Source organism: Bolinopsis microptera, chromosome 11, assembly GCF_026151205.1.
Source record: "Bolinopsis microptera isolate Bmic1 chromosome 11, MBARI_Bmic_1.0, whole genome shotgun sequence".
Classification (NCBI taxonomy): Eukaryota; Metazoa; Ctenophora; class Tentaculata; order Lobata; family Bolinopsidae; genus Bolinopsis; species Bolinopsis microptera.
The window spans coordinates 7913626-7969335 of NC_087082.1; the positions used below are offsets into that span (position 1 = coordinate 7913626).

Genomic DNA, 55710 nt, shown 5'->3' on the forward strand with positions numbered 1-55710 from the left:
AAGATCTCACAGAAAATTACTTATAATCATTATCTAAAACAAGTAGTACTAAGTAAAAGTCTCAGCCATTCCTTAACATATTTTTAACAGCTTATTTTTATTAAACGAACCAAAAATTGACTGCCCCACAATCCACATGGTACAGGTGGAGCACCTTTTTGCTAACTTTGCAAATCATTACCCAATTTATATAATTAACATATAATTAACATATCTAAAACCACAAGCTGACCTGGTTTGTTGCGTTTAACATACTCCATAGCCTTCTGACTGTCCACGATTGATATCAAAACTCGTAACAGCTCATTATCATCGGCATCCTTCCCTCGTGTCTGAATTGCTTTCTGCGCTAACTTCTCATCGTAACCCAACCTATTGGACAGGGTAAAGAGGGTTAGTAGTTGTAGGATAGTTGTAAGTTCGAGGAGTTTGTTTTCTTGCTCGATCAAGATTCAACCTATAACATATGAAGTTGTCAGGTTTATAAATATTAGATGGTTAAAAGGTATCATACCTTTTGGTACTCTCCAATATTTCCAGCGTCAAAATCAGTCGCATTTTTAACAGCAGTTAAAACTGGCCAGTAAAAAGAGAGCATATTGAAAACCGGCCAGTAAGATTCAAGAGAAATTTATGTGTTTAGTGAGGATTGTCATGATAAACGAATCCTATAATTTGTAATTTGGCGATGGCAAATTCTCGGGGAACCGTTTAAGTTTACCGTCCAACAGTTTAAAGTGCTGTATGTTGGGAACTGTGATCAGCTTATACTGTTATAGTGCTAAAGTGTTATAGTACTAGCATATTCTATAAGGGGAGTATTTATAGTACAGGCAGTGGCTCACACTCTGTTGATTTGAGGTCTCTCAACCTTACCTAGTTGAGTGTGTCTCACAACCAAGCACATTGCCTAGAAGTCCGGCGTTATGTATTATAATGATCCTGGACCTAAGTGGCAAGTAGCTCTATATAAAAACTTTTTAAAAAATTGTACATATCCCTGGAACCATTCCAAACTTCTCAAATTTCGTTTCTGAGAATATAACTTTGCCAAGATGTCGAATTCAGTGGAAAATGGCCATCTTTAAAATTGATATCACGTCAGCTCCTTAACCATTCCTGGACAAAGCCACATCGTAGTATTTTCATTTTAGATTATACATACTAAATTAAACGTTTTGGGAAGCTTAGATTTAAAAACCCTTTTAACAGTTATCAACAGTATTGCAAAATGAGAAGTTAAATCATTAATATTTCACCTAAATATAGATAAATAGAAATGAAAGCAACAATATTAGTCTTACCTTTTCGCGTACGCAATGAAAGGGTGCGACATATTTACATAACTATCCCCCCGTCTTCCTGGAAAATAAGTGGTAAGAAGGAAGTAATATTCTAGTATGTAATAATATTAATATAGTATATAATAATATTAATATAGTAATATAGTCTATCATCTCCATAGCAAAATATCTTATCATTTATCTGAAATGAAGTCAAAGTACAGGGTACAGTATTCACAACAAAATTATCACGTACAAGGTGCATTGCCAAGTAATTGCAACAGCTTTAAGAAACAACAAAAGAACAAAGCAGTTGTCTGCACATACATCACAGCAACACATTAAAATAAGAATACCACAACTAAATAGCAGAGATAAAAACTGATCCTATAAATACTATATACTATACTACTACTATAATACTCCACGCTGTGTAATATCTGCTTAATTAGTACTAACCCTCAATGTTACGATCGAACAGTACAACTAAAAGAAGGTTCGGTTCACTAAATAATTACGTTCCGAAATTAAAGAAGGTATAATTACAAATCCATGGCAAAATCTCAACGTACAAAACAAAAGGCTGCAAGGAAATTGACATTTTGGTGGGTGTATTTTGTTATTGCAACATTCTGGACATAGCGGAATGTGTCCGGAATGTGTCCGGAATGTGGGAGCAAAGAAAGTCACACGTGAAGTGGACACAGAGATTATTCCACAGCAATAATCCCACCTACACTCTACTAGTTTACAGGTGCCGCGAGGTGAGCCCTCTAGCTTCGCTCTAGTTTATTTTAACATGAGTTTAAAAGAATAAAATGTCTGAAATTCAAGATAAGAAAGAAGAAGTCGTGGAAAAATCGACTGTAATGAAGTTTTAATTGGAGTAGGGGAATACAGTATAACTGGTTAGACACACTGTGTTAATGTTGGTAACTTGACGGCCCCTAAAACAAAACGAGGGGGCTGCAGACTGGTAATGAATCACAGAAGAAAATGCAATCAAAAACTACACGCAAATTTAATTATGTGATAAGGAAGCAAGCTGGAACGAGATGGTACTAAATCAAAACTGATGGGAAATATGGGGAGTTTTGAATTTCAGTGCGGCATGTACAAGTTGTGAGGTTAGGGATCATCAAAATTAATGTCATCCAATATTGGGAGTTGTCCTGATTGATATCAAACAAGTATTGAGGATTCCCCACTTAATATTCAAGAAGCGCAACAAAATCTATAGAGACAGGGCCAAGACTAAACGTAAAAGGAAAACAGGACTGAGGGCAGATATTGCTTGATGAAGGTGTGACGTCACACCACGTGTTATGACGTCATGAAGGGGTGGCCAATATAGTTAAGTACGTGAGGAGGTTTTTGCAGCGGAACTAAAATGTGATGCCAATAACCCGCAATATGTACTAGATCTGCAGTTTTTAGCAAATCTGGATGCATTCCGTTGAGTTGTGAAATTGGCCTGATATTGGAGAAATTGTTCTGAATATTGTGGTAGCCATTGCTCGATATTACCAATTGTGTCATTGAGCACCAAAGCGGAGACTGACGCCATGTTGGTGAGTAGCAATATATACCCAGTAAGGGAAATGGGGGGACCCAATAATACCTAATATAGATCAACTGCAGGGACTTCATGGCAATGTCATAGTGTGTGGTTAGTGGATATGGAATATTGCAAAGTATTCCAAGGATTAATGGTCAGTGGCGGGCAGCGGCAACAAAAAATGCATATTTTGTCTTCTGTACACAGATTTATTTTTACCTTAGGGGCCATCCATAAATTACATCGTCAAACAAGTGAGAAGGGGTTTCCGATTTATCGACTTTCGACGACGATGGGGAGAGGGCCGTGGGGATTGGTTCAAAACGACGTCGGCATAATTAACGTCTAAAATCTGAAAGTGAAATATGGTGACTGATCTAACATAGCTTCCGTCAATCTGGAAATGGCCTGACACTCTCGAAAAGTACAACTGGTACTATTATTGGAATCGAAGGTGAAGGAGTTTTCTAAAATTAAAAACAGGGGACGATAGGGGAGGCGGGGTTCAAAAATAAGTCAAGTTCACTGACGTTATTGTGGCTCCTTAGCTTTAAATAGACACCCTTTTTACCCTTTCTATCTTCTCGTGAGTGTTGGGGGGGGGGGGGGGGGGGGTGTAACCCAAAAAAACCCAAAAAAACCCAATCCCAGTATGACCTTTTTCAGGGTAGGAGTTGGGTTTTTTTGGGTTTTTTACAAATTTTTCATTTGAAGGAAATAAAATCATGTAGGCACCTAGCAAAACAATTATCAGTACAACATCACTGTTGTTGTTCATCACTACAACATCACAATAGATATAATCGCTTAAATATCACCCAAAAGCAGTATTTTATTCACTGATGTGCTCAGAAGAAGTTGGCCATCCAGATATGATATCAGCCATATGTAATGCTCACTTCGATGGCCATGGCAAATTGAGTTAGTAGGGACGCAACTCACTGATGACCCCAACCCTGACCGCAACCGGTACGAGAGGAATAAAGCCTTTCGTCTCACCTTCACGATCTCTGTTTCCGTTTTCCTGATCATCCGCTGAACGAGAAACCATGCTCTATCTCCAACTGAAAGAATCTTGCAGTTACCATCAGCTGCGTGATCACATGTGATATTAAGTGATATCTTCGCTTGTTTATGGCCCTGGAGTCGCTAAAATCTTGACTGGGATGGCATTCAATCTCGCCCTCCATTGAGGCAAACCTCAACAGCCGTATCATGATGCAGAGCATCACCATACACAGTTACTATTTTCGCCCATTCCTCTGATGAGTCAATATCCTCCACTTCCTCTTCTTTATCATCTGTTTCCGCTTCGTCACTCTCTGCTCCGTCAGAAGATGGTTGGAAAGCCTCTCCTTCAAAGTTACAGTGTTCTTATCGCATCATCAAAATTTTTACAAGTAGGCAGGTGGTCTTTCAATGGTTGTGTGAAGCTTAGGTGGCCCAAGGCGTCACCGCTGGATAGAAGCTGGGTGGAAGCCCTGGTCTGATGTGAGGCTCCCAGAACTTTGAAAAGGGGTATCCTGCTGGTGCCCTCTTCCAGACACTCATCGGACAGCATGATGAAAGCCACTACCTCCACGTGGTGAAGACTGGATACTGGACAGGGGGTCCAGGCTAAAGGCAGGACGGTCGACGGGAGACATTGAGCCCCGGAAGTTCAATAATTTGATCTATTGACTCCTTAACTCTTGGTCTACAAGAGGCTTTGAGACTCGTAAATCTTTACTGTGGATTGCACAGTAGCTAAAGAGGTGTTGGCTGTTACCCTGTTCAACCTAGTCTACTATGACCCAGCTAGACTGGACCACACTCTGGTAGTCAGGATACGGCTCCCTATGCCCGGGGTACCGGGTAACGAGGTAGTCAGGGGAAGGGTTAGTCCCCGCTAAAGTGTAGCTCTGTTCTCACTCTAACCTCCTTATGCTTTGGGATAAAATCGGAAAGTCCCACACTGGAGCAGGTGACGATTGGGTAAGGATTACAACTGATGCTGTTTGGTAGAAAAAGGAAGTGTCACATTTGTCTTGTATAGCATATGTTCGTGCAATTACATGCTCAAGATACCCAAGATATTATGGTGAGAGTTAAAGATGGCTTTTGTTCAAGCGGATTGCCTTAACCTTTTACTCTTTTAGTGGCGCAAGAGTTAAGAACACAATCCACTGCCAATGTGCAAGGGACTGCACAGGATTGTGAGCCAACTGAAAAGTCAAGATGAATCTTATCAGCAGCTTAAGGGTTAAAGCCCCTTATTTTTCTAGTGGAAGTGGTTGCCGGGGTAATTACGCTGCTATTACAGAAGCTGATAACTCGGTCTCCACAACACGACAACCTATTTCTACAGAAAGTCAAACAAGAAAACATCAAAAAAATATGAACATCAATTGTATTGTATCATGTAAAAGGACTGCTAAGGTTAGCACATTTAACATAAGAACAGCCAGAGAACAGCACAAACGCATCGAACTTGCAGAACTATTTTCTCGAATCAAACTGCACATCCTTGGCCTGCAAGAACATCATGTAGTGCATTCTGAGCCTACCAGGATAGAAAAGATGAACAAAGGGATTCATCTAGTGACCTCATCTGCGTGGAGAAACGCAGCTGGCGCTTCTAATGGGAGAGTAGGAATCATCTTGACGAGGACAGCATATGAGGCTATTTAAGTCTTATAAAATCTTACAGCGCAAGGATCCTCACCATGCCTTTCAATGGAAAGCGCAGGCTCACTGTCATCACATGCTACAGTCCTACAGAAGCCTCATCTGATGAGGAGGCAGAAAATCTCTTTTGTCTAAAACCAAGCATCTTACTGTTAATTTAGTAGAAGAGGAGCCACACACAATAACTTCTAAGGACGGACATGCCTTAGAGGAAGTAGAAGGTTTTTTTCTACCCAGGAGCCTGGATAAGTACAACAGAGCACGACTTTAGGGTACGCAAGGCCAAGGCATGGGCTGCCTACCACAAAATGAAGGCTATATGGAGGTCCAATTTGCGCCGAGATTTAAAGATCCGTCTGTTTCAAGGCTACAGTTGAATCAATCTTCCTGTATGGAACGGAAACGTGGACAATGACAGAATCTTTGAAAAGAATAGACGGATGTTACAGTAAAATGCTTTGGATGGCCCTAAACGTGGACTGGAGAGAACATCGTACCAACAAAGAGGTCTTTAAATCACTCCCAAGAGTTAGTTCGAAGATACAGGCCAGAAGAATGAGGTCGACTGGGCACATCCAGAGATCCAGCGATATGATGACCTGGCAGTACACCAACTTCTCCTTCGGGAACCTAGCCATGGGACCAGAGGGAGGGGCAGACCACCGCTCACTTTCGTCGATAACCTAATAAGTGACACCGTACTCAAGAACACTGGGGAGATTAAGGAGCTTATGGCGGACAGAAAGCTTTGGAGACACATCATTGAGACTCGGACTCTGAAGCCGCCTTAAGTCAAGTAATTTAAGTCATGTGCTTTGACTTGTCCTTGACCTTCATCATAGCCTCCTTCCATGACAGGAGTACACATTTGCCACATTTGGCACATTTCCACTTTGTGCATTCATATGGATTATATCTCGATGATCGAGACATCCTGTTTGCTATCGTGATAACATACTATCAATATAAACACACTCATATACTATGTAAACTATCTATTAAGTTAAGACATGAGAACAACACGTAGGTAAGACTCAGTGGGAAATAATTCACATTCAATACAATTAATGAAATGGCTAGAATTTTGTTCAAATTTTGTTTAAAAAACCCAAAAAAACCCAAAAAAAACCCAATCCCAGTATTACCTTTTCTTGGGTAGGAGTTGGGTTTTTTTGGGTTACACCCCCCCCCAGTGTTCATTTACCAAATCTATCGCAAAAATTGAGTATTTCCGGAATAAATGGCGAAAATGTCACCTAGAAATAATAACGAAAAATTTCCCACATTATATATATATATATATATTCTGCCACCAATGCAATGAATGGCAAGAATAATAAAATGGTTCTGTAAATTTCTGCCAACCCATCTTGAAATGATGAAAAATCATTACGGAGTGGTCCTAAATTTCGGCCAAGATTTATTTTTGAAAAAAAGGCACGTGGTGTTTTGTTACAACGTTTTATATTCCGAAGGAGTAGCTTTCTGTCCTCACCGCTGCAACGTTTGGCTACCTCATTATATACACAAACCCAATTATTTATTCGCTACTATCATTTTGCCTTCGGTAAAGGTAGGGAAAAATTAGAAACTAAGAAACTGAGATAAAATTAACTATTTAATTATAATAGTTAATTCAACGTTGCAGGTTAATCACGCGGTGCAGTTGCACCAGCTGACCGTTTCCATTATATAACTGCGCTGCATTGTATACCACGTGCTGTCTCCCCCTTTGTTTTACTAGCATACCTTTCTTTGTTAGTGGCTTCTCCACGCCCAGAATACGGCGTTAAAAGAAAAAAGCAAGACCACACCTCGCCAGGTTACTGTTCTGGTCGTTGAATAAAATTATACGAAAGGGAACGATCTGAAAGAAAAAAGAAAAGTGACGAAGGGAGGGGCGGGGAGGGGGGGGGGGGGGGTGAGGTTGGGGCAGCCAATGCCCATTTATTCCTCAAATCTTGGTCAAATGAGCATGGGCATTGATGGGCATCGATGGGAATCGCCTCAAAGACAGCTAAAACTTCATTTATAACGAAAATTAATATCAGCGCATCGAAAGAGAGAGACCCCACTTAATACAAGACAGAAACCCCCTGCCTCCCCCTAAAACAAGAGAGAGACCCCACTGCCCCGGCCCCTTAATACAAGACAGAGACCCCTGCCCCCTTAATACAAGACAGACCCCTGCTCCCTTAATACAAGACCCCTGCCCCCCTAGAACAAGACAGATACCCCAGTCCCCACTGCCCCCCTTAATACAAGACAGATACCCCACTACCCCCCTTAATACAAGACAGAGACCCCCTGCTCCCCCCCTAAAACAAGACAGAGACCCCACTGCCCCCTTAATACAAGACAGAGACCCCCTGCCCTCCCCCCCTAAAACAAGACAGAGACCCCACTGCCCCCTTAATACAAGACAGAGACCCCACTACCCCCCTTAATACAAGACAGATACCCCACTACCCCCCTTAATACAAGACAGAGACCCCCTGCCCCCTTAATACAAGACAGAGACCCCACTGCCCCCTTAATACAAGACAGAGACCCCCTGCCCCCTTAATACAAGACAGAGACCCCCTGCACTCCCCCCTAAAACAAGACAGAGACCCCACTGCCCCCTTAATACAAGACAGAGACCCCCTGCCCTCCCCCCCTAAAACAAGACAGAGACCCCACTGCCCCCCTTAATACAAGACAGATACCCCACTGCCCCCTTAATACAAGACAGAGACCCCCTGCCCCCTTAATACAAGACAGAGACCCCCTGCCCTCCCCCCCTAAAACAAGACAGAGACCCCACTGCCCCCTTAATACAAGACAGAGACCCCCTGCCCCCTTAATACAAGACAGATACCCCACTGCCCCCTTAATACAAGACAGAGACCCCTGCCCCCTTAATACAAGACAGAGACCCCCTGCCCCCTTAATACAAGACAGGGACCCCTGCCCCCTTAATACAAGACAGAGACCCCACTGCCCCCTTAATACAAGACAGAGACCCCCTGCCCCGGGCCCCCTTAATACAAGACAGACCCCTGCTCCCTTAATACAAGACCCCTGCCCCCCTAGAACAAGACAGAGACCCCACTGCCCCCTTAATACAAGACAGAGACCCCCTGCCCCCTTAATACAAGACAGAGACCCCACTGCCCCCCCTTAATACAAGACTGACAGAGACCCCCTGGCCCTCTTACTACAGGACTGAGACCGACCACAGAAAACGTGCAGCGGGCTGGACTTGGCACTGTACTCTAGTTAGGCAGGAGCTTCCTGGCCACGTGGCCTGGTACCGGGTAGGTGAACAGATAGGTGTGTTCTGTGGGGCTAATGAAATCAGCGGCGTCTGGACTAACAAACAAGGACAGGCTACTCGTATCGGCAAGTACCAGCACAGATCATGGTCTGTTAGCACCATACACGCCCCCCATATAAAGATATAACCGTGCTAACCAGATTCAGAACACCCTATTTTGTGATCTTAGACAGTCTGAACGAGGAATAGCGAAAGTTTTGGAGAATTAGTCACAAATCGAGTGTGGTCGCTACATCGTGATAAGCTTAAGTGATGTACACTAGTCACGTGAAAGGTCACTGGTCACTAAACATTGTCAAGTGTATACACTTACGAATAAAGTGTCATTTTTATAAATCGAAATGAAGTCTAATAATCAAAATGAAACGACCATTATTGTAGCCAGATTGTACTTGAGGTAAATCCACAAACACAATTTAGACAATATGTACCCCCCCCCCCCATGTGCAACTACTTCAACACACAGCTGCTTTCTCAAATACACCCGTAATGGTTTCAACTCTCGGCTTGGCGAAGAAAGCCTAATCACCGTTAATAATGGGAGAAATTCCGAAATAAATATGTACTTAACCACGCAAAATTATTACAGGCCATCTTAAAGGCTTAACAGTTAACCGCATCATATTGAGCAGACGCCCCATTTCCAAATCTATACGAGGGAGTAATGCAACTAGAGATTATTTGAGGTTACATCATACATGAGCCAAATCATGCAAACTATTGACGGTTCAATCGTCGCCATTTTCGTGTTCTGCGGAAATAGGGCGTTGTTTGATCCCAATTCCCAAGAATAACGAGTTGTAGGCAAACTTTAAGTTGAGAATGCAGAGCTGAACGGGATTGTGGATTTTTGTGTGTGGTGTTGGCTGTAACTTCATATTATGGAGTATATTCGAATAATATTATGGCTTTCACAAAAAGCGGGAAACAGCGCAGAACATCCACACAACTGTACGTGACTACTGACTACTGACTAGGGCATGTGCGGCATGAACAAATGTTGAAGTGTCCGAACTTTCCGGAATAAAGATCTAGGGGGAAGTAACGGGGCAGACAAATGTTGTAATGTTTACTACTCCACTACTCCACACACCCGCCCCGCTCCCCGCCATGTAGACCGTACGGGGGGCTGCTCATTAAATTAACGACCTAATTAACGTCTCATACCCACCAGGTATAAGGGCCCCTTTCGTATGAGGGAGGGTATAAAAGGGAGGCCGATGGTCCGAGCTGTTAGAAACAGTATTAGCGAGCTATTGATTAGATCATGCTTGGGGTGACATAATCTCGGTTATAAGGACTGAAAAAACAGCTGCAAGTAAAGAAGGGAGAGCTGATAATCAAAAGAAATTGATAAAATAATAGGATTTTCAGAGACTTGTGAAGGATGTCAGATTAGTGAGTATTTATAGACGGTGGCACTGATTAGAGGACCATGAAATAAGATGAGCAATCAGGGCCCACAGCTCCGGTATTATCTTAATGATATAACAATTTGGCAGGTGGTCCTGGCAGCCAATTCCCAGTACCTACTTATTAAGCACTAAGCAGGGAAGTATTTAAGTACCTGTTTTATTGAACTGATGCAGTGTAGGAACTAGTGGGTCTGATAAGGATACCTTTAAAACGACCAGTAATCTCCCGAAGTTCAGAGAGCAATTAAGAGAGTAAAAGGTTACTCGGGAATGTGGTCAGACGTTTCCACTTCCCACGAGGAGTACTAGAGGCCAGCATTCAGCACCCTCGAATTGATTACTGCTCTAAAGAATTTAGACGGTCCTTTCTGAAGATGAAATTACTAATTAGCCATGAACCATAAAATGGCAAAGAGATTGTTTCAGTGTCTAATCAAAAGAGCAGATTAAACCAATCTGGTGTCTGTAATTCTAGATAATTTAATTAATAATTCAAACATATTATCATGTATCGATATTGAAATATTGGTTCTGATAACTGGGTTAATATGCGTAACTCAACAGCTCGATGCTCACACACCCCTCTTTCAAAAGAACACCCCAAGACTTTCGTTCTGCTTCATTTGAACTGCACAAACATCAAATCTGTTCTAAATGTAAAGCGCGAAATAATAATATCACACGTCTCACGACTGCAGCCTTAATAATTTATTCTGTCTTTTATTTTACGTTAAAAAAATAGAGAGTCAGAAAGAAATAATGATTACAATGGTCTACATTCAAAATAAAATGTAACCACATGGAATAGGAAATGTGGTATTCTAATTACTCTCCAGACGTAATGGAATTGAAACTTTATTGAAGTCTGGACGCGAATAAAAATAAGTCACACTAGCAGATGGTAAAACTAGTTCATCGTGGGAGAATCCGGGGAACCTATGTTAAGAACGCTAAATGGCTTGGGAAGACTAAAGATAAATTTAGAATTGTTTACTATTTACAAAAGTCTCAACAAAATATAACATTCCGCCTAAAGCAGGTTCATCAGCTGATTTCCCAGAAATACGAACAGGCTCACTGATAATATAAACATAAAAGAATTTAAAGTTTGCATAATTGCATTAGATTGATCAACTCGACTCCTTATTCAATCATTATAGAACCAGAAGCTAAGAGGAAGACAGTATTAATCAAGAAACATGACAATCGAAATTTAAATTTAAAATTCAAGTCACAACAATTACAAGTAACTGTCTTAAAACTCAAGATGTAAGAAATTACAAGAATTCATAATATTTGTGGTGTCTAACTGCCTTTCTAAAAAATTTAAAATTGAAGTTAAAACGAAATCAAATTGCATGAAAGGTCGCTGAACAATAACCTTGAAGAGCAAGTGAGTAACGTAAGTAAGCCACCTGCCTTTTTTTTCTTTCTACCAAAATTTGATTTCCTCTTAAAACCTATTGTTACATTGCTGAGACAATCTAATAAACCAATGCACTAAGTGCTTTTACCTACTGCCTTATGACTCTGTACAGGTCTACGGTAACCCCGTACACTTTTGGGCATTCTACGAATGTTATTGATTTTAGTGTAATACCTCAAAATAGGCTGTCCCATTCCTGAACAAAACAAGTTATACACGACTAACTAATAATAGTCTTTGTATGGTTAAAAGGGGTAAAAACTCAAATTTTTGCTGAATTCGCTTGAATTTTTCAAAACGACTCGTTCCCATGGATACGGGCACCCTGGGGGTCTTCAGATAATCTGTATATGGCTGAAATCATTCGCCCTACCTATATTGTCAATAATAATCAACATTAACAATAGGGTGTTAGAGATTAAAATGATACAAATTAAGCCATTTTACAGTAAAAACAGTAAAAAAAGACCCTCCCCCTTCAGAAAACATGCGGGGAAATGCTGAAAATCGATTTTCTGGGCCTCAAATCATTATATTTCTTCGACATAAAGGTCATAGAAGACATGGGTTCTTTTGATTTCAAGTCATGACCCAAAAATATTATCATTCCTGCCCACCCCTAATCATACACTAATGATACACGACCAAGAAACTAAAATCATCACCTACGTTGAACATTTTCTTAGATTTCTAAGGAAACATATCTATTGTCTAATAGTAGTTGGATAACCTGACCCTCGCTAATGACGCGCATACTAACGACCTCAAAGTCACCGTCACAGTACCTTCTGAGGGAACCGTTTTCAGCCGCTATACTTACAAAGTGTCACGCGCGGTGAATACTCGGTTAATTACTTACAAAGCCCTGCTAAACCTGACCTAGTTCCACAGTCCCACTTCTAGCAGCAGGTAAGTGGGAGTGCCAATCTTTTATAATTGTATCAAATTAAACTTCTGACCTCATGTGGGCCCGCTCAATTAGGGTTACTAAATGCTCAATCCCCACCTCGAACTAGACACAAATTTCTTATTTCTGTCTGGGTTGTAATTACTATATTTTGCTGAATGGATGACTTAACCCTGTTTGATTTAATAAATTTCCCCCTGAATGGTGATAGACAGCATGTGCTCCTTCATAAATACAGCCGTACTGAGAAACATTTCTTACCTCGGTCTTTCAAACAACACAACAATGTGTTAATAATTTAATATATTTAACTTACTGTATACTTATTTAATTTGTTTTATTCTTGCCATTTACTGTATTGACAATGAAAACATGCACCAAAGATAATATAATACTGAATGACCTAAGTCGAGCTAAATAGAAAAGGGAAAAAACAAAAGTAAGATATACACAAGCAAGATATGAGCTGGAGGGGCTGTGATGAAAGTTAGTGGACCCGCCACAAACCAGCATTGAAAATAAACAACGAGTTGTAACAGCAGTCATTGAAGCCTGAAAAGTGAAAAGGACCCGATCTCCAGTAGGTCCACAATTAATTGGGTGCCTGATGCGGCACGCCTTAAACATCAAACACAAGAAAAACAAGGTCAATCAAAAAAAGCAGTGCTCACAAAAATTAGCTCCGCAACGAGCCTGTACTCTCTATGAGCCTGTACTGCAAGCAGCTGTACTGCAGAGTGTGTATATACAGCTCAGTCAAACCGTACAACACACTACATGCTACTACGTGCTACCACTTAATTATGTACTGTGCATTGATCTTCACTATCCAGATACTATCATGTATTGTATCTAGATGGCAGGCTGCCAAAATTAGAGTCATTGTCAGTTGTACTCATGCCAACTTGCCTTATCACGTGATATCATTAAATGATACACGACAACGGAAAACAGAGCGGAGCAGCAGATGTGGCGCCGGATGAAAGTAGCTGGCGGCTGTGAGCGGGGCAGTATCTACATGACAGGGTACACGCTCCCGACTAAAACCTTCCCTTCTCTCAGACTAGTATAAAAGAGTGTGAAGTGGGCGGTTGGTTAATGTTCTGGTGGAGTGTAAGGCGCGGATAGGACACCACACGAGATGAAGGACATGCAGGGATATTACTGGGATATTATGCGTACCTTGCACAAAGGCAGAGTGCTGGTGGGGGACCTCAGATGTGGCAATGCATGCTAGTAGAGGTGGGGTTCAACTAGCCACCCTGCCAACACACAGACACCCTGCTAGTAGCGGGGAGGGAAGAGAGAGACACCACGGGTCCCTCCTCCTCTACTGAAATTACCAGCACAGCTTGTAGCCCCGGACACATGTGTTACTCTGGGACACAAAGGGACAGGCGGTGGTTATTGCGGCTAGTGGGGGGGGGGGGGGGGGGGGCTAGTTCTCCATTAGTCGGACCTCAAATAGACTCTAGTGGGGGGGGGGGGGGACTCTTCTTCAGATCCAGACACGAGGGCATGTTCAGAGCCTTGAAGAGGCCGGTGTTAATAGTGTGTTCTTATTAAGCATTGTGTCTCAAGCAGTGACATAGCAAATACAGGTACTGTAATGCAGTATTTACAATGCAGTGTTTAGAATACAGTGTTTATAATAACATAAACCCGCCACGCAAAGGGTTTATATAACAGATCATCCCGCGCTAGCGGGATGATCTGATAAACACATACGAGTGCGCGCAGCGCACGAGTTTTGTGTTAATATGTAATCCCGAAGCGCCAGCTGAGGGATTACATTTATTTAGCCCTGAGCGTGAAGTGTTTATGGATTATAATTATCTCTGGCGATTTCGACAAGGGATTTATACTTTAGAAGAGAGTGAGTGTCATAGTGGAGCAATAGCTTGAACGTTAGCAGGAACAAGAGCTGGAAGGAGAGCAAGCAAAACAATACTATTTTTAGGGCACGGACAAGGGTAGCTGGCTAGTCGCCAACTTCTCACGCCACGCGCTGGAGAAATTCCAAGAATTAGCTGCTTTGGCAACGTTCCCAGGAATTTGCATGTAAAAGAAGTGGACGGTTACGATGTTTCATATCACGTGGTGCGCTTTCGTGTCACGTGGTATAGACTCGGCGTATGCTATTGGTGGCACGTGGTACGCACGTGACGCGCCCACGTGATCGCGCGTCTAACTGTTCTACTATTATCGAGTTCTAATCAGCAGTATCATTGATTATTGTAAGTCGGAGGATTGAATGATAAACATCAGTTACGACTAAAAAGCGGGCCGGGTTTATACAAATTTCCGGGGCGGGATGATATCACCTTGAGATGTTTATCTAACAGCGGGCCGGGCTGAGTGATAATATGATCCCGCGTCGAAATCCCGGAGATATTTATAATGTTAACAGATTTTGGAAAGTAGAAGTTGGATTGAACGAAGAAACCTTTCCTGCACATACCAAACATTTTTTAACAATTAAATTAAGGTAATCGTGTTAAACTAGTGATATCTACTGATAACCTTCCTTTGATAATATCTTCTGGGCACGTGTTGAAAAACTGCGATAGAGATAACAAGAATTTTGGAGCAGGTTTTTTTAAGGTGTTCAAATTAAAAAGACAGTGAAGTCATTGCCCGGCCAATAAGTCTGGAGAAAGTCGATATTTTGAGGAAAAAGAAGCCATGAACAGACGTTCGGAAGTAGACAATTTTATTTGATAATCTAGGCCAAGTCAAGATATTTCACATTCAAGAACTAAGAAGCCTGTACGTTTAGTATCTAAAGTACTACATATCGTATATAATACCTCCGTAACATCCACACTATCCCCTGGTTAGAGCGAGATAACGCACTATACATTGTACAATGTACATTGTAAATGGGGACATGTACAGCTTACACAACATGTAAGATACACACGGTCATAGTTCATACTTTGCATAAAGTGTGTGCGGGAAGAATGTTCGAGTGTACTTATACTTCCTTACCAACACTTATCTTCACATTGCAGACTCCTGTTATACACACTATACAGAACACTGCAGCTGTCATTCCAAATGTTTTGTGCGTCCTTTGTTATAAACTAACATTTACAGTGTACACACCTGTTCTAAAACTGCTTACTGTAGAGAATTTGTATTTGTCTGTGTATACTTTATGATGACAGGAGCCCTCTCCTTTTTCAGGAGCCCTCTCCTTTTTCAGGAGCCCTCTCCTTTTTCAGGAGCCCTCTCCTTTTTCAGGAGCCCTCTCCTTTTTCAGGAGCCCTCTCCTTTTTCAGGAGCCCTCTCCTTTTTCAGTATCACACCAGGGCACACATCAGGAGGACCAGGTGTCCTCCAAATTACTACAATATTTAGCCGCTACATAACACTCTAGTTACTTTATATTTCATACGCCGTATTCCTATGGTATTCATGCGATTCACACTTAATGTAATATGGATATTATGCTATCTGGCTGCTATTATTCCTTAAGGAGAGATGTCTTGTTGCTGCTGTGGGTCGTTGCTACCTTTCTCTTGTACTACCTTGTACTACCTTGTACTACCTTGTACTACCTTGTACTACTTTGTACTACCTTGTACTACTTTGTACATACTGTATTACTCGCTTTGCATAGCTTTTATCCTTCTCCTCTTTCCGGCGCGGCTTCAGAAATGAAGTGGGGGACATTATAATGTGTTATACAGTCACCATAATTACCAGTTTATCAGGACTACTTGTACAATATACATAATATATAGTGTTATACAATACTAGTAAGGGGGTGTACGCGTTTCAACATGCAGAGCTGATATAACTCTTTACTAGTGTGATGTCGTCAGTAGCGTCTTGTTGAGTTGTTGTCTTGTTGTGTTGCTTTATTGTTCGAACACTAGACTAGTAGCACAATATTATGTATACTGACTCAAGATCTTGCTAGTTTGTTTACCCTTATATTTTGCTTTGTACGAACAGTTGCTGTTGATGACCCATCCTAAACCAAAAACGCAATCATTACAGTATGTGGACATATAATATATACATTCGTCAGTGTGAAACCAATACTGCTAACACTTACACCCGCTATGCGCTTCCTATTTGACAAGGTAGAATTTAGAAATGGCCTGTTATGTATTGCGTGCTCTGTTCATTTGCTTTGAGTTAGAGCGGATCAAATACAATGTTTCTCTGTGTTTAATACTTGTAAACATCGTCTACAATCAATAATTGATCCAATTATAGTATAAAATCGAGGGCCATAATTAGATCAGCCCCAAACTTAGTGGAAGCTAGAGAGTTCGGAATTTCACTAGATAATAGCATTTACCAAAACAAATAACTTGTTAAGAGCTCGCGGCCGTTTTCTGACCCTTTATCTTGTAGTGAGTTGTGGTGATGAGGGGAAGTATGATGTTATTCGCGCTGACGCCGGAGTCTACTCTCACAAAGAATATCGCCAGACACCTCAACCTACCTGTAGGAGCCATGACAAGGAGGAAACTTGCCAACACAGAGACACTCGTAGAAATAAGGGTAACTACACATCTTTATAAGATAAGGGTACCTACACATCTTTATAAGATAAGGGTAACTACACATCTTTATAAGATAAGGGTAACTACACATCTTTATAAGATAAGGGTAACTACACATCTTTATAAGATAAGGGTAACTACACATCTTTATAAGATAAGGGTAACTACACATCTTTATAAGATAAGGGTAACTACACATCTTTATAAGATAAGGGTAACTACACATCTTTATAAGATAAGGGTAACTACACATCTTTCATTATAGGTATATAATGTATAAGCCAGGATCAGGCCGCTTACTCAGCTTTCGAATATTTTGTGAATGTTTTGGAGATATTTTGATGCGTTTTCCAGAGAAGAAAAACCAGTTTTGAATACAGCATCCTCAGGAATCAGTGAGGGGTAAAGACGTGTACTTGATCTTCAGTTGCACAAAGGACTTTAATAACTCCATATTGGTAAGATACGCTCATATTCTTAATGTTAATACTCTGAATATAATAGCCCTACATACACATAACAAGAGGTTTGGAAATAATGAAGATTGTTAAGGATGGGGGTAGTTACTCCCTTACAGCAGATTAGGGGGTTGAGACCCCTTATATCACCCCATATAGCTGAGTTTATAATGTTTAATAACCGACACATAGCGCAGGATCTTCTAATGGTGGTAGAAGCAATGAAGAACGCTTCTGTTGGCACTGTAACCATAGTCCTACCTTCCTTCCCTTACGCTAGGTAGCTTATTCTGACCCTCATGTGTATTGTATAATCTGGTTGCCTGTGGATTGTGGATATATAGGTCAATATATATATCCGCTAGATATCGGGAACAATCTGGGCGATTCCTTAAACAAATGAGACGTTATATCACGTGGGAGTACGGATAACAATTTAAAATAACAATTTAAAACAATGAATTACTAAAAATAGCAATAAATTACTGTAAACTGTAAATAATAATTAATAACTTATAAAGAAACAGATTACACTAAACAGGTACGACTGTGTGAGCAGGGTTGACAGATGTCCTATAGCCAGACTTATAGCTGACATGTTACAATCTGTGGACTGCGATAGAGTCCTAACCATGGATCTTCATACTCCTCAGGTTTGCATAGTTACTAAAGTTACTATGGTTACAACAGTTACTTTCATCGTCTAGTCGCCGTGGTTACTTTTAACGTAACGTTAAACAATATTTCATAATAGTTCAAACTTGAAGTAACATCGTAAGATACTGATGAGACTTGGCAAACGCGTTTCAAGTGTAAGTGTAAGTGTAAGTGTAAGTGTAAGTGTAAGTGTAAGTGTAAGTGTAAGTGTAAGTGTAAGTGTAAGTGTAAGTGTAAGTGTAAGTGCAAGTGTAAGTGTAAGTGTAAGTGACGGTATGAGATTGAGCCAACTAGAAACCAGCTATTAGATTACAATATATCAGGTCTTGCTCCTTATATGGGCATCACATGGTATTAGATTACAAGATATGAGGTAACACATTGGTAGTGTGGTCAGTTTAACACAAAGTCTATCAAAATACAGTTAAGACACTGACACGTCCTTCTTTTCGGGAGTCATTGCGGCCAATATAAATAGTCAGGGCTTAAATTGTGCTGAGAAATCCTTTCGAAAGTTTGCCTCTCAGCTCTGACTACAATTTAAAATGAGTAGAAATAAAATAAAACCTTGAAAGCTGGTGCATGTTTCAGGTACAAGGCTATTTCGACCTGCCAGTGGACAACATAACCGCAGAACCAGCCTTCAGGGACTGGATAAAGGAAAACCACCTCAAAAAGGCAGTTCTAGTCACCCCAAATCCTGAGGTATTGTGTACAGGGGTCAGGGAACATAACACACTAAATACCATGTACATTGTACAATGTACATGTTACATGTGTGGCTGCAGTCACACACCCTTTTATAATGTCAAATGGATTATCTCAGAGGTTGCGAGCTCAAATTAACCAAATAAAATTAACCAATAATGCTATTCTTGTAATGTTATTGCTAATATCTTTACTCGTCAGGGGACGAAAAGAGTGGCTCAATTCTCAGAGAGTATGGGTATGCAGTTCGCTATAGTACACGTGGCTGATAACGAGGATTCAGCGGGACCCCACCGACCTCACTCCCTCGTCGGCAATATAAAGGTTAGTAGCTAGGATAACTAGGGTAACTAGGGTAACTAGGGTAACTAGAGTAACTAGGGTAACCAGTTCAGGAGGACACCACCGACCTCAATCCCTCGTCAGCGATATACAGGTCGGGAATACAGTACATGTACACTACAGTCTACAGATATTAGATTTTGTAAATTAGTACAATTTGAAATGTGCATAACGATTATTATTTTAATACTTTCAACACTACTATATAACAAATAATTTGAGCCTGAAGATGGCGTTGACGCCGAAAATTTGCCCTTACTCCTAACTTCCTTGTTTCACTTGTCCTTGTCTCTTCCAACCGGATAATATCCAGATATCAGTATTTCAATCATGAGACTAATAAACAGCGAACTACTCCGTTATTTGATATAACGATTATCGTATAATAGTTAGGGAAAACCTGTCTTTAATACAAACTGTCAACGTGTAGACTATCTACTACAGTGTAGTGTGTACATTGGGCCACAAATTATTATAGGCCACGCTAGCTCTACACCTACTCTACACGACAAATAGTTGGAATCTTTTAACAATTATGATTATTCATCGTGTGAAAATATTTACCCAAATACCGGTTCCTGATTAATATCACAAAGAAAGTGGGTATAAAGTTGAAATAATGCCAGGAAAACACGGAAATTAGAAAAAATAGAAAATGGGATAATTGCGGAGCTAAGGTACAGTAAGAGTAAAAAGGCAAACATAGTCAAATGAGGTGGGTAGAAGAGGGGCAAGCAATCCAAACATGTAACTGTGTGACACTTGAGTCCTGACCCGGACGTTAAAGCAGACAGTCCACCTGTGAAATGAGGAGGAACTAATTAAACAGTGTGATGCGATCAGAGGGAAGATCAGAAGACAGGTTGACAAACTAGATATACATTACAAAACACAGACTGCAAAACACAGACAACACTCTTACCTTATAGCTCCAGAGAAGATTATATTTTGTTGGTAGATCTTCTCGGTCCAGCAGCCACACTCCGACACACAGCAGAATAATACATGCTAGGGAAATAGTAAGTAATAGGGGGGGGGGGGGGGGGGGGGGTGGGGGGGGGAACATACACAAACTTTCATTAAATATCAGGAATTCCGCAAAGAGATTTAAATCAGTCATCATTGGAATGCCACTCAATGAACATTCCCTTAATAGGCTAGCATCCGTCTGGAATGGAGTCTAGGCTAGACGTGAATGAGTTTAGCATTCTGAATCTAGTTTTATGAAACTAGCTTTATGGGCTTCTTATCTAATTTTCAATTGCGGTGATCAGCACTGTATTTTCTCACGGCAACAATTAAACAGGATATTCCCATAACCCCCCCCCCCCCCCCCCCCCAATTAAACAGGATATTAGGCAGATTTATATCATTATATATTGAAACTGGACAAACCGGGCGTGGCCGATTTGTATAAGCTGTTTTGTGTAGTACTAAGTACTACTACTATTATTATATAATCATAGACACCCGTTTAATAGGACGTTACTCAGCACGTTTTGCAGGACAGGGATTGTATAATATACGATGATATTGCTGATAGGTGTGACTCCATAGTGAAGACTGCAGAGTTTCTAAAACTAAAAGGTGCCAAGAGGGTGTTCTGTATGGTTACACACGGACTCTTTACTAAGGAGTCACTCCAGGTAAGCTATTATTCATTTACATAATCAGGATATCAGGACCTGTTTGTTTTATTGTATTTAGTGCCCAAGTAGTGCAGTAGTATTTAGTGTTGTAATACCCCACCCCCAGAGGTGTGCAGTAGTATTTAGTGTTGTTATATCCCACCCTCAGAGGTGTGCAGTAGTATTTAGTGTTGTAATACCCCACCCCCAGAGGTGTGCAGTAGTATTTAGTGTTGTAATACCCCACCCCCAGAGGTGTGCAGTAGTATTTAGTGTTGTTATATCCCACCCTCAGAGGTGTGCAGTAGTATTTAGTGTTGTAATACCCCACCCCCAGAGGTGTGCAGTAGTATTTAGTGTTGTAATACCCCACCCTCAGAGGTGTGCTGCCAGCCCAATAGACGAGCTAGTAGTGACAGACACGATAGACCAGCAAGAGAACCAGGAAATCTACCCTAAACTCCACACAGTTGACGTGTCTCATCTGTTTGCTGAGGCCATCAGACGAGTTCACAACAACGAGCCGCTACTTGCCCTCTTTAAATTGTAATCACCTTTATAGCTTGATCATGTCATGACAATTACTCTTGCAAACATTTTATCAAATAATGCTGATATTTTGGCCGAGTCGATGAACAGTTATTTAAATTCGTTATGGTTTTTCAACGTTTATCTACTGGTTAATGTGTATACGGTTAAAACTAAATTATTCACTTTTTCAATTTTGTTTCAAAGCCGATCATTTTTGACTCTTCACAATGAAATGACACAATCATTTAAATCATGTTTTGCAGCTAACAATAAAATGTAAAGATTATTAAATTTGGAATGTGTTCCATCCTGGTTAAATGATATACATCTTTGATTTCTGAGCTATGAAAATTTATAATAGAACAAACCTTGTAATGGTAAATTCAAAAAGAATCAGAACGTACCAACGTTGATAAGTCTCCCGATACGGCCCAATATTACATGTCACATTTCCAGAAAAGATCATTGTAAAAATAGTTTTAGCGCACAAAACGTACTATCAAACCAGTAAAAATAGTCCCAATCAAAGAGCTGTCACGTGATGCCCATATAAGGAGCTGTCAGCTGTCAATGAGCAGTAATCCTGTAGTGGGTATGAGATGAGGGGACTCTATACAAATCCAAAGCCTACAGTTTTGATGGCGATCAGTAGCTTAGTCTTGAGAGCGGATTTAGAAGAGTATAGAGGGATATAGAGACGGGAAATACAGGTGTTAGCAGTTGGGAGCTGATTATCAGAGACGGGCCTGATGGTAATCGAGGGGACGGGCTGGAACCCTTCCTCCGTGGCTGGTAGTGCGGGGGAACTAGTCCAGAAGTAGACTAGCTCCTGTTTCTCCGCTACACTCATTCTCTCCACCAGACTCCAGAACCACTTCTTAAACTTGGTTATCTTCTCCTGGGGCTCATTAGGGCCTGCTTCATTGTTAAACTGCGTTATCTGTTTCAGCAGCTCCACACTGATCTCCCCGCTCCCGTTTAGCATCAACCTCAGATCCTCAGCAGTGAGCCCACCTAGGGAGCTCCGGGGGATAACATCCGACACACCCTCGTTAATAGCCCTCAGAGCGGGCCTAGCTGACCCTATTAACTTCTGTCTGGTGTAAAGTCTCACGTAATCATACACATTAGCTGCTGTTACTGGGACAGTAGCTCCGTTAGGTATCAGCTCTATAGCCCCTCTACCACTCTCTCCCTCCAACTCAAATGTCAGCTCGTACTTCTCAATCTGACCAGGGTTCTGCTCCGCGTCTATCACCAGCTGTCTCAGGTTCTCGTACAGGACACTGTCGAAGAAAGCCAGGTCGTGCCAGCTGATCTTCTTACCTATGATAACCTTAAGAACGTGTCGGCACATGGGGAGGGGGAGGATGTGGTTGTGGAGGAGACAGAGGCCGATAAACCTGCCGATATTCCGGTAACAGTTAATCCTCTCCGGGGAGTTATGGGCTGTGCGGGGGGAGTAGAACCCGGCTTTGTCTGGCTGGAAGAACAGCGGGGATAGGTCTGAATCCTCCTCAGGTTGAGGTTCTGAGTGAGGTAGTGAGGTTTCCATAGGCTCAGCCTCCCCACCATTAGCCAGGATCACTTTGTAAGCTTCATCTACAAAGTGTTTTAGTGAGCTCTCGTTAGCCAGCAGCAAGAGCATCTGCGCTGCAGACAGTTCCAGTAGCATGCCGGTTATTTTAGCGGCGTGGGTTGGGAAGTACTTGGAGACGCGGGGGTATAACCGGTCACCCAGGGTTTGCTTGTGTGGTATCAGGGATCTGCTGTCACTCTCCTCAAGTAGGTGACTTGGAATAAACTCCCGTGCTTCACTGTTCAGCTGTTTTTTGTTGTCTTTAGTTCCAGTACTGATTATCTTCGTGGTCCTCGACTTCTTCTCATCCTCCTTCTTATCTTTCCTATCTTTTATCTTCTTGCCGTCACGTTTAGGTAAAATGTTAGCTAAAGAGGGTAGGTCCTCGTTGGATAGCACAGCTTTACAGATTGCAGTGTAGAAACTCTTCGCAATACCGTTACCCTCCCCTGGCTCGTCCTTAAAGGACACCTTTACACGATGAACTGCCAGAGCAGGACACTTGAACCCTGCTGTAACTTGTCTCTTCTCATACACACTGTTCATCTGAGTGAGAGCCTGGGGGAGGAGGAGACCTTGCTCCCGGTCCACTTCTAGAGAAATGTCCCGCTGTTGGGACGACTTCAGTTTCTCCATCTCCCGTCTAAACCTGGCCTCTTTTACCTCAAACCCTCCTAGCTCAGCTAGCACGGAGTCCTTGTCTGAGCCCAGCTCCTCCACGAATATCCTGCCAAACAGTTCAGTACAGAGCCTCCACCTGCCTATCAGGTTATCTACACAAGCAGGCCCGTTAATAGAACTGTACTCGTATGGTGAGTCTGAGTGGGGGATGTAAGGGAGTATTGGGTTTAAAAAGTTGTTATTATAAGGCTGGAGGCCAGGAATAACAGCCTGTAAGTTAGTGAGTACAGGGCAAGGCTGGGAGTAGGAGGAGATACCAGGCAGGTTGAAGTGGGAGACAGGGGCTCCGAACAGGTCCTCCTTTCTAGCGGTGGAGGTGAGCAGGTGGGGTTTATCAGCCAGGGGCAGAGCTTCAGAGAGAGGGGTGGAGAAAGGGTCCGGGGCAGGGCAGCCTAGGAAGGTGGTAGAGTTGCTTCTCTTGAAGAAACTGTGTCGCTTCCCTCCACCTGATAGTCACGTGTTAAGCTTTCAATAATTCAATATAGGACATAATATATACATGTTTAAAATAATATGGTGCTATTTCCTTTATCTGCACTACAGTGCTCAATTTGATGTCAAGGAGCAAAGTATAGAACAAATGAAACTAAGTTCAAATGCCATTTGAAATTTGTTCTATACACGTTTTTAAAAAAAATATTTCCATTACTGTATTATATGGCTCTTACTAATTCGCTCGCCCTAAATTTTCACGTGACTTTGGTTTCTATGGTTTTGCAGCCGAACAAAATGGTTTTACATAAACCCTAACCCTAACCACGAAGCTTTCCATAACCCTAACCATAACCCTGAAGCTATCCATAACCCTAAAACCTTACCCTAACCCGAGCCTGTTTAACTAGCCTGTCACGTGATCAAAACAGTTTTTTGCCCATAACTCTCCATGATTTTTACCCTACGTCATGGGGGGGAATTCGGAATCAGCGTCCAAAAATATACCGAATTAGATTGCTTTTATACCCTCAGGGCCTTTTCACAAGCATTGTTTTTTAAATTGGGGCGAGCAGTTTAGTGGGAGCGGTATATATACAATCCTTGGACCATCAGCTTATACTTCTCCTATTATATAATCCTGTATAGCAAATGTAATACTGACTTGTGAACTGATCAACACTCTCGTCATCACTATCAAACAAGGACTCAGCAAAAAAGGAAGCTTCTTGGGTATCATCATCATACTCCTCTATCGGAATTATCTGGAGATAGAGGGGGTCAATTTAGTGCTTTGGAGTGCTATCCATTTAATTAATATTCTTAGTAATTAATGTGTCACAATATAGTATAACTATACTATTCTTATTGTGAGAAGTCTCGTTTTTTGTTGTTTGTTATTTTTCTCCACCCTGCACTGTACAACTTTAGTACAGGGTTATAGGGCCACTCAAGAAGTTAGAGAACCTCGTCACCTGATGGGATCATATCTCTGATTGTTGCCTCGTTTATCAGTTTATTACACGTGATGCCCATTTAAGGAGATGTTTATAAGTCTATCAGCCTGCTATCTCTGAGGAACGAAGGTGGAACCGTCCATAAATAGGTCTGATTCTGAGGCAAACACTGAACCACAAGTGAATACCATACTTAAATACATATATTCAAATACTATGCAGGAAAAAAATGCATAGGACACTTCCTAATTCACGTGTCTAACAAAATTAGATTTTTATCGCATCTAATTAGATATGAAATGAAGATCCAAACAGCCTGAACCTCCGGGCCTTATCAGTAGAAGAAGTGAGGAAAATATGTTAAAATGCGAAAAAGTGAATATGAAATTTCAGTAATTAGATAAAAACAATGATGGAAGTCACGTTCCAGTCATGCAAGTTTAAAACACAATTACAAGGAAACTGTGCGATAAACATGTCCTTATAATATGTGCATCAAGTGATAAGGAAACTGTGCGATAACCGTTGTTAAAGACGAAAAAGACCCTTCCCTGGGCATTAGGACTTTCCTTTAAAAGACAGTTACATAATTCAATTACAAAAACACACACTTTAACGCCATCAAATAACTAAGAAATAGTTTGTAAGTTGTAACAACTCTGTAAATTGTTAAGATTAATCTAGCACGGCACGAGATAACAATTGAACTACAGGAACTTACGTCGTCAAGTGGGCCCAAGATAGGGGTTGGCTGGAAGGCGTTCCTGAGGTAGTAAACCAAGGAATCAAATATGTTGGCGGCAAACTTCAGACTTGCCAGGTCAATGCTGAAATATTTATAATATTAATATAATATTATATATACAGGGACACCACCATCATCAATGTTCTGCAAGATGCTGGTTATTCAGAGGGGGGAAAATGCGGTTCAAAGAATTTTATGGGGAAGTTGTCTGAGGATTGGAAAATATCCCCATTTTCCCCCATTGTCTTTTGTCAAATATCTTTAGTTGTGAATATTGTAGAAAATTTTTCGAGAAAAACCAAAAAAAAGCCCCAACCCCAAAATGGTAATTTGAGGTAAAATGAGTTTTTTGGGGTTGGAAACCCCACTATTCAAACTGTAAACACGAGCTGAATCCCCCCCCTACCACATACACCCAATTATATCCAAACGGTTAACACGACTCAGTCGTTTAACACGAGCTCAAATTCAAAACCCCAGGTAGATGCATCATTTATCTTAGTTACCATGTTTACTTTCAAAACACGTCCTTTTGCAAATAGTTTACCTTGGTAACATATCTCTATGTTCGTTACTGTAGCCACGCACTAAAGATAACACATAACCGATGGCGTCCCTCCGAGATTTCACTTTGGAGGAGTCTTTAGCTGTTGCTGGGGATAGTTTAAAGATTACATTTCATAGGCGTTCGCAAATAAACATCTTCGTAAGATTTAAAAGTCACGAAAACTTGAAAAGCGTAGGGATCACGCACCCATGAGAGCACGTGTACCTCCAATTCCGTTTCTTCTCTTCATTTGAACCCGTCCTCCTCCCCCTCCTCCCCCTCCTCCTCCTCCTTCTTCTTCTCTACTTGTGCTCGCTCCTTGTGACGAGCTCCCGCCTGATGAAATTGTTAGCTTTATAATTTCATTGACAAATTTTCACATATTTTTGGTATTTTTCAACTAAATAATCGATTGAATTTATCAATGAGAGCGTGGATAAAGTAATCGCATAATAAGTAACTAACGAGGAAGATGAGCAAGGTCGGAGCTGGGAAGGTGACTGAGGTCTGAAGTGGTGGCTAAACTTGCTCCAAACTTCAGCTGGGATTCTGTCTGATCCAGCAGAGTGGCGATCCACATCCACACTGATCCTGTAGCAATTAGGTGTAATTAGTAGTAATTAGGTGAATACAAAGCCACAGCTGATAACGAGCAAGAAATGGATAAGATATCAGAAATTGACAAGAAATCGCAATACTTATTGCACCAAGTGATCGGATGTAAATAAAACACTGATGTTCCTCAAATATTTTCCTTCATTTTACTCCTACAAAGTTACCAGTACCGAACCGGTCTCCTTAGTAACTTTATGCAGAATACATTACCTAACTCCTTAGTAACTTCCTTAACTCCTTAGTAACTTGATGCAGGATACCTTATCTAACTCCTTAGTAACTTCCTTAACTCCTTAGTAACTTTATGCAGGATACCTTACCTAACTCCTTAGTAACTTACCTAACTCCTTAGTAACTTACCTAACCCCTTAGTAACTTACCTAACTCCTTAGTAACTTCCTTAACTCCTTAGTAACTTTATGTACGATACCTTACCTAACTCCTTAGTAACTTACCTAACTCCTTAGTAACTTTCTTAAATCCTTAGTAACTTTATGCAGGATACCTTACCTAACTCCTTAGTAACTTACCTAACTCCTTAGTAACTTACCTAACTCCTTAGTAACTTGGTGTAGGATATCGTTGACGCTAGGACTATCTTTAACGCTGTCTTGTTCGTAGTGGCTCAACACGTTGCTCATCTCGTGAATGAGAGAGTGAAACAGGCTGGCTAACATAGTGTTGGTGTTTGTGGTGGACTCTGACTTGTTGTTGGAAGCGGCTGGGGTCGGCTGCATTTGTCTGATCACCTGAAATTAGAAGTTGTAGTGCTCAGAGGTTAAATCATTTAACGTCTTCCTTGTAAGGAGTTATCATTGTAAGAGAAGTGATATAACGTCTTCCTTTTAAGGAGTTATCATTGTGAGAGAAGTGATATAACGTCTCCCTTGCAAGGAGGTATCATTGTGAGAGAAGTGATATAACGTCTTCCTTGTAAGGAGTTATCATTGTGAGAGAAGTGATATAACGTCTCCCCTGCAAGGGGTTATCAAATTTGTGAGAAAGGTGATATAAACTGCACAGCGAGGAAAAATTTCTCCAGTACTGACCCACTGCATTGCCTGTGGAACACTAGTCATGGCGGTGGAGGAGGAGGAGGAGGCCGGGATCCTCTGTCGGCGTGACGTCATGAAATCAAGGTTCATAATGTCTCCTTCCTCTACTTCCACGTTACTGTCATCTGAAATAAGATGGGTAGACCAGGCCTCTAAATCTAGAATTGCAAGATAAATATACAGGGGGGGGGGGGGGGGGAGCAAAAGTCAGTACTCATACGTTGGGTCTTATACCACCTCCGTGTTTCATATTTAAGACCTGTAACTTTGCAGATGGTATACTGTTATTACTGTCAATACTCATTCGAGGATTCCGTCATAAATTAGATTTATAGGGGCCACGCCCAATCAACATTGAATTGCTCACTTACCTGAGGTGTCTGTAGTGGCCCCCACGATGTAGTCGTCTTCAGACCCGACACTGTCACTGTAGTTATCTTCACTCTCGCTCTCCTCTTCCTCCACCTGTCGGGACGAGTCCACTCTCCTCCGAGACTTCTTCCCTGTCACATATAACATGAACAATCCATTATCCATCAACTAACTCATTGATTGATAGTTAATAATAGACTTATAAATTAAATAATTTTGAAAGGTTAAATAACATTAAAATCAGAACCCACCTTCACGTCTCTGAGGGTGTGGGATTGAGAAGAACTCAGTGCTATTTTCAATAGCCTCCTTGGTAGTGTTAACTTGAGGTATTAGGGCACATGGTCTGGAGATACCAAACCGGACGGGAGTGATAATAGCGTTAGCAGACTCCGCAAGCAGTCTGATACTAACGTGGGGCAGTGACCTGAACACTTGGTCACACTTGGAACTGGGGAACTGGGTGCTGCGGGAGTGGCGTGTTAGTAGTTACCATGGTAACTACACCACTGGTAGTGTTGTAATATATTAATCGTAAAATAGATATGAAATTGGCTATTTAATTGATAAAGTATGTACTAGGTAACTTATTAATTTTGTTTCGATTCTGTCAGTTCTCAAAAGAGTGGGCATAGTTCGAGCAATGCCGATCAAGTGGGTTAGTAAAAGAGATCGGCAGGCCAACGTATGAAAGAATACTAAAAAAACATAATAACTCTGGTCCGAAACATACCTCTTTTTCTTAGCAGGAGAAGCGACTTGGAGGGAGAGGGCTATGAAGACCCTGATGACACTTCTTACAAACCGCTCAGTGAGCAGGGTAGCTTCCTTATCCCGCGTGGAGCACGACTTCAGTGTGTTTATCAGAATCTGAAGAGTTTAGTGGTTACCATGGTAACTGGAACACCAATAGTAGTGTTATTATTTCAGAGTGTTCATCAGAATCTGAACAGTTGCTAGACAATTGGGGGGGGGGGGGGGGGGGGGGGGGGGGGGGCAACCATATTAAAGTATATTAAAATGTAGGATTTTTATATCCCTATCTCCTTGGAGGCCTACATCAAAAATTGTTGCCCAAAATAAGCTTGAAATGCAATTCTTAATCGATTCCAAAAAGTTCTTGAAAAAATATTGAAAACTGATGGAGTGATTTAAATTTTAATGAAGTCATTTTGGCTAGTATTCCGAACCGAGATATTATGTGCAATTTTCCCAATTTTGTTCATGGAGGTCTTTTTACTTATTATCCACTATATTCAACAAACACTGAGTTATATCTTTCACATAGAGTTAGTCTCATTAAAAAATATTGAAATTTTATCGAATTTGGGCAAAAGAGAATTTGGGAAAAAGTGTATGCCCAAATATGGGCATATTTTTTAAAGCTCATAGCTCAGCCAATTTTTGACCAATCTGGATGGAAATTCATGTACTAGTCCTAAAACAGGCTTATCTTGCGAATCTGAGTGAAAAATATAGTTCATCATGTAAATCTTAACGAAGAATATAAATCTTCTAATTTTGACCCGGGGATATACTTTAATATACGTTAATATGGTTGCCCCCCCCCCCCCACAATTTCTTGTAATTTGATACTATTGGCAGTTGTGAAATCAAAAAGCCATTGTGGGTCACTGTTAATAACAGTGACTGTTATACACTGTTATAGAGATATTGAAATTATAAGAACTGCCGTTAAAAACCTGAAGCATTTCAGCAGTGCACTTGGTGACGAGGTAGTAGGTAAAGCAGTCTAGTTTAGCTGTACCGCTCTGCTTTATCAGACACTGTTTCTGCTCCTCCGAACTTAATACCGTCACATTCCTGAAAACAGTTTAGTGGTTACCATGGTAACTACTTAGTACTGACACATTCCTGCAATCATTAAACGGTTGCAGATATAAAAACTTGGCTTAGGCCTTAGGCTAACTAAACTAGCTTTATTAGGGCATAGATTTAAGGCAAAATAAAAGAGGAACCCTCAACACCGTTTTGTTCACCTTTAACTTATTAAAGTATATAAACAAAATGGTGTACCTAAATGATTTTAGTCCACTGTCCAGAGTGAACACATCAAAAACGACACATGGAAGTGCAAACTCAGCTAAAATTAGCAAATTAAGTGTTATCTTAATAGTAAGTAAATACATAGTTTACTCTTCAAGATGAGCAGGATATGTACCTGTTGTAATGTCCCTTGTGTTTCTCAGAACACCCCTCAATTAACATAGCCTTCACAGCCTTGTAGTCAGCCAGCACTATCTTCAGTGCCTCGTTACAGAACTTGGGAGGGTCCAGGTTAGTTGGGGGCGCAGCCGTGTCACGGCGTGACTCACGTGCTCTGAAGCTCTGCGCTGACTGTGCTTTACGGAGTTCACGCACTTGTCGGATAACAGTTTGTACTAGCGTAAACAGGAGCGGCTCTCCTCTGAAACAAATGTTATTGAACTGGTAGCGTAGAGACCTTGATTATGTACTAATTCTGTCTTTCGCTGACGCAAATTAGAAACTGATGTAATGGGCACACGCAATAAACCGTACTTGTCATTGTGAAGCTCTGAGAAGTTGGTGTCTTTAAGAAGCTGTTTGAATAAACTCATTCTGACCTCCTGGTCCCCGGCAACGAGCGCGCAACACGGACCCTTCACCCAACAATCACAATAGGCTGTGTGTGACAGGGTCTTTAACCTGAAAATGGATTTAGTAATACTACAATTCCGTACTATCTAATTTATAAACGTCAAAAGACCCGCTTTGGTAGATACTCCTGAACTAGTCTGTATGTACGTGAGACGAGCGCGCTCATGGACATGCTCGAGATCGCATTACTAGTTTTTGGTGCTAAAATGCGAACTTTTGTATAGTTGATTATCAGAAAGACTCCGCGCGTTACGCGAATGTAGACCCAATTTGCAAACTCTCTGGGTTTCAGGCAGCATTTTGCCATGGTCAAATTACACCCAGCTACTAGAGTTAAATAGATTTAACTGCCAAAACACAATTTTAACAGTTCACAAAATTACCCCGACAATATATGCATTAGAAACAGTTGACCCAGTATTTAAATTAGACTGCACGCATGGCCTGGATTGACCGGGACTGGATTAATATAATACACATCCATACGTCGGTTTATAGCCAAAAATCTCAAAATATTAAGTTCAAGCCATCTAAAGCGACTATTGATCATGAACAAAATATGTAACAGGGAATTTTATGAGCTATGAATTTATAAATATGAGAAAGTTATATTAGCAAAATCATTAAAAGCTTTTCCAAGTACTCATTATTGGCTTACTTGCAATCGTGGCCAGCGTGACAGACTTTAGCACACTCACTACAACAACAGTATATCTCCATTAGACCACACGTTCTGCACTCGTAGATATCCTGTAGTAGTAAGGGGGTGTGTCCAACCCCAAAAAAAACAAAAAACCCAACCCCGAAATGGGAATTTGAGGTAAAGTTGGGTATTTTGGGTTTTTTAAAGAAACAATGCTAGAATTCATTTTATTCACACCTAAATTCATTCGAGACCAAGTTTATATAAAATGTTATCTTCCATCATCCCCATTGCCAATAATTATGTGTCATTTGTATTATTTGGGGTTCCCTACTATGTTCACTGTTCCGGGTTCCCCACCTGCGTGATATACTAATAGTACTATGTTTACAGTGTGTTACCTGTGTGATGTGATGTTTGCCAGTCCAGGTGAAGCTGCAATTATCGTTATCACACAGCATGTATAAAGGTTGAGATATTGGAGTAGAGTCACTAGGACACAACAGTTCTTCTAGCTCCCGGCGTTTCTCAGTCTCGGACCGTGTGTCAGGTGTGGAGATGTCGTTGTACACTATATCGTAACAACCTGAATAGTGTTCCGGACATTAAACTAGAACTATTATAGAACTATCGTTATTATATATTACTAGAACGGTAGTTTGCTAAAACATATTGAATGTTTGTATCGTTTAAACTGTTTCTCCTGACAGTAGTTTAGTATTTTAGTACTCACAATCGTAAATAGCGAAGGCAGCTGGGTAGGCCCTGTTTCTGACAGCGTACATGAAGGGAGTGTATCCGTTAGCGTCCCTGTGTTTCAGCAAGGAGTGTAGGTAGGGCTTAACATCAACATTCCTCAGCAGTAAAGTCAGGATATACAGCCCTGGGGAGGAGAGGTTAGTAGGGCTTAACATTAACATTCCTCAGCAGTTAAGTCAGGATATACAGTCCTGGGGAGGGGAGGTTAGAAGGGCTTAACATTAACATTCCTCAGCAGTAAAGTCAGGATATACAGTCCTGGGGAGGGGAGGTTAGAAGGGCTTAACATTAACATTCCTCAGCAGTAAAGTCAGGATATACAGCCCTGGGGAGGAGAGGTTAGAAGGGCTTAACATCAACATTCCTCAGCAGTAAAGTCAGGATATACAGCCCTGGGGAGGAGAGGTTAGTAGGGTTTAACATTAACATCCCTCAGCAGTAAAGTCAGGATATACAGCCCTGGGGAGGAGAGGTTAGTAGGGCTTAACATTAACATCCCTCAGCAGTAAAGTCAGGATATACAGCCCTGGGGAGGGGAGGTTAGTAGGGCTTAACATTAACATCCCTCAGCAGTAAAGTCAGGATATACAGCCCTGGGGAGGGGAGGTTATTGTTGGGGGATAACTTGGGGGGGGGGGGGGGGAAAGCAGTAAAGTCAGGATATACAACCCTGGGGAGGAGAGGTTAGTAGGGCTTAACATTAACATCCCTCAGCAGTAAAGTCAGGATATACAGCCCTGGGGAGGGGAGGTTATTGTTGGGGGATAACTTGGGGGGGGGGGGGGGGGAAAGCAGTAAAGTCAGGATATACAGCCCTGGGGAGGAGAGGTTAGTAGGGCTTAACATTAACATCCCTCAGCAGTAAAGTCAGGATATACAGCCCTGGGGAGGTGAGGTTAGTAGGGCTTAACATTAACATTCCTCAGCAGTAAAGTCAGGATATACTGATATACAGTCCTGGGGAGGAGAGGTTAGTAGGGCTTAACATCAACATTCCTCAGCAGTAAAGTCAGGATATACTGATATACAGTCCTGGGGAGGAGAGGTTAGTAGGGCTTAACATCAACATTCCTCAGCAGTAAAGTCAGGATATACAGCCCTGGGGAGGAGAGGTTAGTAGGGCTTAACATTAACATTCCTCAGCAGTAAAGTCAGGGTATACAGCCCTGGGGAGGAGAGGTTAGAAGGGCTTAACATTAACATCCCTCAGCAGTAAAGTCAGGATATACAGCCCTGGGGAGGGGAGGTTAGTAGGGCTTAACATTAACATTCCTCAGCAGTTAAGTCAGGATATACAGCCCTGGGGAGGAGAGGTTAGTAGGGCTTAACATTAACATTCCTCAGCAGTTAAGTCAGGATATACAGCCCTGGGGAGGAGAGGTTAGAAGGGCTTAACATTAACATTCCTCAGCAGTTAAGTCAGGATATACAGCCCTGGGGAGGGGAGGTTATTGTTGGGGGATAACTTGGGGGGGGGGGGGGGGGGGGGGGGAAAGCAGTAAAGTCAGGATATACAGCCCTGGGGAGGAGAGGTTAGTAGGGCTTAACATTAACATTCCTCAGCAGTTAAGTCAGGATATACAGCCCTGGGGAGGAGAGGTTAGAAGGGCTTAACATTAACATTCCTCAGCAGTAAAGTCAGGATATACTGATATACAGTCCTGGGGAGGAGAGGTTAGTAGGGCTTAACATCAACATTCCTCAGCAGTAAAGTCAGGATATACTGATATACAGTCCTGGGGAGGAGAGGTTAGTAGGGCTTAACATCAACATTCCTCAGCAGTAAAGTCAGGATATACAGCCCTGGGGAGGAGAGGTTAGTAGGGCTTAACATTAACATTCCTCAGCAGTAAAGTCAGGGTATACAGCCCTGGGGAGGAGAGGTTAGAAGGGCTTAACATTAACATCCCTCAGCAGTAAAGTCAGGATATACAGCCCTGGGGAGGGGAGGTTAGTAGGGCTTAACATTAACATTCCTCAGCAGTTAAGTCAGGATATACAGCCCTGGGGAGGAGAGGTTAGAAGGGCTTAACATTAACATTCCTCAGCAGTTAAGTGGGGGGGGGAGAGGAGGCGGGGTCATCGATATTTGACCATAGGTTAAGGAATAAATAAATAAGCAAAATGGGCATCATTTTCATCATTTTTTGGCCAAAATCGAAAAACCAAAAATGCATTTTTCTGATACCATATCTCTATTGAGATGCTGTACTTGCTAATTAGAGGAAGGCGAACACGATGTTTATTTTCACTAGGTAACTCAATTTTGACAAAAACTTGAGGAATAAATGGGCAATGGGGTCGCATCCCCCCGGCCCCCAATTTGTAGTGCTTAATTGTAGGGAGCATCACGGCTCAAGACAGACTAAGTGAAACGAGGCAAATAACTGGTCAAAACTAAATGAAAGTAACCAACGTTTCGCCTTTTAATAGATCACTTAGTAAAATACTTAGTAAAATAATTAGTAAAATACTAAGTAAAAGGGCCACTAGGCCTACTAAACACTACATAAACTAAACAAAGTTAATGGTAATTGTGAAGAGGCCTACCCTTATTGTTAGCCACTGAGCCCTTCTTGCCAAGTTTGGGAGAACCTTCCTGTGGTAGTCCTGACCAGGTGTCTGAAAGTTACAATTGGTTAAGCAAGGGGGGGGGGGGGGGGGGGGGGCGGGGGTAGCAAGGATAAATAAAGAGTTAATAAAGTGTCAGTCAATTGAAGTGTAAAAGATAAGTAAGATGAGAATGTACCAGGAGAGGCAGTCCCTTCAGAGTTAGTGACCCCTACAGGATAGAATACTGCACGCTGCATCATATCCCGCAGAGAGAACGAAGGTGACGCAAAACCACCTGAAATGAATTGGGTGATATCAATAACAAAACCACCTGAAATGAATTGGGTGATATCAATAACAAAACCACCTGAAATGAATTGGGTGATATCAATAACAAAACCACCTGAAATGAATTAGGTGATATCAATAACAAAACCACCTGAAATGAATTGGGTGATATCAATAACAAAACCACCTGAAATGAATTGGGTGATATCAATAACAAGGTGTAGAGTCAATAGTGTACACTGTTGTGTCTATACTAGTACTCTAGAAAGTGAACTTCTGGCCATCATTAGATAACTAGCTGTTAGTTACTAGCTGGGATAATCTGCACACTGCACTCATTATACACTTATCTAATGTACATTGAAACCACTGAACACACCATTATACCAGAGATCATACCTAAATTCGATAATGGCAGTATCGTGCATTTTCTCTATTTTTTATCAATAAACTTTCAAATTGTTACACAAATTTACGCCATTTTATTAAAATTCGCCGGACGACCAAATAAAATGCCTGACAAGTGTAAACAAAATAAAGACCCTACCTTGGTCCCCTATAACGGAGGCTGGTCTCTGTGGTTCACTGCTTGTGTCTGGTTTACCGTGCTTGTCGCTGCTTGGTATGCAGGTAGTCACCGCAACGTGCAGGATATTGTGGCTACACCCTACTGTTTCCAGCAGTATACTCTTATCTGCACAATAGTTAGTTACTTAATTATTAATCAATTAGTTACTTAATTAGTCGTAAAACAAATCGATAAATTCCTCACACAAATCACTACTTAAAGCACCTGTTTATTTACTGTAAGCTGTTTACCTGGAGCGTTGGGAAGCTCATTGAGTAGCACCATAACTGCAGCAACATTCATACTTCTTATCCGGGGTATGAGATATGTTCTCTGAGTCACCAGCACCATCATGGAAACCTGTCATTAATGTGTTTTGTTAAGTTTATGTAATACCCAGTACCCAGTTTAAAATTACACATCAGATTGAAAGAGGGATATTTTATAAATGCTGTAATAAGTAGCTTCCAAATGAGAAACCAGCAACAGCGTCGGTGGTTGAGTGGTACAATTCTCGCCTGCCACGCGGGAGGCCCGGGTTCGATTCCCGGCCGACGCATGTCTTTTAGTCGTATAAGTAGCATTATTTCCATCTGATATTATCAGAATAATATCTAAATAATTAGAAGTAGCCTGTACCTCATGGCTAGCTCCGTAGTGGGATCCGAACGCGGACACCTTTACAGGTGGTAGATTATTCCAGGAGATGTTCTTGATACCTCCTACCTCATCGTACGCTAGTGGAACTACTGCTCTGTTGTGGTCCTCTAGTATCAGGAAGTCACCCTGGTTAGTGCAACTGTTAAGTTTTTGTGCAATAAAATCATGTTAATTACTTAGGATTATTTAAGGGTAGAATTGAAACTCAATATTAGCTCTATACCACTACTTCTATCGAATACTTATACTAATAATATGCAGATTGCAGCTATGGCTATTATAGTTACTAATCAACCATTTCTGAGTTGCACAGTAGTTGCTTTACTTTTAACAAAGTAACAATAACACGGTTAATATTAGTAAAATAATTATATTTCAGCTGTTAGTAAAAATGTTTAATTTTAATTGTAAACTACTCTAGTAGCAGAGTACTACAAGAGTAAACATGAACTCACCTTGTTCTCAGTGTGTAATGAGTAAAGTTTGACAGGTTTTCTGTTGAGATACTGGAAGGAGTCTTGCGGAAAGAGGGCGGGAGAGTGGGGCTTACAGCTGGGGAGGGTGTAATGTACTAGCTTTATACTCTGTGACCCCTGTACCATCGCCTGTAAGTAAATAGTAACCTTACACTCTGTATCACGTGTTAAACTGCCAAATACATTAGCGCAAGTCCTTAGTTTTGTGCAAGGAGCTAATAACATAGGTAGACAAAAAGAAACAAGCTATAAAGACAGTATGTGCCGTATAGCTAGCTGCAGACATATCACATACATACCACAAACATTCTGCGATTAAATTTATTTTGTTGATTGTAATGTTGTGACATTGCATAATTTATTGTAAATATAATATATGTTTCAGAATCATGTAATGTAACGTGATGGAAATATATTAAGCGGGCATATCCTATCCAAACCCAGGATGCACGACATGAAGAATTTGTTTTAACTTAGTATGAAAAGCATCCATACATACCGCGGCCCGGACAGTATTTTCCCAAAAAATACCCAAGTTGTAAACATTGAAACAAATTGAAAAATAATTATGCCTGCTCTACTTTCGTTAATATAAAGATCCTTATAATGCCGCTGACTGACCTGTATGCCTCTGTTTGAAGCGGTGAAAGCAGATAGTGTGTTTGGTACGTCTAGTTTATTGAGGGTCACGTGGCCGATCCTCTCTCCTGTTGAGGAGGGCACTCTGGCGTCCTCAACACAATGGATATCCTCTATTCTCAGTAACCTGATTAGGTGGTTTAAGAGAGGTTAAGAGCATATTTCAAATGAAGAAACTGGCTGGTAGCTGAATAGGAAAGTGTCTGGCCGAAAATTTTAAGATCGGAGTTCGAATAAACGCTACTTTTTCTTTTTCAACATTTGTTTAAATTATCGCCTTTTTCAAGTCGAATGACCAATGACCAGATTCCCAGCCACTTTTTAAATTTATCTCACCGGTGGTTTAAAAAACGTCTAAATACAGCTACAGGGTGATCTTGCCATCACCTATTTAACTGCACCATGCGACAAATAGAGTAAAAATAATAGTGGGGATGTACAAACTACGAACCTGCAATTCTTAATGAGGTCAGCAGGGTCAGCTCCGTCTCCAGTAGAGTTGGCGGGTATAACAGCAGCGAACTTACCGTCTATCTTAACTACCTCGTGCACAGGGGGTCCGTTATCCTGGGGGAGAGGGGTTATAGACCTGGGATAATGAGAACAATCATAGTCTCTTAGAAACTATACCACAAGACTGCATGTTCATCTCACCTGAACTATAACACAAGACTGCATGTTCATCTCACCTGAACTATAACACAAGACTGCAGGTTCATCTCACCTGAACTATAACACAAGACTGCAGGTTCATCTCACCTGAACTATAACACAAGACTGCACATGCAGGTTCCTCTCACCTGAACTATAACACAAGACTGCAGGTTCCTCTCACCTGAACTATAACACAAGACTGCAGGTTCATCTCACCTGAACTATAACACAAGACTGCAGGTTCCTCTCACCTGAACTATAACACAAGACTGCAGGTTCATCTCACCTGAACTATAACACAAGACTGCAGGTTCATCTCACGTGAACTATAACACAAGACTGCAGTTTCATCTCACCTGAACTATAACACAAGACTGCAGGTTCCTCTCACCTGAACTATAACACAAGACTGCAGGTTCCTCTCACCTGAACTATAACACAAGACTGCAGGTTCATCTCACCTGAACTATAACACAAGACTGCAGGTTCATCTCACCTGAACTATAACACAAGACTGCAGGTTCATCTCACCTGAACTATAACACAAGACTGCAAGTTCCAAGTAACCTCACTACCCCATTCCTCTCTGCCGCTCATCACCTCGAACCTAGCTTCCTTGTTGCCTTCCCACAAGTCCTCCAATAGGACCCCGACACAGGGTGTTCCCTTCCTCACACAGTAACCGTGTGCTCCGATGTGGTACAGGGGTCGTCTATTTAGTGATACCTGCGGCGATGAGAGGGTGACACCTTTATAGTTATACAGATATAATTAACCTTGTTCAAAAAATATCAATCACATGAAAGTCATGAATAATACCGCAAATGTGAGCTAGTGCCATGTAACTGTGCGCTAGTAATATTATTACCTTGCTCCCCACCACTATCTGTTTAGTCGGTTTCTGGGCACTACCGGAAGCACTGGGAGTACTAGTACTTGCTTTAGTCTTGCTCTTACTTACTCCACTCTTGTCTTTTGTCTCACTTCTCACCGGGTAGTTCCCACTGTTCATTATTTATTTGTCAATAAATTGTCTTCATTTTGTTAATTCAAAGTATAATCTTTAAAATGTTATGTTATTGTTTCCTACCAAAAAAACTGATATGAAGCACAGTATCGAATCAAAATGGTATGAGAACTTAAATTAATATGTAAGGACTGTAGACACTCCCAACCAGTATAATATAATATATAATATACTGGAATACAATATACTCACAACCAGTAGAGCTGCCCCTGTTTAGTAGATAGCACAGTAAAGAAGTCAGTAGATACCATAGAACTGATTTGAGTATTACGTAACTCTGGGAACTCCCTGCATGGCATCTGGAAAAGGGGAGATTATATTGAGATTGTAAAGGGAGGGGGAGACAGGTAGATTAGGAAAAAGCAAATATATTCACTTGATAAAAAATAGCTTAAAGTTCTTTTAATTAAGTGCTTTAATTAAGTGCTTTATAAATCTAAAAATAGATTCCGGAAAATTACGATTGGTAATGTTTTCTAAATACTATGTCAATCACCTTCGAATTTTGCTGTCAAACAAAACTCCCGATGAAAGACAGACAGAGAAGATTTTCAATATTTACATCATCATTATCTGTTTCAAATCATAAATAAAAAATATACGGGCCCTGAAGTGATACCTGTATCAAGTTAGCTATCTTGTCCAGTTCAGGATCCACAAGTACTGCCATTTGGTTATCCTCAGTGAGAATAGTAGTGCGAGACAGTGATACAGCAAGGTGGGATATTCTCTTGTCGGAGAGGTTTAGGTCGGGGAGGGGAGGGGTGTAGAGGGGTGGGTCTTCTGTTATCATGTCTCCTGGCTGATATAGTAACATTTAGTTATTGAATAACTTAACATATTCCGTGAATAGCACATTGTTTTTAAGTTGGACCATGTATATACTATATATAGGTATAAAGTACCAGCATATCAATAAGGTAATCTAAGGAAGCATAGCACACACTTACTTGATCGGAATGAACAGGTTCACTATCCCAACTCCAGCGATGTAACTTGCCGTCCCTGTCTAGAGCCAGCAGGAAGGAGTACATAGCCCCCATGTGTGTGAAATACAGGTCACTAGGGTACCACTCTACTTCCTCGCAGATCACATCTGTAGTGCGAGACTCTTCTTTCTGGTCCGATACTACTGACTGAAATACAAAAATACTGATAGCTTGGAAATTAGAAGTTAGAACGGCTAACACCACCAATATATAATAGAATAGGGACTTATTAGTATTGCTGTAACACTAGGGGAAACCCCATCAACTAGCTGGTAACTAGGGGAAACCCCATCAACTAGCTGGTAACTAGGGGCAACCCCATCAACTAGCTGGTAACTAGGGGAAACCCCATCAACTAGCTGGTAACTAGGGGCAACCCCATCAACTAGCTGGTAACTAGGGGCAACCCCATCAACTAGCTGGTAACTAGGGGCAACCCCATCAACTAGCTGGTAACTAGGGGAAACCCCATCAACTAGCTGGTAACTAGGGGAAACCCCATCAACTAGCTGGTAACTAGGGGAAACCCCATCAACTAGCTGGTAACTAGGGGCAACCCCATCAACTAGCTGGTAACTAGGGGAAACCCCATCAACTAGCTGGTAACTAGGGGCAACCCCATCAACTAGCTGGTAACTAGGGGCAACCCCATCAACTAGCTGGCAACCCCATCAACTAGCTGGTAACTAGATCAACTAAATAGTAACTAGATCAACTAGCTGGTAACTAGATCAACTAGCTGGTAACTAGATCAACTAGCTGGTAACTAGGGTCAACCCCATAAACTAACTGGTAACTAGGGGCAACCCCATCAACTAGCTGGTAACTAGGGGAAACCCCATCAACTAGCCTAGCTGGTAACATGAAGTAACTCACCCAGGTATCCGGCTTATCGGCAGTGCTGGAAGAAGTGCCGGGTTGAGAGGAAGCGCGTCTGTCAGATATGCGCTCCGTTAGGGATCTTCTGTCACGGAGGAGTGAGGAAAAGGTGTCCCAGCTGGAGGTGGAGACAGAGGGGATCCCTCTACTTGTTGCTGGCCGAGTAACCCTGTCAATTTACAATAATTAAATGAAAATAGATACTATCAGTGTTATATCTAAAATTGATGATTTTACAATAACAATAAATTGACTCCGTAGTCAAATTGTAATAATCCCACAAACTCTCACCCCTCAGCAGTAGTGGTAGAAGATGAAGGAGTAGAGTCAGTAGATCTTCTGTTGAGAAGAATATTTCTGGTAGAAGAGGTTGTAGTGGAGCTCGAACTAGATGAAGAGTTGCGCAACTGTGGGAAGTTTATAGCTACCGTCTCACTGTCAGGGTAGAGGAAATCCAGGTCTATACCGTCTTCAACTCCTGGTTCACATTTATCACATTATAACATTTCGAATCCTTTTAAATTGGTCAAACACATATTTTGATATCTATATACCACCACAGCTACAGCCACAGATTTATTCAACATTTTCGACAAGAATGAACAACTCACCACTGTCAAACCAGGATACTACATCATCTCCTGACACAACGAGGGAGTCACTCCCTTCCTCCTCCCCATCATCATCATCTCTACTCAGCAAGTTGTTAACTGCTTCATTGATATCCAACCCTGTTCTCTGCAGCTCCTTTATTATGGCAGCTCGTGATTTACCCTGCAGTACCATTTGGCACTGTTGTATAGACTCTTCTGGAACCTGGAAGTTTACATTTTCATGAGGAAACTAAGAAACTTTGCGTATAGATCAAAGTTGATAGGTACGATGAAATAAAACAGCAATGTCATATTTAAATTATTTTAAAAGATAGAATTAAAGGATTTGCCCGGGTAAATACCTCTGAAGCAGGGACAGTTGGTCTGAAGGCTAACCATGACCTGCCGGCTGGTGTCCGGCCACGCACTAACGTCCCTCTCCTTCCCCGCCTTTGAGAAAACAGCCTCCTAAGTGTCCTGTTATGGGGTTAACGTTAGTTTGGTGGGAGCTAGGCTTTACATTAACGCCAACTAACGTTAAAATTAAATATTACCATCGGTGGATACGACTGATTTACATTGAGAGCTCATCTTTACTTAGTCTCTTAGTTTATATTTGCGCCCACGGATTCTAACAAACGCGACGGTTCAACTGGAGGTAAGACAATTTATTGCAAGTCATTGAAAAAGCCCTGTTGAATCAACTTGAGAATTTTTACAACAAATACTTCTGACCTTAAGTGCGAGAATGGACAGGCTTAATACGTGAATTAAATGAACTTACCTCATGCTGTGAAGTATGTTGAAATGAACTTACCTCATGCTGGGAAGTATGTTAAAATGAACTTACCTCATGCTGTAAAGTATGTTAAAATAAACTTACCTCATACTGAGAAGTATGTTAAAATGAATTTACCTCATACTGGGAAGTATGTTAAAATGAATTTACCTCATGCTGTAAAGTATGTTAAAATAAACCTACCTCATACTGAGAAGTATGTTAAAATGAACTTACCTCATACTGGGAAGTATGTTGTCTGGTGCAGCATCCCAACTGTCTGAATCTTTCTTCTGAGCCTTAGAGCTTCTCCCTTCCAACTCTGCTGTCGATGTAAACTTGCTGGCATTGCCAGAACTTGCCTCTGTCTTGACTGTGTATTTGTAGCGACAAATTCTGCCATTCGTAAGTAGAAATACTATATGAGTATTGCTGATTACGCACTGCATAACTTCTGGCAATGATCCAAATATACTGAAAAAAGATTTTTTTCATGATGGAATTTTAAAGACAATTTTACGGAGAAGTTAAGTAAAATTAATGATTTTTTTGCTTTAAATGCATTGCATTCAACACGTTTTTTGTATGAAGCTGTGGTTAAATCTCAGTAAAGGACGATAAGTAAAGATTAGATTGGATAAATGAGTTATACCTCTGTTCATCATCATTGCTGGTTGCAAGATGATCTTTCAATCTGAAAATATTGATCTTTATTATATTATACATTAAGAAGATATTATGCATAAAATATTCGGAAGCAACACTGCAATATTATTTGAGGATGCTTAATTGCTGAAGCAGGAGTGATACGAATTTTCTAAAACATTTCTTGAACTTACTTTTCAATGAAATACTTGACAGTGTTATCTGGATAAGATTGAGCAACCAAATGTACATCTCCCATTACCTTTAGAATGAGCAGTGAGTTTTGGTAACAAAGTGCTGTATTTTAACTCGTTCCACATAATAGTAAGGGGAAAAGTGGCATTCCGTTGGATTTGAATGTTCACAAGGATTTCTCAACGGAATATGGTAGTTAAGACCCCTACGAACATAATTAGACTTGTTGCCAATTTTGTATCTCAACAGAAACACCACTTTTACCACTTTTTACCACCTTTGTACCACCTGTCTGGTTTGCCAAATATCTTTAGTTGTGAACGTCGTAAAAGGCTGCAAATTAACCTAGAATGTTTATCTTATCAAGGAGTAAAACTTTTGTGTGAAAAATTTTTACATTGGACAATCAGCTAATTGGATAATTACCAATTAGTTAATCACCAAAAAAAGTGAAAATTTTTTATTGGCTCAAAATGATTGAAATCGTTTGAAACACGGAGAAATGTAGTTTTTAGAAAAACTTCAAAAATTTTTCACTTAAAAATTTTTTTCGAGGAAAAAAGTTTGAAAATTAAAAAATTTTTTTTTCCGCCAAAAGTGATCGAATTGCATGAAACGTGGATAAAAATGCTTTGCAGAAAAACTTCGAAGATTTTGAGATAGGGGAATACTAAAATCATCAATATTTGAAGTTGGAGTTCAGTAAATCTCGACATATTTTAGTAATTAGGAATAGCTTAGCGGAAAGGGCTGAACCTGAAAAAGGTTAACCACACAATATTAGAGTTTCATAACTAATTACAATACAGCTTTTATTCCACAAATTCCACATAAAGAAACAGCACAAAAGGACCATTTAAGATCGAACCGATTTTACCTGCTGTACTATCATTTTATTGATTTCAATGATCAAAACCTCTGTACCGTCAATCTTGCCAATCTATACCGGGTATCTGAATGTACCGGACCTTTTATTTACCTCTATAATTAGACCCAGTTGTGCAAGAAATGCGATTTCTCACAGGGGTTTCTTTTAACTGTGCACTTTTTGTCACTCTCGCAACTCGCAAGAGGCCCGGTATTATAGGGGGGTATAGGAAGCGAGTGTAAATATACCTTCCATCATCCACTGTGCCCCCACTGTGGCTTTTTTGTATTGTGAATGCGCATGCCGCTTCGTTTGCTATGCCAGATACCTCGAATAACCCCCATATGTCATTGCCAGGGTCGGGATAGAGCTGGAGATAGCATTGAAAAGTTGCTAGAAATAGCTAGATTTAGAGTAAACTGGTGGTAGCTGGGTGGTGCTAGCATGGATGTAGCAGAACGTAGCTACACGGGGTTTCATTGGAGTTGGTTATTTTAATGGCCAAAGAGTGCCGGAACTAAAGTTACTTAAGATTGCAGTTGAGGGGCAGTGTAAACCACGGTGTAGTCAGGGACACAGAGCTACAGTGCAGGAGTACTGCAAGTGCAAAAGAACAGTGCAAGTGATACAGTGGGGGGAATGCAACGTCAATTAATGTCAGTATTCCATAAAAACCCCAAACTGACATTGACATTAATTGACATTAATTGACATTAATTGACATTAATTGACATTAATTGACATTAATTGACATTAATATGTCTTGAAATTTGAGATTATCATTATTCGATAAATATTCAATACAAGATATTCACGTCTATCATGTAAGTTAGACCGGTTCAAAAAAACAAAATGTCCTTGAATAATTATGAGTATGTTCTTATCTGTTGATCCTTAGGTTCAAAGACCACAAAACAAATTTCAGCTTCCAACTCTTCCATCTTCGGTCCCCACCGGCCACGCCCATATTTTATTGGTTTCTTATACAGGTAAAATATCTAGAATCGGCTTTTTTAATATGAAGGAGTAATGTTAGCTGTTTAAGATTCGTTATTCAAGTATAAATGTCATGAAGGCATTTCGTTTAATGTGGGTTTTAAGTTCTGATGATGTTGAGAACCACGCCCTTGGATGGCCACGCCCATTTAAGAAAATTAAATTTCGGGAAACCGTATTATTTTAGTTTTATTGTTTAATGATCTGAATTTTTTTCACATTTCACATTTCCATATATTGTGATAGTAGTGAATAAATTGATGATATAAACGTTCTAAAGTGCTAAAAATATGGTAGAACTACATAATCTCTGGTCGAAAAATATCGTGTCAATTAATGTCAGTATTCCAAAATTTTGCAAAACTGACATTGACATTAATTGACATTAATTGACATTAATTGACATTAATTGACATTAATTGACGTTGCATTCCCCTGATACAGTATGCAACAGTAAAACGCCGAAGAAGGAGATAAGATTGTGGCTGCAGAGGAGGAGAGGAGCTGGAACCTGATTTTGTTTGGGTTGAAAGAAGAGTAGGAAGAAGAGTTTCCTGTTCTGGTAACTGCATTTTTGGAAGAGGTGGGGTGAGAACTTATTTTCAAGCGACAAGGGTGGGCTGGAAGCAACCAGGTACAGCTATCCGACCTATTAAGATCACCGTCCTGAGCTTAACAGCCTTTCATCAGAATCTGATGAAAACAGAGAGACTGACCCACCCTTTTTAGATTGATTGATCAAAGTGAGTCTCTTTAGCCCTCTTCTTCTTTAGAGCTTTAGGTTAGTGATCAAACTCTTCGCTACTCGCTCTTCACTGGATCTATCAGGACAGATTCACATCTTTTTAGGTCTCAACCAGCCTTAGTTTTCCTGTTTTCATCATGTAGTACGTTCTGCTACCTCCATTTTAGCACCACCCAGCTTCCATCAGTTCACTCTAAGTCTAGCTTCGTCGGCGTTTTACTGTTGCAGACTGTATCAATTGCACTGTTCTATTGCACTTGCAGTACTCCTGCACTGTAGCTCTGTGTCCCTGACTACACCGTGGTTTACACTGCCCCTCAACTGCAATCTTAAGTAACTTTAGTTCCGGCACTCTTTGGCCATTAAAATAACCAACTCCAATGAAACCCCGTGTAGCTACGTTCTGCTACATCCATGCTAGCACCACCCAGCTACCACCAGTTTACTCTAAATCTAGCTATTTCTAGCAACTTTTCAATGCTATCTCCAGCTCTATCCCGACCCTGGCAATGACATATGGGGGTTATTCGAGGTATCTGGCATAGCAAACGAAGCGGCATGCGCATTCACAATACAAAAAAGCCACAGTGGGGGCACAGTGGATGATGGAAGGTATATTTACACTCGCTTCCTATACCCCCCTATAATACCGGGCCTCTTGCGAGTTGCGAGAGTGACAAAAAGTGCACAGTTAAAAGAAACCCCTGTGAGAAATCGCATTTCTTGCACAACTGGGTCTAATTATAGAGGTAAATAAAAGGTCCGGTACATTCAGATACCCGGTATAGATTGGCAAGATTGACGGTACAGAGGTTTTGATCATTGAAATCAATAAAATGATAGTACAGCAGGTAAAATCGGTTCGATCTTAAATGGTCCTTTTGTGCTGTTTCTTTATGTGGAATTTGTGGAATAAAAGCTGTATTGTAATTAGTTATGAAACTCTAATATTGTGTGGTTAACCTTTTTCAGGTTCGGCCCTTTCCGCTGAGCTATTCCTAATTACTAAAATATGTCGAGATTTACTGAACTCCAACTTCAAATATTGATGATTTTAGTATTCCCCAATCTCAAAATCTTCGAAGTTTTTCTGCAAAGCATTTTTATCCACGTTTCATGCAATTCGATCACTTTTGGCGGAATAAAAATATTTTTTAATTTTCAAACTTTTTTCAGTCTCGAAAAAAATTTTTAAGTGAAAAATTTTTGAAGTTTTTCTAAAAACTACATTTCTCCGTGTTTCAAACGATTTCAATCATTTTGAGCCAATAAAAAATTTTCAAATTTTTTGGTGATTAACTAATTGGTAATTATACAATTAGCTGATTGTCCAATGTAAAAATTTTTCACACAAAAGTTTTACTCCTTGATAAGATAAACATTCTAGGTTAATTTGCAGCCTTTTACGACGTTCACAACTAAAGATATTTGGCAAACCAGACAGGTGGTACAAAGGTGGTAAAAAGTGGTAAAAGTGGTGTTTCTGTTGAGATACAAAATTGGCAACAAGTCTAATTATGTTCGTAGGGGTCTTAACTACCATATTCCGTTGAGAAATCCTTGTGAACATTCAAATCCAACGGAACCCTTAAATCGACCACTTTTCCCCTTACTATAATCACAAAACAAAATTTTCTGGTTTTCATAATCATATGATTAATAGTAGTACATTTTAATGTAGACATTCCGATCATGGCTATAGTTGTAACATGATAGCCCCCATGCAAAAGGTCATGGTCCAAATCCAATATCACTATGCAAGTTGGTCTGATGCAAGTTTGTCAGTCACTAAGCTGTGAATTCAATGAAACAAGTTCAATGAAACAAGGAATTTAATTTGAGCAAATTTCCCAGAATCAACCAATTTATAACAATGAAAAATTATCCTCATTTGGTGTATGACTTTTTGTCCTTGACTGCTTATTGGGTTGTGAAAGGATAAGCAACTAACGGGGCAAGGAATGTGTGGGCCTGTAATCTTTTGCAAACACCGAAACGCTAGTCCAGAGACTAGTACAGCTCTGGCTGGAGATGCACACTCCCTGGCTTGTAGGGGGGGGGTCCAAGAAGAACTTTGGGGAGTTTTGGGGAACTTTTTTTTGGGGAACTTCAGGAAACCTGGGGGACTTTCCCAAAGTTCCCCAAAAAATTATCAATGAAACAAATAATTTTGGGGAATTTTGGGGAACTTTTTTTTGGGGAACTTCAGAAAGTTCCCCAAAATTTCCCAAAGTTCCCCAAAGTTCCCCAAAAAAATTATCATGCCAAAAAAATTATCATGCTGCAAGTATCAACAAGTAAGTTAAGATTATACCTTATAATAACATACATGTTAACATTAATGGGTATTAATGTATATTAGAGAAATTTTGAATAATTTTGAATAATTTTGAATAATTTTGAATAATTTTGAATAATTTTGGGGAATTTTGGGGAACTTTGGGGAGTTTTGGGGAACTTTTTTTTGGGGAACTTCAGAAATCTTGGGGGACTTTCCCAAAGTTCCCCAAAGTTCCCCTTGGACCCCCCCTCTTGTAAGACTAACCCCCCTACAGCTAGTAAAGTGCCGTGACTCAGGGTTACATCACAACTCTGGGAGTGACCTGCCTGTGTATCTTGTTGTTGCATTCTGATCAAATAAAAAAGCATGATCCTGTTGTCATATCAGAAAATAATGTATTATTTAAGTGTTGGAATTAAATCCAGCATGACCTTATTAAAATGTGGTCTGATAGGGAATTTTCTCTGTGGCAGTGCTACACTGCTACATATGTACAGTGCAGTGCAAGTGCAGGTGTGGAAGTCTGACCTTAGAAGAGGACTAAAGATCCACCTATTTGTTGCTATTGTGGAGTCAATACTATATGGTTCTGAAACGTGGACGTTGACAGAGCAATTGGTAAAACAAAATTTAAGTAAAACAAAATTTTATTTTACACCAACAATCAATTCATATTTAGTTCAAATATTTAAAGTCAAAATAACCATTTCACAGAAGTGGTTTTATTATATAAAATATTCAAACAATATACACATAATATAGCAATGACCCTATATAAAATCAACCCTTTAAGAATTCAAAAAATTCCCTTAACAATCAAAAAATTGTTTACCCTTGGCCTTGTGGCTCCAAGTTAAGATCTAGACTGTTTATATCAACAATGTTTTTTCTCGCACCTCTGTCTCCACGGAGAGAAATCACTGTTGTTCTGAGGATTTCAAAGCGAAGGCGCTTTCTTATGTATCCTACAGCGTCTGAGTACCTCTGGCCAGTGTGGTACTCCATCTTACTGGCCAGCTTCTTGACCAGTCTCTCAGCTTCACCACCCATTCCACCAGAAGTCGAGAACACTAAAGGTGTGAAGCTTCCTTTCTCCACTTCAAGAACCCTTGCATTGTAACATCGCTTTTTCTCATTTTCATGGGACAGGTACATTGCTGGTATCGGTTTGCTTGCATTGGAGGGGGCTGGGGCATGAAATACCCTTACATCAAAAAATGCCCTCTCTGAAGCATTCCAAATCGATCTTGCAGAAATGTCCAGCCTGGCTTGGTCTCCTAGGACTGTTCCCTTTGGTAACTGTAGACCATCAACTGGAAGAAGAACTGGCTCAGTCTGCACATCCTTGCATTTCACAGTTCTCATTAGTTCTGCAAAGGTGTCTCTCAGCGAGTTGTGCCGCAGTGACACATATCCACCAAGTTTGCAGATGAGCGCATGGTTTGCTGAGTATTTCTGGCCACACGTACATGTTTTAGGGCAGTCCTTTAAGTTCAGGTTGTATCTGAGAGCTATTGCATCTGAGAACTGTTGTTTATTCATCAGATATCCATACTCTTTTAAAGGTAGTGCTGTTAACCAAGCACTTGCCCCTTTCTCAGCCGCTAGTTGGAACATCAACTTTGCCAGTGGTGTTGACTCGAGCTCCTGGCGTATTTCTGCTTGTTTTTGTCGATAAAAGAGATTTCGTTCAGTCGTTATCTCAGTTTTCACTCCTTTACTATGTCTCCAGTCCTCTGTGTAGTTGTCTATCTGCTTGAGAATAGCTTCTTTAAGGGGTTTTGTGGCTCTACATGAGAAATTGTACTCTCGGTCTGCCATTTCCATCATAACTGGTATACCCAATCCTCCATATCTTGGTGGTAGAGCCATTATGTTCCTTAGTTCATCAGTGCAGCTAAACAGCCTGTTAATGATAGCTGGGATAAACTCATCACGTGTTACTTGTTCTAGAGGAGTGAGCCTATCTGCAACTCCTGGGGTAGTTCTGCACACATAGTTCCATCTTTTACTAAGCCCATACATGTATGCACTGTATGCTATTTGAGGTTCTCTTGATGCTATATCACTTAACTGTTTAAGATCACGACACCATTCTTGAACTTTTTCCTCAATGAAAGCCTCTTTTCCTTGGTCTGTTCCGATGAAGCTGCCCAGATATCGTCGACCAATGCTTGTCACATTGACATCTGGGAATAGGGTTCTTGCCTTCTCTTCGTGCTCAGGCTTGACTATCACCCATGTTTTAGAAGATTTAGGGTTGTATCCAAAGAGTGGTCCTTTAATACAGAGGTTATCCCACCACTTCCTTATTTCCTCCAGTTTTCCCCCAGCAGCAGAGTCATCAGCATACCAGATCTGAGTCACCTTTCTCTCAATGTTTCCTGCATCAATCAATGGTATTGTACCACAGGCATAAAATCCCATGGCAGGTGGATCACCTTGTGTGGTCCCTTCTTCACTAAAAAGATGCTCATCTCCTCCTGCAATGAACAGTCTAGCAGGCATTCTGTAGGTGTTCATAATGTAAGTAGCAACTTCTGGACAAACGATGTTCATGTTGTTGAGAGCAGCCTCTCGGTTCAGCAAGTTGAATGCATTCTCTGCATCCACTAAGATGATAGCTTCAGTTTCAGGGTCTTCAAAGCAGTCCCTTGCAGCATGGACTGCTGCTTCCACTCCTCCCTGAAGACCAGCACAAACTTGAATAGGAGCAGTGGCTCCAACCAGATCTTTCTGTAGGAGGGTCATTACTGTTTTCCCTATTATCCTTCTTAAGACTTCACCTATGCCTACTGGCCTGACTCCAGGCTTTTTATCCAGGGGGACAAGTCGACATGCTGTCAATGAGGTCAACAGCGTTGGATCCAAATTCCGGACACATAGTTTCCTTGCTATCCCTGCTATGGCATTACATAGATCCTCACACTTCTTACCAAACTGTTTAGAACACAGTAGTCTCTTCCATGCATCCGCATCCATCCCTGAAGGCCCTGCAGCACCCTGTACTCTCTTTGCTGCTTGTCTTATCGATTCCCCGTCAATACTGTCGAATATAACTGGCTCTACCCTCCTCACTGGTCCACTCAGACAGCTTCCCTTTGATGCAGGTGATGCCTTGGGATGCTTCTCTTTCAGCACTTTAATCACATCTGGAGTAGGTTCAAGAATCCCGGTGGCATTTTCACCAATCCACCGCATTGCTGCACTGACTTTTCCTTTCATCATGAGTCGAGTGAAGACTCTCTCAACATGGCCATGTTTATGCTTCCCCTTTCCCAATCTCCTCTGAATCTCCTGTCCTTCTCGCAGCAGCTCTTCTAGCTTACCTGCCTGCCACAAAACAAGTCTTCTCTTCAACACTTCAGTGTGTTCCTTTGCTTTGGACCTCTTTGAGGGTTTCTGCAACAGCAGTGATGGCATTATCATCAAAAGGGTGATGGTCACTGATTCCATAGCACTGCCTGATGTGAAATTGTTGGCCACTTTAGTCATTTCTTCGATGAATGCTTTTCCTGCCGCCCCTGAGGGAAGCAAAAATATGTTTCTTCTCCATTTAACTATAACACCATATATTTCCTCACATTTTGTCAGAACTTCCCAACTATTCCATGGTCCTAATTTCAATCGAGATGGATCACTTACATTATCATGATCTGGGAAACAGCACTCCTTTGCCTCTTCTTTGATTGATTGAAATAAATTTTCGTGCACATACATACATTCGAGTACATACTTCTACCACAGTATCATCGTCCTTTGATGTTGTTTTTAGGCATCTTGTACATAGATATTCATCATCGCTTTCACTCAGTTTCTTGTATTCTGTTTTACTGATCTTCAAGCAAGTCCTATGATGCCATGAGTGACATCTTTCGCATAGCAGGCCATCGTCATACTCAGTCACTTTAAGATCGCATATTGGACAAGTCTCGGTAAGTGTCCTCAAATCCTTGATTGCTTGAGAGACAGTTTTATTTGTTTCTTCTGGGTCTGTACATTGATCTGGATTAGAAAGCTTACTAGAATCGGTATTTTTGTTCTCAACTGATTTAGATCTGGTTTTCATCATTTCCAACCCAAAAACGGGGACCACCACTGTTTTCCGAGTCGATTACCAACAGGAGCTGTAGCTTACCGCTGACAGTCCCTAATGGATGCGAGTCTCCTTAACAGTAGTGGATCCGAATTTGGGATCTGATGGAGTAATCTCGACACCAGAGGGTTTTACAGAATATTTCGGTATAGTGGTTTTATTATAATAAAATAATTTGTGATATGTGTACAAGTGACACTAAAAAATGTACAAAATACACAATTTTTACTTTACACAAAAGTTTGGTTTACATTTACTAACTACAGTGTACAGCGTACATGAAAAGATAACTTACCGAATTGTTTAATACTAAATACATATTAAGTCTGACGTTGTTCAATGAATTAGCCACGAAAATGTTCAAATTGTGCAGGACTACAATGAACATTTTGCTGAGTTTCTCCAGACGGCTTTTATCGGAGTGCAGGTTATTTACTAGGTTATGCACAAACCAGGCCAACATTTTTGTTTTGTGTCAGCCGCGCTACCAGGTTGTAGAGTATGTTCAATATTTTTTAAAAAATCATACACAGTTACTAATATCAGAGTCCAATCTAGATATATGCAAACGTTAAACACCACAGTTGAGCCGTCAAGTACCGTTTAAGTGAACAACGAGACACAAGCTTTAGGTGTAATTTTGTAAATCACTTTTATGGATGGATGATTTAGTAAATTGTTGTAGAAAATCACAAATATATCGTTATGTCACGCGAGTAATTTTTGTCGGCGAGGCGAGGCCCAATAGCGCGGCGAATGCCCAGTAGCGCGGCGAATGTCGCCGATCTAGTGGTTGCGAGAATTAGCATAATTGAGTGCGCGGCTCGGCACAGTAACGCATCGCGCTACAAGGCCCAGTGGTGCATCTCACCGCAATCTACCGTTGTTGCGAGAAGATGCGCGGCGCAGCCCAGTAGTGCATCGCGCTACAAAAATTAATATAATATTAAACAATTCCCTGGGTGGCAATAAAAATTAAACCATGGCGGTTTAAGTGAATTGTAAAACATCAAGCTCATCAAGCTTTTTATACGGCCCCAACGTTAATGTGGCTCTTGCTATGTGTTGGTTCAGCCGAATTAATTATTATGTAATCAAGTTTATTTTTCTCTTTTAGTTAGTTGTCATGCGGCCAAACATTAAGCAACTTATATTGCAGTTCCATTTATCAATTAGTATATCAAAATATGTCATTGTAATTTTGCATGGCTGAAATGTAACGCTTGATTTATATATATAATAATTAATTGAATTTTCAAATAAAAAAATTATCGCGCGCGTACCGCGTTTAAGTTAATTATTAAATTACGTTACGTGACACAATTCAGCCGACTAGCGGACACGGCCCAGCTAGGAAACCCTACCGGCTGGGGTATATCTCCAAAAGTAAAATAGATAGAACCTTCCGGTTTTCAACAAAATGTCCGTCTCGTAAATTTAAAGGAGGCTCCCCAGGAGCACAATTTGGGACAGCTTAGATTCTGAATTAAACCGAAAAGTTTGATTTTTGGCTAAATAAAAGATCGCCGCTTTTAAACTTTGCAAAGTCATGTCGTTGTCATAATTACTAAACTAAATGCAGCGTGCGAAAGGTAAACTCGATGTGACGCGCGACGCCAAATAACGTGCTGTTGAAAATCTATCACCTCTAGCGAGCCCAGCAGGCGGTAAGGTTTTCTAGGTAGGCGAGAGAGCTGAGAGTTCATAGTTCAGCTGCAAAAGAAAGCAGAAGGAAGGGGGGGATGGAAGGTGGGGGGGGGAGTTGCAGGGAGGTAGGGGGATGTTTTGCGATATAAGACTTATAATTTCGGCGGAAAATGTATGAAGTTTTAAAAGTCGATTTTGAGGACGAAGATCGCGTTTTTACCTTTCTATCCAGGAGGCCCTTTCTTGTTGGCGAAATTCTCTATTTTCTTTTGATATTTTAAAATTGAAATTTGACTTGATTGGTGGAAAGTTATGGTTTGTCAAAGTGATCAACGTTTTAAAATGAAGCGCAAATTCTTTTAAACGCGCGTAGGTTCGGCCCAGGAAACCCTACCGGCTGGGGTATATCCAGGAAGCCCTTTCTTGTTGGCGAAATTCTCTATTTTCTTTTGATATTTTAAAATTGAAATTTGACTTGATTGGTGGAAAGTTATGGTTTGTCAAAGTGATCAACGTTTTAAAATGAAGCGCAAATTCTTTTAAACGCGCGTAGGTTCGGCCCAGGAAACCCTACCGGCTGGGGTATATCTCCAAAAGTAAAATAAATAGAACCTTCCGGTTTTCAACAAAATGTCCGTCTCGTAAATTTAAAGGAGGCTCCCCAGGAGCACAATTTGGGACAGCTTAGATTCTGAATTAAACCGAAAAGTTTGATTTTTGGCTAAATAAAAGATCGCCGCTTTTAAACTTTGCAAAGTCATGTCGTTGTCATAATTACTAAACTAAATGCAGCGTGCGAAAGGTAAACTCGATGTGACGCGCGACGCCAAATAACGTGCTGTTGAAAATCTATCACCTCTAGCGAGCCCAGCAGGCGGTAAGGTTTTCTGGGGGCCTGGACATGAATTTGCAAAGTAAAGTTAAAGCTGCACAAATTGGTTTTGGTGATTGAAAAAAACCTTGGGAGAGGATGGATGAGCGGGAAAAAGAGTGAAGGGATGGAGGTTAATTGACGATGTCAATTCATCGCAGCTCGGCGAGGCACAGTAGCGCATTTCGCCGATCTAGAGAAGCCTCATTGTATTGAGTGCACGGCGCGGCACAGTAACGCATCGCGCTACAAATAGGCTTGGGAGGTTATGCTGAGAGTGAAGGAGAACATTGAAAAAGAGAGGGGGTGCAATTGTAGGTTCTCTGGAGATGCAGAGCAGGTGGGGTGAGTAGAGAAAGCTCGTAATCAGTAATGAAGACGGATTTGAGCTGGCATATACTTTTAAAGTATGGTGACTTTGTTATACGTTGTATGTTGTATGACCCCCGCGGTGGGTTGGGAGTCGAGTCCCCCTTGTAGGTTTACAACCTACCAGGACACGCGCCGAGTTGGACTCGTCGATGGTCCTGATGTATATGATGTATGGAACAGATATTTTAAATTACGAGTATCACCCGTTGCCAAAGTCCCCCTGGGATCATTTCGTTCGGGATTCCCCTCAGTGCAATTTCACAATTTAAGTCAAAATTTGAGAGATTATAACAAAATACAAATATGGGTCAAATTTATATTCTCTGAAACACCCTTGCGCGCAGTGCAGTGACTTGTATGCGTCGTAATTAGCTCGTATTCAGATTCGATTTGTAGGTTTATAACCTACCAGCTGACGCGCGCCGAGTTGGACTTGTCGACAGT

At 40.9% G+C, this 55710-nt stretch overlaps 2 protein-coding genes, 1 long non-coding RNA gene and 1 other non-coding gene across 9 annotated transcripts; 2 read left to right on the forward strand and 2 right to left on the reverse strand.

Moving 5' to 3' along the window:
• Positions 1-286: 286 nt before the first annotated feature.
• Positions 287-20273, reverse strand: LOC134823019 (uncharacterized). The gene is made up of 3 exons (XR_010161246.1): positions 20186-20273; positions 1305-1362; positions 287-372 (listed from the first exon to the last, which is right to left on the reverse strand). It is a non-coding gene; the product is annotated as an uncharacterized LOC134823019 (long non-coding RNA).
• On the forward strand, positions 16589-21655 carry LOC134823018 (ribose-phosphate pyrophosphokinase 2-like). The gene is made up of 9 exons (XM_063834330.1): positions 16589-16669; positions 16947-17096; positions 17488-17556; positions 17754-17836; positions 18098-18209; positions 18805-18918; positions 19123-19245; positions 20769-20909; positions 21271-21655. The coding sequence occupies exons 2-9, from the start codon at positions 16959-16961 to the stop codon at positions 21439-21441; spliced, it is 951 nt and encodes a 316-aa protein (XP_063690400.1). The 5' UTR covers positions 16589-16669; positions 16947-16958; the 3' UTR covers positions 21442-21655.
• Positions 21656-21663: 8 nt separating this feature from the next.
• LOC134823016 (E3 ubiquitin-protein ligase UBR5-like) lies at positions 21664-43453 on the reverse strand. 6 transcript variants are annotated; one of them, XM_063834326.1, is made up of 37 exons: positions 43390-43453; positions 43203-43244; positions 42788-43024; positions 42135-42249; positions 41791-41995; positions 41471-41657; positions 41177-41348; positions 40262-40447; positions 39931-40113; positions 39504-39610; positions 39153-39288; positions 38816-39010; positions 38082-38197; positions 37613-37757; positions 36971-37120; positions 36495-36641; positions 36107-36215; positions 35835-35981; positions 35196-35294; positions 34997-35068; positions 32421-32570; positions 32089-32273; positions 31703-31794; positions 30946-31092; positions 30587-30832; positions 30108-30228; positions 29138-29274; positions 28656-28870; positions 28404-28535; positions 28027-28157; positions 27528-27726; positions 26828-26953; positions 26588-26698; positions 26363-26468; positions 25792-25897; positions 24779-24878; positions 21664-24128 (listed from the first exon to the last, which is right to left on the reverse strand). In XM_063834326.1, the coding sequence occupies exons 3-37, from the start codon at positions 42997-42999 to the stop codon at positions 22033-22035; spliced, it is 7083 nt and encodes a 2360-aa protein (XP_063690396.1). In that variant the 5' UTR covers positions 43000-43024; positions 43203-43244; positions 43390-43453; the 3' UTR covers positions 21664-22032. The 6 variants fall into 6 exon arrangements, with proteins under 6 accessions (XP_063690396.1, XP_063690395.1, XP_063690394.1 ...); XM_063834325.1 differs by having other exon boundaries at positions 26363-26462; positions 26570-26698; XM_063834324.1 differs by having other exon boundaries at positions 26570-26698.
• Positions 36344-36414, forward strand: Trnag-gcc (transfer RNA glycine (anticodon GCC)). The gene has a single exon. It is a non-coding gene; the product is annotated as a tRNA-Gly (tRNA).
• Positions 43454-55710: the final 12257 nt, after the last annotated feature.

Bases quoted from the DNA above. Each gene is read 5' to 3' on its own strand.
- LOC134823018 (XM_063834330.1), top strand. From the start codon at position 16,959: ATGAGGGGAAGTATGATGTTATTCGCGCTGACGCCGGAGTCTACTCTC. The intron at 18,919-19,122 runs GTATTGTGTACA...TTTACTCGTCAG, and splicing joins TAGTCACCCCAAATCCTGAG to GGGACGAAAAGAGTGGCTCA. The intron at 20,910-21,270 runs GTAAGCTATTAT...CCCCACCCTCAG, and splicing joins TTACTAAGGAGTCACTCCAG to AGGTGTGCTGCCAGCCCAAT.
- LOC134823016 (XM_063834324.1), bottom strand. From the start codon at position 42,999: ATGCAGTGCGTAATCAGCAATACTCATATAGTATTTCTACTTACGAAT. The intron at 39,011-39,152 runs GTAATAATATTA...TCATCGCCGCAG, and splicing joins AGATAGTGGTGGGGAGCAAG to GTATCACTAAATAGACGACC. The intron at 28,536-28,655 runs GTGGGTTCTGAT...TATATGTGACAG, and splicing joins ACACCCTCAGAGACGTGAAG to GGAAGAAGTCTCGGAGGAGA.